General features: G+C 39.2%; 3 protein-coding genes and 2 long non-coding RNA genes across 6 annotated transcripts; 1 reads left to right on the forward strand and 4 right to left on the reverse strand.

Moving 5' to 3' along the window:
* Positions 1 to 10078: 10078 nt before the first annotated feature.
* LOC130457933 (uncharacterized) lies at positions 10079 to 25109 on the forward strand. The gene is made up of 2 exons (XR_008917162.1): positions 10079 to 12097; positions 24626 to 25109. It is a non-coding gene; the product is annotated as an uncharacterized LOC130457933 (long non-coding RNA).
* A 1743-nt stretch (positions 25110 to 26852) lies between these two features.
* Positions 26853 to 30992, reverse strand: LOC103098224 (mucin-16-like). Of its 2 annotated transcripts, XM_016427203.2 has the most exons (4): positions 30303 to 30984; positions 29181 to 29243; positions 27560 to 27671; positions 26853 to 27187 (listed from the first exon to the last, which is right to left on the reverse strand). In XM_016427203.2, the coding sequence occupies exons 1-4, from the start codon at positions 30304 to 30306 to the stop codon at positions 27067 to 27069; spliced, it is 300 nt and encodes a 99-aa protein (XP_016282689.1). In that variant the 5' UTR covers positions 30307 to 30984; the 3' UTR covers positions 26853 to 27066. The 2 variants fall into 2 exon arrangements, with proteins under 2 accessions (XP_016282689.1, XP_056676654.1); XM_056820676.1 differs by lacking the exon at positions 26853 to 27187 and having other exon boundaries at positions 27240 to 27671; positions 30303 to 30992.
* A 69-nt stretch (positions 30993 to 31061) lies between these two features.
* On the reverse strand, positions 31062 to 35378 carry LOC107650463 (mucin-16-like). The gene is made up of 3 exons (XM_056820679.1): positions 33816 to 35378; positions 33653 to 33720; positions 31062 to 31940 (listed from the first exon to the last, which is right to left on the reverse strand). The coding sequence occupies exons 1-3, from the start codon at positions 33870 to 33872 to the stop codon at positions 31766 to 31768; spliced, it is 300 nt and encodes a 99-aa protein (XP_056676657.1). The 5' UTR covers positions 33873 to 35378; the 3' UTR covers positions 31062 to 31765.
* Positions 35379 to 38232: 2854 nt separating this feature from the next.
* Positions 38233 to 42375, reverse strand: LOC130457927 (uncharacterized). The gene is made up of 3 exons (XR_008917153.1): positions 41957 to 42375; positions 38429 to 38553; positions 38233 to 38307 (listed from the first exon to the last, which is right to left on the reverse strand). It is a non-coding gene; the product is annotated as an uncharacterized LOC130457927 (long non-coding RNA).
* A 291-nt stretch (positions 42376 to 42666) lies between these two features.
* Positions 42667 to 44751, reverse strand: LOC107651977 (mucin-16-like). The gene is made up of 3 exons (XM_016432399.2): positions 44518 to 44751; positions 44325 to 44392; positions 42667 to 42847 (listed from the first exon to the last, which is right to left on the reverse strand). The coding sequence occupies exons 1-3, from the start codon at positions 44572 to 44574 to the stop codon at positions 42667 to 42669; spliced, it is 306 nt and encodes a 101-aa protein (XP_016287885.2). The 5' UTR covers positions 44575 to 44751.
* Between the last annotated feature and the right edge of the window lie 16197 nt (positions 44752 to 60948).

Consider the following 60948-nt stretch of genomic DNA (forward strand, 5'->3'; position numbering starts at 1 on the left):
CACTGAGAGTAAGGTTTAAGTAATTCCACTTCACGCTCTCTTCCTCTCCTTCTCATATGAGAATTCTTCCCCTCCCCTTCCCATGTGTATCTTTATATGGGAAAGATTATTCTATTAAGTCCCCCCCCATTTCTTTAAGTAAATCTTAGTGTTGTCAACGGTTCCCCCCTCCCTTTTCCTTTCTTTGACCCCACTTTCCCCAAATCTGTATAAGTCTAATGAAGATTAATTTAGATTTTTAAATAAAATTATTTATACCTTTAATTCCTTCATCTGAAAACTGCTAGTTTACATCCTTTGACCAGTTGTCAATTGGGGAATGGCTTGTACTCTTATAAAGTTGACTTAGTTCTCTACAAGTTTGAGAAACAAGACCTTTATTAGAGAAATTTTTATACCCTCCCACCATTTTATTGTTTCCCTTCTAGGCTTGCTTATATGGGATTCAAAAATTAATGAAATTAAAATTATTCATTTTCTATTTTGTAATGTTTTCTATCTTTTGTTTGGTCATAAATTATTTCCTTTTCCATAGAACCATCAAGAAATCTTTCCACCCTCCCTTCTTTTATTATAGCATCACTATTTCTAAACCATATACCAATTTTTACTTTATCTTGGCATAAGGTATGAGATATTGGTCTCTACCTCATTTCTGCCACACTGTTTTACACAGTTTACACAGCAGTTTTTATTACTATGTAATCTCTTGGTTTTTGAGAATCCTTTGGTAATGGTATATATTTTTTTTCTTTTCTGCACTTAAAAACATTATTCTGTTTCACCACCCTGCTTGAAGGGTCTTTAATACAAAAAAAGTGAAGAGTAGAAATAGTCTCTCATATCCAGTATTGTGAATACAAATATTTAACAAATGATTGTTGAGCAAATAAATAGGTTAAATGAAGCTTCCTCCCCTATCCAGCAACTAGGAAGTATTCTCCATTACTTAAAAGTTGGATTAGATGCCTTCTGAGTTCCCTTTCATTTTTATTATTCTTTGTCAACTGGGACTTGGAGTTAGAGACCCCATAATCTATTTCTGACATTTGCTAGCTGAGTGATCTTGAAAGGAAGTCCTTCCCCTATTTGAGTCTCAGTTTGTTCTCTGAGAAATTTAATAGGTCCCTCCTGAAGGTTCCTACCAATTCAAAGAACTGTAGACTGCCACTTGGCCAGGAATTTCCAAAAGAGAGAACTTTCACTAAAGTTCCTAACAGTAGATCCATGGCAGCCAGCTGATGCAGAGGATAAGTCTGCTAGACATGTAGTCAGGGAAACCTGTGTTCAAATCCTGTTTCCCTGGTATAAATACTTAAATTTTCTCACTTTCCTCATCTGTAAAATATAGATAACAGCCCCTGAATTGAACATCATTATGGGAATTGAACAAACTTAATTAGAGATTTTTGATGAGTTGACAAGTGGTCAAGAATGGATTCTGGGTTACAGGGCTTATGCCTATGGGCATTCTGTCTTTAAAGAAGACAAGAGGTCAAGATGGCGGCCTAGAAGGAGCAGAAGTTCAGACCTCTGAACACCCTTCCTAACCGATCACAAACTGAATGCTCCCAGAGGACTGAAAAACAAAACCTAACAACAAGACAGAGCCAAGGAACCCTCCTGCTGGACTTAATTCAACAGGTATGCCTTCTGAAAAACCAGAATCTGAGAATACTCAGGTTTAAGGGGAAGACAAAAGGAAGGCCCCAGGACCCATCCACCCTCCCACCCAGAGTGCTGAGACTCCAGGGGCAGTGGGAACTTCTGGACGGGCAAAGATGCTGGTCTGGAAGAAGTATCTTGCGAGCAGGGCTGTACCAATTTTAGAGCATCCAACACAGAGAGAGGAGAAGGAGCTAGAGAGTGAACACAGACCTGGCAGCCTGGCCTGAGCTGTGGAGATCCTCCATGTTTCCCCAGCCTTCCAGCAGGTTTTGGACTCAGAGCACACCCAGCCCAACTAAGCTGAACTTAATCCCATCAAAAGTCTCCAGAACTCAGGGAAGCCCAGGATCCACACCCATCCTCATTCACTGCTCGACTTTAATCCAATCAAAAGCCTCCAGAGGACAGGGAAGCTCAAATCCCAACAAATGTCCATCAGAGACTACACAAAGAGATCTCCTAGTAAAGCTCCAAGAGGGAAGACAGACAGAAGGCCCAAAAACCAAAAAAATGAGAGGAACAAGAGCACAAAAAAATATGTGGGGGCAAAGAAGGGATGAATTTTAGCAAAAAACAGAAAAGGAAGAAAGAAACTATGATAGACAGCCTCTACTCACTAAACGGAATAGAGGAGGAGAAATCAGCAAACGATAAATCAGAAATCCCAGCGAATTGGATACCGACTGTGAAGAACTCAAAACACAATTAAGAGAGCCTGAAGATAATTGGGAAAAGAACTTAAAAATTAAGATGTGTAATTGGGAAACAGAGGCACTTGAACTAAAACAAGAAAATTGTGTCTTGAAAGCCAAAATCAACCAGCTGGAAAATGAGGCAAAGGAGATAAAAGATGAGGTAAAGAGGATGAAAGACAACCTTCAAAGAAAATCAGACCAGAAGGAGAAGGATGACCAAAGAAAAAAAAAAGGGATGACATCCAGTCTTTCAGAACCAGAATTCAAAAACTGCAAATATGTGACCTCACAAGGCAGCAGGGCACTAAAAAGCAAAACGAAAAGAATTTAAAAATTGAGGAAAACATGAAGCATCTCATTCACAAAACAGATGATTTAGAAAATCATTCAAGAAGAGACAATTTAAGAATCATTGGTCTACCAGAAGACCATGACAAAAGAAAAAGCCTGGACATAATACTACAGGAAATTATTCAGGAAAACAGCACAGATATCCTAGAACAAGAGGGGGAAAGTGGAGATTGAAAGAATCCACAGATCATCTCCTGTATTTAATCCCCAACTGACAACACCCAGGAATATTATAGCCAAATTCAGAAATCAGATCAGAATTCAGATCAAAGAAAAAATATTACAAGCTGCCAAGAAGAACCCATTCAGATACTATGGAAACACAGTAAGGATAACACAGGATTTGGCTGTATACACACAGAAGGACCGAAAGGCAAGGAATATGATATTCTGGAAAGAAAGGGAACTAGGTCTACAACCAAGAATCTAATACCCATCAAAACTGACTATATTTTTAGAGGGGAAAGTTCAACACAATAGAAGAATTCCAAACATTTGTAAGGAAAAGGCCAGACCTGAACAGAAAATTTGATGTCCAAGCACACAACTCAAGAGAATCATCAAAAGGTAATTAAAAAAGAGGGGAAAAATAAAAACAAAACAAAACAACAACAAAAAATTTTAAGAGACTCAATAAGTAAAAATGATATGTATCCCTATAAGGAAAAAAGGTCATTGGTAACTCTTAAAAAGTGTTGCTATCACCTGGACAGCTAGAAGAATTACACTTAGAGGGAACAGTGACAAACTTTATAGCATGACAGGACATGCCATAAATAGGTATAAAGTTATATGCATGCATAAATACATATACATGTGTCTGTTCATATATACATATATAACCAGAGCTGAAAAAAAGAGGTTAATACTAAAAGAAATGGGAAAAGAAATAATTGGGGGAAAATTTATATGTCACAGAGAAGCTCATGGTGGGAGGGGGAGAACATCGATACACTGGAAGGGTATAGAGGTTGGAAATAGGAAATACTCAACTCTTACATGCTTTGAAACTGACCCAAAGAGAGAAGAACAATCCAATCCATTGGAGCAGAGAATAGATTTGCACCCTATAGTGGAGTAGAAGGGTAAAAAATGGACTTGTGGGGAGAGAAGCAGTGCAAGAGAGGGAGAAGTTGGAGGGGCATTGTCCCCTAACTGGATTTTTGTCAATTATTGGTTTGGGTGGGTTTTTTTCCCCTCATCCTCAAATTGTTCTAATCTTTTAATTGATTATATTTTTATGATCCTTTGGGGAAGTCCTTCTTCTGAAGAGGATCAAACTCTGGTATGTAAAAATAGGCTTGAATCCAGGACTTCAATCCCCAGAAGTCCTTGTTCCACTTTCCCAGAATGCTTTATAATCTCACTGAATTCTCACCTGGGCAGAGAGCAAAATCATTATTTAAAGGGTCTCCACCCACAGCAGGGTATCTTCTCTTCCTGGCTCCTGCTGTAAAAGAGATATGTCTCATGATGTGAGTGAAATTTGGGTGGGCCTCATGGTCCACCTAGAACGTGCTTCTCTTGCTTGTATTTTCTTTAACCCTTGACCTTTAATAAACCTCATAAAAATAATACTCCTTGCAGAGAGAAACTAATTTCTACCCTGCCTCAGATTCCCCAAATTTTTAATCTTTACATCTATCAAATTAAAAAGGTTTTGTACAAACAAAACGAATATAACTAAAATTAAAAGGGAAGCAACAAATTGGGAAACAATCTTCATAACAGAAACCTCTAACAAAGGTCTAATTACTCAAATTTATAAAGAGCTAAACCATTTGTATAAAAAATCAAGCCATTTTCTAATTGAAATATAGGCAAGGGACATGAAAAGGCAATTTTCAGGTAAAGAAATAAAAAGTATTAATAAGCACATGAAAAAGTCTTCTAAATCTCTTATAATTAGAGAGGTGCAAATCAAAACAACTCTGAGGTATCACCTCACCCTAGCAGATTGGCCAACATGACAGCAAAGGAAAGTAATGAATGCTGGAGGGGATGTGGCAAAATGGGGACACTAATTCATTGCTGGTGGAGTTGTGAATTGATCCAAACATTCTGGAGGGCCATCTGGAACTATACTCAAATGGCAATAAAAGACTGATCCAGCCATAGCACTGCTGGATTTGTACCCCAAAGAGATAATAAGGAAAAAGACTTGTACAAGAATATTCATAGCTGCACTCTTTGTGGTGGCCAAAAATTGGGAAATGAGGGGATTCTCTTCAATTGGGGAATGGCTGAACAAATTATGGTAAATATTGGTGATAGAATACTATTGTGCTGAAAGGAATAATTAAGTGGAGGAATTCCATGGAGACTGGAACAACCTCCAGGAAGTGATGCAGAATGAAAGGAGCAGACCAGGAGAACATTGTACACAGAGACTGAGGCACTGTGATGCAATCGAACGTAATGGACTTCTCCATTAATGGCAATGCAATGTCCCTGAACAATCTGCAGGGATCTATGAGAAAAAGACACTATTCTCAAGCAGAGGACAAACTGTGGGAGTAAAAACACAGAGGAAAAGCAACTACTTGACTACAGAAGTGGAGGGGATATGATTGAGGAGAGACTAAATGCGTAACCTAATGCAAATACCAACACAAGGAAATGGGTTCGGAGCAAGGACATATGTGAAACCCAGTGGAATCACGTTTCTCCTAGGGGAGGGGTGGCAGGGGTTGGGGACGAAAAGACAATTATTTCTGTTTCCAATGAATAATGTATGAAAATCAACAAATAAAATAATGTTTAAATTTTTAAAAAATAATAAAGGAGACAAAAATCTCTCTCAGATTGGTGTTGGGTGAGTCTCTTAACCTAATTTAACTTCCTAGTGCAATAAGATTTTTGGTGTGCCCTATATAAGCAAGACATCTCCAAACAACCCAGGAGAATGATCATAAAGAAGGCTCCTGCTTCTCCATAGTGCTTACTTGTGGATACCCAGAAGCTTCTAAATGCCACCTGGTCTGGAATGTGGGTGACAGTCATCACACTAGCATCAATGCCTGAAAAGAAGGTTAAAAGATAGACCTGTGTCTCAGTCATATCAGAAGCAGAAAGAGGGCAACAAGTCAGAGGTACACCATACTCACTCCTTTGATTCAGAACAGTGAGAGGGTATTGCCTTGGGAATCAGTATCAGTGGATTTCTGTCATATTCTCTTTCCTCCTGAACCTCTATCCCTCCACAGAGTCATCTGTTATCCCTCCTTGCCAGAGCTTGAAATGGTCAACACCCCTGACCACTCTCCAGAAGGATTGCTTCTAACTCATCCCTCTTCCATAGCTCCTCATTTCAGGCTTTGGGTGTCAGCTGGGTAGAACATGTCCAAATCGCTTGTCCTTCATGATTAAACAGAAGGAATTACTTCCAACAATACTGATATAAAAGTGCTGCCAACTCTCTTAGGAGGAGTCCTGGGATACTTCCAAAGTCCAGGGCCCATACCTAATCAATAGACAAAGCACATCTTCACAGAAGGAAAAAAAATTGAATATTAGTTATTATTTATTAAGTACTATGTAGTAGTACTATGTAGTGGGGTGTATGGGGTGCTCAGGGAGGGGTAGTATCTCTGGCATGGAGGGCTTGTCGTGCCCTCCTAGTGCAGCTCTCCAGCCTCTGACCCTCACCTGACACCCAGCTCTCACTTGTGGCTCCTAGTAGGTGCTAGCATGTGGCAGAGGCCCCAACCCGGACAATGGCTTCCACAGGCCGGCTAAAACTTGTGAGGGTAGCCATCGAGTCATTGACCCCTGTTGACCCAGGGCTTTGTTCACCCAGCATGTGAAGACTGCTTTGGTGGAACAGGCTGAAGAAACCAATAAGAAGGTTCAACAGCTGAGATGGCAATGCAGCAAAGCACTGTGGAATGTTATGGGCGTGTTGGAGCACAAAGGACAACAGGTCCATCCAATGCAGCTGAGGAAGTCTCCAGGTATAACGATTTTTCGTTCCACTGAACCCAGGCTTCCAATGCCGAGAGAGTGGGACTGTCTCTGTTCATCAACTTTTCCACTTAAATCTCCTTCACACACAAGTGTCTTTGTGCACACTCATCTATACACCATAGATGAAAACGCACAAAGACAATCGTCATTCTCGGTTACTGAGGGACGACTACCATGTAGTAGTCACTATACCAGGCACTGGAGATATAAAGCCAAAAAGACAGTGCCTAACATCAAGGAAGCTACATTTAAGCAGGATAGAACACAAGTGAATAGAAACTATGGGCAAGAAGTAAAAAAGAACAGTCCAAGAAGTGAGAATTTAGGTGTTAGAAATTATGGTGTAAGAAATGTGTAACTGAAGAGACAATCTTCCAAACTTTTAAAAAATAGCTTTTGCCCTAGAGAAGAGGAAGAAAAGTTTTAGGCAGGATGAATACCCATTCAGCTGAGAAAGGGGGAAAGGGAGTTTCTGCTTGCCTCCAGTACTGATGGTGGCCATCAACTCTCTGTGGGTGTTGGGGTTCCTACAGGTGATGCAGGAGCAGGAATATTCTTGGTGGGTACCAGAATGAAGGAGAGGGAGGGACTTTGGGATCATTCTTGTCAGATGGCTAAAGGCAATCATGGAGAACCCACTGTAGTCAAAGGTTCCAACTGGGCAGCTAGCACTTTTGTCACTCAAAGTTCCCTGTCACAAACTAGGAGCCAGAGTTCACCTCTGATGCTGAAAGACAGTGCTGTGAGAGAGGGGTTAGCCTGGGAGTCTATCAAGAGACTCCTACTGAGCCCTCCTCAATATGCTCTCAGTCACTTTTCAACCCTACAGACCATTTCCTCAGATTCGCTTCCTCTGGAGGACCCCCTGGTGGACCTGGAGATGTCATCTGCTCAGAAGTGTGGATGGGCTTATAACAGACCCCCACACAGCCAGTATACAAGTCCTGGTGGGCCTTAAGCCATCCAAAAGAAATGAGCTTATTTTTGATCATCTAGAAACTGAGGGAAAGACTTGCAAAGAGAAATCAATGAAGGCAAAGTGAAAATGTTGCCCACATGGGAAGCCCTGTGGGAAGTGTCCCAGACGCAAGGATCACACTGCAAATACCTAGGAGATGGAGAGCTCCGGAAAGCAGCACACAGAACCCGAGGAGGCATGAAGGTTGGTCCTGCAGAACAAGCTAAGATGACTCTTACTGGCCTGAAGCACGTACATCTCAAGCACTGGCCTCTGTCAGCTCCCGCAGCAGCTTGGCGCCTCCAGCATCAGTGTCCTGCAGGAGCCAGGCGGGAAGGTAGCAGGAGCGCCTGCTGCCTCGCTCACTCCAGCCATCTTGGCTGCTGGTGATTCGGGCTCGCGCTCTACAATTCGCTGCCTGTAAGAAGGCTTCCTGTGGGCTGAGCCGTTGAATCGGTTCAAAAGCATGCTGGGTATCCGGTCCCCTGCCGTCCCCTCTGCCTCGTCATTGTCGGCGTTATCATCGCCATTGCTGTCCAGCTCTGGCCGGAGCATGAACAGCCCAGGAGGCTGGGACTCTTCAGCGCCTCAGATGTGCAGGTGGTTCCCCAGCATGACTGCAGCTGACTGCTGTTCTCTCCAATCCCTTCACTTCCCCTTTTTTTCTTCAATACTTAGAAATTTGCGCTCACTCAGCTCTCAGGGATCCAGCAGATGCCTTCAGGATCTTTCAGAGGTGGGTAGACAAATGGCTTCTGCTGAGACTGTCCGAACACTGCGGGACATGGTGACGCTGTCTTACTTGTTGCTTTCCTGGGATACAGCTTCACCCAGAGTGTCTGAGTCAAGCTGTCCAGAGTACCACCACGATGCACCTCCTATAGCATCACCTGGCCCCTCCTTTAGGCAAATGTTTCATTAAGAATCTTGTCATGTGGTGAAGAAAAAGCCCCAAGTCCTCATCCACAGGATGGAAGAGGGTCTCCTGGGCAGCCTCTTCATTGGCACAGCTGTGGATAATCATGTCCCAGCAAGGCTAGCACCCTCCATTCTGGGACATGGTAGCCAGTAGTCCTCAAGAGGTAGCTCTACCTGCAGGACTTCCCAGTACAGGAGCTCCACCTGAAAGAGCAGGGAGGAGTCTCTCAGGTACTTGTCGAAAACTAATCTCAGGTACTTTCAGCCTCCTGGGAGAACCCCAAATAGGACACAACTTTGGAAAGCTTCCTTTGCCCATTACCTGGCTTAGCACTAGGGAATGAGTACTTTTCTCGACTAAATATGACCATCTTCTTGATGGAATCATGACAGTCACACCTGAGGTCATAGACAGAGTCATCCAGCCTGGGCTGAAGCAATAACATCATACTATTGGTCAGGGTGACTATTTCTGAACTTCTGCTTTTCCCCAGGTAGTGACCACATGGCTCTAGTTTTGTTGACAGCTGATAACCCACAGCCCTGGTCTGGCAACAGGGATCTGGAGGACACCAGGGGGGTGGAACAAGTCACCTGAAGTACTCACTTATGCCTGACTATGTCAAGGTCCCAACCTGATCTGTTGGCTACACTAAGGGTGGCTTTGGGGGGAAAGAAGGAAACAAAACCCAAGAGTAATACCACAAATATTCATGAGATGAAGAACTCCTAGAAAAAGTAAACAGGGAATGGGTGTACATGTAGGTTTGTCCAGGAGAGGAAGCAGAGGGGAGATTCTTATAGACCAGAAGCACTAACACTGGTAGAGGGCAGGAGGGGCTCCCTCCTGGAGATATAGTTCCATCACGCCAGGATACGTATACAGTGGTGGTGCTGAGACTCAGGTTCCTGCTGATTCCTCTCAAAAAGGAAAGTCAGTCAATCTCTTATTTAGCATGCATTTATTGAGCATTTATTGCACATCAGGCAGAGAGTCTTTTCACATAAGAAGCAACATGTAAAGGTGTAAGTTCTCCCAGAAGTTAATCTTTGGTATCCCCTTCCCTTTTTCAACTGCCTCAAAGGTTTCCACTTGCCACAGTCCAATTTTACTACATACCTAAAGCATCTGACCATGATAAGGAAACGAAAGGTCATTTCAGTCCCAAGGATGACAAGGCTACTCTCAAGAAGATTGTGGGAAACTAAAGTGACTATGAAAATCAGACTCTCCAGAAGATAGAAACAGAGACCATGATGGGCAATTGCTAGAGAATGGAATGTCTTCATGTTAAATACATATGATTCCTTTTCATCTTAAAGCAGAAATGAATCAGCCTCCCTGACTCAAACATGACTCTGATCTTCCAGAGAAGAAAAAGAGTTCATGAAGGACCATGTACTGAACTAAAAACAGTACCTGTTTTTTTTTCCTTTTTTAGGTATATGGGTATACATTGCATCCATGTTGGGGGAACAAAGGAGAAGAAGAGGGCTATGGGAAAATTGGACCTTATTTCAAGATAGCCCAGCTGAGATAGGTTCATTCCTTTTATATGGGCTTTCATTGTATTGGCAGGATCCACTGTGTGTGTTGTCATGGAAATGGAATCTTTGCTAGTAGAGATGGAGTCAGATGAAGACAGCAAATGGTGAGCTGATGACTTCCTTTGAAGGAAATAACCCTAGTATGAAAAGACTTACTTGGACTTGTTTCAGGATGTCTAGTAGTGTTAGATTCCCACCCGGTTGTTGTGCCTTCTCTAATGGCTGCCATGTGGGAAAAGGGAAAAAGGTCCCTTTGGGGCTAGTGTCTAAGGAAGGATTAGTGTCTAGCATGCCCTTGGACTCAACTGTTGTGGATCCATGTGGGAGAGAGCTAGTGCCCATAGATACTCTTGAAGAAACTTTGGTTTGAGTAGGAGGGAGGGTCGTTCCAGAGAAGAAATAGTTGTCTGAGTTGTCTCTGGACATTGTTTCCCTGCAGCAGAATTCACAGGTAGGACTGATCAGAGCCTAGGCCATAAGAGGTCCCTCCTAGTGTCTTTAAACTGGGAGGTACCAAATCTGTGTATCCAACCTCAAAAAGACTGGTTGGCCATGTCCTCTCAGCTAGCCAGGGATAGACCCCTGGGAACTGCTATCTTTGTGTACTTGCTGGACAATCCTGTGTCTAAGAGAGATGATTTGAGGTAGAGCTAAGATGGAATGGGAAAGCTCCAGTTGCTCTGAAAATCCTCTCCAACCACTCTAAAATAACATTTCAAAATGAATTTTGGAGTAATTGAACCAACACGGGCACAGAGTGCAGTAACTTTCCTGCAGAAAATAACTTGGAAGGTAGACAGGGGATCTCTTTCACGGTGGTGAGAGGAGAGTACAGCTGGCAGCAAAGCTGTACCAAAGAGTAAAGGCACAAGGCAATAGCAACCCTTGCCAACTACTCACCTATTGCTTTAGGTCTAGTCATACTCAATTTTGGTACCCTGAGTCCCTGCCTAAGCAAATTAACAATACACCCCTTTCCTAATCCATGAAATTCCAAGCCCTAGCTCAAGCCTCTAATGAGGCCCCATACCCTAATGCAAAGCAATCCATGGAGTTGCTGGCCAGTGCAACTCTAAGAGGAGGCTAGAACTCTTGGAAAAGACTGCAGTCAGGCCCCAAACCCCAGTGTAAGGTAGTCCACAAAGAATATGCCTTATATAGATGCAGAGTGCAATGAAGCCCCAAGCCCCAGTGCAAAAGAGTTCACAGTGCAACTAGCTCATGTTAGCCCTTGAAACTTCTTCCTGTTTTAATAAATATTATAAAAATGACAATTGTATCTAAATTAATATACTTATTCAGTGACACACAATTCAAACTATCAAAGATATATTTTCTAGAAGTAGAAAAAATATCAAAATTCTCCCGGAAGAACAATAGAGTAAGAATTTAATGAAGGGAATAAATGGCAAAATGAAGGAATATGGCCTAGCAGTACCAAATCTCAAACTGACCTATAAAGCTGAATCATCAAAACAATATAGTCCTGGCTAAAAAGTGACAAGATTCAAGCTTTGGGGATAAGAACTCAATGTTGAATAAAAACTGCTGTATAAACTGTGTAAACTGTTAAAACAGTGTGGCAGAAATGAGGTAGAGACCAATATCTCATACCTTATGCCAAGATAAAGTCAAAATGGGTATATGGTTTAGAAATAAAGAGTGATACTATAATAAAGAAGGGAGGGTGGAATGGTTTCTTGATGGGTCTGTGCAAAAGGAAATAATTTATGACCAAACAAGAGATAGAAAACATTACAAAATAGAAAATGAATAATTTTGATTTCATTAATTTTTGTGTACATGAATCCCATATAACCAAGACTAGAAGGGAAACAATAAAAAGGCGGGAGGGTATAAAATTTCTCTAATAAAGGTCTTGTTTCTCAAACTTGTAGAGAACTAAGTCAACTTTATAAGAGTACAAGCCATTCCCCAATTGACAACTGGTCAAAGGATGTAAACTAGCAGTTTTCAGATGAAGGAATTAAAGGTATAAATAATTTTATTTAAAAATCTAAATTAATCTTCATTAGACTTATACAGATTTGGGGAAAGTGGGGTCAAAGAAAGGAAAAGGGAGGGGGGAACCGTCGACAACACTAAGATTTACTTAAAGAAATAGGGGGGGGGACTTAATAGAATAATCTTTCCCATATAAAGATATGGGAAGGGGAGGGGAAGAATTCTCATATGAGAAGGAGAGGAAGAGAGCATGAAGTGGAATTACTTAAACCTTACTCTCAGTGAGATCAAATCAGAGAGGGAAGAACATCTAGATGCAGTGGGATCCTGAATTCTATCTTATCCAACAGGGCAAGAAAGAAAGGAAAGTTAAGGAGGAGAAGGGGGAAGGAAGTATAAAAAGGGAGGGAAGGAGAGGGGGAGGGGAAAGGAGCATGAAAAGGGAGGGGCTAGAAAGGCAAGCATCTCAAGGGAGGGGACTAGGTGGACTGACCTAAAGTAAATCACTGGTTCAAAAGTATATAGCTAAAGAAGAAAGGTCAGAACTAGGGGAAGATATCAAAATGCCAGTGAATCCACAAATGACAATCATAACTTTGAACGTGAATGGGATGAACTCACTCATAAAATGTAGACAAATAGCAGATTGGATTAGAACCCCAAACCCTACCATTTGTTGTCTTCAAGAAACACATATGAGGCGGGTTGACACTCACAAGGTAAGAATTAAAGGTTGGAGTAAGACCTTTTGGGCCTCAACTGACAGAAAGAAGGCAGGAGTTGCAATCATGATATCTGAAAAAACCAAAGCAAAAATAGACCTGATCAAAAGGGATAGGGAAGGTAAATATATTCTGTTAAAAGGGAGCATAGACAATGAGGAAATATCACTAATCAACATGTAGGCACCAAATGGTATAGCATGTAAATTTTTAATACAGAAACTAGGAGAATTGAAGGAGGAAATAGACAGTAAAACCATATTAGTGGGAGACTTGAACCAACCACTATCAAATTTAGATAAATCAAACCAAAAAATAAACAAGAAAGAGGTAAAAGAGGTGAACAAAATCTTAGAAAAATTAGAGTTATTAGACATATGGAAAAAAATAAATAGGGACAAAAAGGAATACACCTTTTCAGCTGCACATGGCACATTCACAAAAATAGATCATACACTAGGTCACAGAAACATGGCACTCAAATGCAGAAAAGCAGAAATAATAAATGCAGGCTTTTCAGATCACAAGGCAATAAAAATATTCATCAGTAATGGTACTTGGAGAGCCAAATCAAAAATTATTTGGATATTAAATAATATGATACTCCAAAATCAGTTAGTTGGAGAAGAAATCATAGAAACAATTAATTTAATTGAGGAAATTGACAGAGGCGAGACATCCTTTCAAACCTTATGGGATACAGCCAAGGCAGTACTTAGAGGAAAATTCATATCACTGACTGCATATATTAACAAATTAGGGAGGACAGAGATCAAGGAATTGGAAATGCAAATCAAAAAACTTGAGAATGAACAAATTAAAACCAGCAGAAAACCAAACTAGTGATCCTAAAAATTAAGGAAGAAATTAATAAAATCGAAAGTGACAAAACTATTGAGCTAATAAACAAGACTAGAAGCTGGTACTTTGAAAAAACAGACAAAATAGACAAAGTACTGGTCAATCTAATTTTACAAAGGAAAGAAAGGCAAATTAACAGCATCAATGATGAAAAGGGGGATCTCGCCTCCAATGAAGAGGAAATTAAGGCAATCATTAAAACCTACTTTGCCCAACTATATGGCAATAAATATACCAACCTAGGTGATATGGATGAATATTTACAAAAATATAAATTGCCTCGACTAACAGAAGAAGAAATAAATTTCTTAAATAATCCCATATCAGAAAAAGAAATCCAACAGGTCATCAAAGAACTTCCTAAGAAAAAATCCCCAGGGCCTGGCGGATTCACCAGTGAATTCTATCAAACATTCAAAGAACAGCTAACTCCAATACTGTACAAACTATTTGACATAATAAGCAAAGAGGGAGTTCTACCAAACTCCTTTTATGACACTAACATAGTACTAATTCCAAAGCCAGGCAGGCCAAACACAGAGAAATAAAATTATAGACCAATCTCCCTAATAAATATAGATGCAAAAATCTTAAAAAGGATACTAGCAAAAAGTGTCCAGCAAGTGATCAGAAGGGTCATCCACCATGATCAAGTAGGATTTATGCCACGGATGCAGGGCTGGTTCAATATTAGGAAAACTATCCACATAATTGACCACATCAACAAGCAAACCAACAAGAACTACATGATTATCTCAATAGATGCAGAAAAAGACTTTGATAAAATACAACATCTATTCCTACTAAAAACATTAGAAAGCATAGGAATAGAAGGGTCATTCCTAAAAATAATAAACAGTATATATCTAAAACCATCAACAAATATCATCTGCAATGGGGATAAACTAAATTCATTCCCATTAAGAGCAGGAGTGAAACAAGGATACCCATTATCACCTCTATTATTTGACATTGTATTAGAAACACTAGCAGTAGCAATTAGAGAAGAAAAAGAAATTGAAGGCATCAAAATAGGCAAGGAGGAGACCAAATTATCACTCTTTGCAGATGACATGATGGTCTAGTTAAAGAATCCTAGAGATTCAACCAAAAAGCTAAGCAAAATAATCAACAACTTTAGCAAAGTTGCAGGATACAAAATAAACCCACATAAGTCATCAGCATTTCTATATAATTCCAACACAGCTCAGCAGCAAGAACTAAAATAAGAAATCCCATTCAAAATTACCTTAGACAAAATAAAATACTTAGGAATGTATCTCCGGAGACAAACATAGGAACTATATGAACACAACTTCAAAACACTTTCCACACAACTAAAACTAGACTTGAACAATTGGAAGAACATTAACTGCTCATGGGTAGGATGAGCCAATATAATAAAAATGACCATCCTACCCAAACTCATCTATCTATTTAATGCCATACCCATAGAACTTAGAAAAAAATTTTTTACTGGTTTAGAAAAAGCCATAACAAAGTTAATTTGGAAGAACAAAAGATCAAGGATATCCAGGGAAATCATGAAAAAAATACAAAGGAAGGGGGCCTTGCAGTCCCAAATCTCACACTATATTATAAAGCAGGGGTCACCAAAACAATTTGGTACTGGCTAAGAGACAGAAAGGAGGATCAGTGGAATAGACCGGGGGCAAGAGACCTCAGCAAGACAGTATATGACAAACCCAAAGATCCCAGCTTTTGGGACAAAAATCCACTATGTCATAAAAACTGCTGGGGAAATTGGAGGACAGTGTGGGAAAGATTAGGTTTAGATCAACACCTCACACCCTACACCAAGATAAATTCAAAATGGGTGAATGACTTGAACATAAAGAAGGAAACTATAAGAAAATTAGGCAAACACAGAATAGCATACATGTCAGACCTTTGGGAAGGGAAAGACTTCAAAACCAAGCAAGACTTAGAAAGAGTTACAAAATGCAAAATAAATAATCTGGAATACATCAAGTTAAAAAGTTTTTGTACAAACAAAACCAATGTAACCAAAATCAGAAGGGTAACAACAAATTGGGAAACAATCTTCATAAAATCCTCTGACAAAGGTTTAATTACTCAAATTTACAAAGACCTAAACCAATTGTACAAAAAATCAAGTCATTCTCCACTTGATAAATGGGCAAGGGACATGAACAGGAAGTTGTCAGCCAAGAAAATCAAAACTGTTAATAAGCACATGAAAAAGTACTCTACATCTCTTATAATTGGAGAGATGCAAATCAAAACAACTCTGAGGTATCACCTCACACCTAGCAGATTGGCTAACATGACAGCTATGAAAAGTAATGAATACTGGAGGGCATGTGGCAAAGTGGGGACACTAATTCATTGGTGGTGGAGTTGTGAATTGATCCAGCCATTCTGGAGGGCAATTTGGAACTATACTCAAATTGCAGTAAAATACTGTCTGCCCTTTGATCCAGCCATAGCACTGCTGGATTTGTACCCCAAAGAGATAATAAGGAAAAAGACTTGTACAAGAATATTCATAGCTGTACTCTTTGTGGTGGCTAAATTGGAAAATGAGGGGATGCCCATCAATTGGGGAATGGCTGAACAAATTGTGGTATATGTTGGTGATGGAATACTATTGTGCTAAAAGGAATAATAAAGTAGAGGAATTCCATGGAGACTGGAACAATCTCCAGGAAGTGATGCAGAGTGAAAGGAGCAGAATCAGGAAAACATTTTACACAGAGACTGATACACTTTGGTACAATCGAAGGTGATGGACTTCTCCATTAGGGTCAATGCAATGTCCTGGAACAATCTGCAGGGATCTAAAAAATACTATCCACAAGCAAAGGATAAACTGTGGGAGTTAAAACACAGATGTACAGCAACTGCTTGACTACTGGGGTTGAGGGGATATGACTGAGGAGAGACTCTAAATGAACACTCTAATGCAAATACAAACAACAGGGAAATGGGTTCGAGTCAAGAACACATGTGATAACCAGTGGAATCGTTTGCTGGCTATGGGAGAGTGAATGGTGGTGGGAGCGGGGGCGGGGAGGAAAAGAAAATGATCTTTGTTTCCAGTGAATAATGTTTGGAAATGACCAAATAAAATAATGTTTAAAATTTTAAAAAATCGTGGAAAAAGAGACACACAGAGACAGTCCCTTGGAGTTGGAGTGAAGGCAGACACTTGAGGAGAGGCTGGAAGATAGGCAGTCAGACTTGGAGTGAAGGCACTTGGCTGTGGAACTGGACCCGTGGAGGAGCTTGTGCAGGAGACTTCAGACTACTTTCCTTTTAGACAGTCTCTGTGGTGAATGTCTAGGCTGACATCCTTCCTTGTCCTTCCTGGTGGTATGAACCTCCATGAAAGGCCAATTGTCTTAATACTCCTTTCCCCTGACTGGTGCCTTAGAATTTCTAACTGGTTCAGAGGAAACTGGAGCTCTAGCTCTCTCTCTCTCCTTTGGTCTCTGTCTCTGTCTCTCACTCTCTCCTCTCTCTCACTCTCTCCTCTCTCTCTCTCTCTCTCTCTCTCTCTCTCTCTCTCTCTCTCTCTCTCTCTCTCTCTCTCTCTCCCTCTCTGTCTCTGTGTCTCTCACTCTCTCTCTTTCTTTCTCTCTCCCCTTTTCTCTCCTCCTTAATATCTTACCTCTATTGTAAAAATATACTACCATAAATTACATTTTACTTTACTAATTCATTTTGAGATTTTGGAATTAAATCCCTGGTGACCACCAATTTAATATTCATTCTAAATATAACACCTCTTTCTGTTCTTTTTCCTTTCCCTCTCACTTTACCGGAGTCTTGCTTTTTATCTCCCCCTTACTTTCCCCTCTCTCCTATTACCATCCCTCTTCCCTTATCAGAGTCCCCCCCCCTACTTTTCTATACAGTAACATATAATTCTGTACCCTGATGAGTATGGTAGTTATTCCCTCTCTGAGCCAGTTATGATGAGAGGAAAGTTTAAGCATTGCAAATCATCACCCTTATCCTCCCTTCTAATGTACATTGGTTGGAGAGGATTCTAATGGTAGCTTTGAGCTTTCTTGCTTCTACTCTGCCATCTTGCCTCTGGACCCAGAAATTGCAAATTATTTTTAACAACATTGAATAGAGGCAGCTAAATGAATCAGTGGATAGAGAGCCAGGTCTTGAGATGTAAAAGTCTTGGGCTCAGGTCTGGCTTCAGACACATCCTTGCTGTGACTCCCCATAAATCATATAATCCCAAATGATTAGCTTCTTCCTCCCCCCCTTACAGCTCTTTTTCCTTGGAGGTGATACTTAGATTCAAGTTTAAGACAAAAGATAAGGGACTTTAAAAAATAAAAGCAAAAGCATTGAATAGAATAGGAAACTGAGATGTCTCTGTTTTTGCACCTAAAATACAATAACCCAGAAAATCCCAAATGAAAGAAAATACAGGAAAGTAGATAGGGGCAGGGTTTATTTTCTGTGGTTGGTGTAATAAAAGGGTATTGAGAAGTAATGATTCTTTGAGAGAATATTAAGGTCAGAATCATGATGGAAATTTAGCAGGAGGAGGGGAAAGTAGCGTGGGGATAGAGGAAAAGACTAGGGATTCTGTTGTGCTCCTCATCATTGAGTAGACTGGCTCTTTCAAGGGAGGAGGAAAAGCCCAGCTTAGTGAAATGCTCTTTTTGCATCCCAGTAACCCTTCTCTTGGTCTCTGAATGAGCTTCTGAGGTTTCTCTTGTGTGTGTACAGGCAACTCACTCCAGTTTCTGAGCCATTCTTCATATAACATATAACAAACATAAATTTATGAGCAAGCATTTTCACATATGTGCCATTTTTAATACCCTACCCATTTTTTGGCTCTTGTTTGCCACATATATCCTTATACAGATCAAAAATGTAATTAAAATATCAACCAACAATCCCAGAACTCATATGAGGTAACTTTATCAATTAAATATTACACTACTCATTTTATCATTCTGGACCTGGAATGTTTGTAGTAAGATTCCACAGCTGCAAACAACCTTTTTTTGGTCAGACAGGGCTGTCAATATTTGCTTGCTTGAGCACCTTAAATCCTCCGTTCCTACAATTAAGATATACTCATCTTTAAGTTCTATCACACAGCGGTTGTTAACTCTTTGAAGCCCCTATGTCAGTTCATAATTTTATAAGCACTTCTTTCTCCTTCCTGGGTGCAAGGAAGGGGTTAATAGCTTCTGAGCAATTTTATCGCAAGGCTGCTGGCCTTGACTTAGATTTTATTACTTAGCAACCCTGGCCCATCTGTCTTTAACCAGTGACTAGCTTACTGCAATTTAAAATTTTGAATTTATCAAACCTCTTTCATAATAATTTACTCTTAGCAAATTTTAGTTTGAACTCCACAACTTCCAAATAACTTTGATTAAGTTCTTTAGCAATCTTTCAATATGTAACCAAACTGAAGTACAAAGCATTTAGATCCTCCGTTTTAGTTGTCTTTTAGCTCAAAATATTGCTACATACTTGATTAAATTCCAATTTATAATTTGTTGTATCATAATATCAACTAGTATCTCTATTCATTACTCTCATTGAAATGGAGCACTTCATAAAATGAATCCAGACACCCCAAAATCCAATTATTAACTTATATAGTTAGGTTATAAGATATGAAGTTATTTCCTCTCACATGTACTTAATCACCTTTCCCTAGTTAGCGACATGTTACCTGGCATTCCAGCCTGACCTCTCTGATATATCTGGAACTAGACTGTATTTAATCCTCATGACAAGCCCTCTCGATTACAGGGCTGGTTGAATTTGTCTTGTTAAAGGCATACAGGATGTATGTCATATACCCTTAACCTATTTAGGTGGAAAACTTAATCCTCTTCATAATATAATGCATACATATTTAGCATTCATTAAGCATTACTAATTTCCAGCATTTGGCATCTGAATACATACATGAATTTCTAGATTACAAATTCCTTCCTATGCATTTTGCACATTTAAAAACAATTCATATGACATTGATCATTTAAAAATTTCCCCTTTTGTAAGATATCAATTTTTAGCACTTATCTCATTAATCCCATGCAGATTAACTATTAAAAAAAAACAAAAAAAATTCTTGTGTGTAATATAATTTCTTGCTGCTACTTCTGACAACACATACATTAAAATAAATGTAATTTGAAGGATTCCCAAGTTCAAATTCTAGAATAAGTTCTTTTCAACAACATAAGTTTTTCTGAAAGACTTTTACATCTATAAAGTATTCAGTACAATTTCTGTCCATACAGAATAAACTTTCCTCTCTGCATCAGACTTGCTATCAATCACATTTACACAATTCTCAAATTCACTGAAATCATTATGCATTGCAAGGTTTAACAAAGAAAACATTAATCAGGAGTTTTGTTGTAATACATTACATTTGTACTATATCAAAATCATTAGCTATCCACCGAAGTTGAGAATTAATTTTAAGTGAAAAGTTCTAACTGTGGAGTAAGAATCTCCCTTTTCTGTTCAGAATTTTCTCTCTTCCGCTCCTTTGGGGGCCCATCCAAAGGAAGAAGGAGGGAAAAATCATTGAACAGGTAATTGTACTCTCTCTCCCACCCTGAAGCCTGCTGTAGGAGCAAGCACAGTGTTACTTCATCATAGCCTGCCTGGTTGGAACGCAGGCAGAGGGAGCAGGGGTGCAAAATCTATTCTCCTTTGTGACCCTGCATCCAAAAATCCCCCCTGTTTTTTTCCCGTTAATCCTGACACAACAAATACTCAACGAATTCTATAGGACACCCTCTCCCATACATCCACATATCTGCATCCAAATACAGAAAGACACACGAGACAAACAGCAAAAGCCAGAAGACAAACAACAGAGACACGGACACGTAAACTACCCCGATCCTAGGAGGTTATCTTAAGATCTAATTTCTTGGCATGTACTTGTAAGGACCGTAAAACCTTAAGCAAGCTATTTGACAAACAGGCTGATTTTCTATTGTTGAGACCAAGAAGTTGCAAGGAAAGGGTTAACAACTGTCCAAAGCAGCTAGATTTTAATCAGGAAAAAACCTGACACCAGCAACTGCCTTCGGCTTCCTTCGGCTGCCTGTCAGGCCAGCCGCAGTAAAGAAAGAAACCTGATACCAGCAATTACTCATCAGTGGCCAGGTCCCTTCGGCTGTCTCCAACTGTCTCCGGTTACCTGTCAGGGGCCGGCAGCAAGGGGCTGGCCACCCGATCCCTCCACATGGCAAAAAAACCTGTGTGTCTAAAAATCACCTAGAGATCATGGGGCATCCCCCAGTCTCTCTTAGGGGTGCAATATCTTCCCAAAAAGGTGCCTCAACAACAACCCTTTCCCAAACTTGACAGAAACTTGAACTCTGTTCTGGGGGAACTGGAATACGAAAAGTGCCAGGGTACCTGATAGAGACGTGAAATCTCATGCTCAGGGCCCTGACAGGCAGATGGAGATTTGAACTCCATACTAGGGGCCTCAAACACCCTGAAAGTTCCGATTTAGGGACGTGCCCAGGACTGTATTCCTTCCCCACCCCTGAACACAGATGCTTTCTCCATTTTCTGACTGGCTTTCTCGAGATAGACACAGAACTGCAGAAATCGGGAGTCCACACTCAGAAACAGGTGAGAGGGTCGGACCAACGCCGCGAGGCTAAGCCTCTTGCCTTAGAAAAAAGGCAGACCCTGGGGCTTGGCATAGGAACCCTTGTACAAACCGCAAGGATGAATGTTCCACTAAGCCTTATGCCCATCAGGGGTCCTCATCTCCCCCATACACATTTGGTCACCATTCGCACACACAGCCACAACACACTCAGCTCACCTGAAGATCTGGTCCAAGGCAGTGCCTTAGGTCCTCCTGTCTGGGGGGTTCCAAGGTGGAGGGGTACGGGCAAGCTCCCAAATGTTAAGGTCTAGGATTTCACCCACCACCAAGGAAGACCGCGGACAATGAAATCCGGCAAGGAAAAAGGCCATTTATTATAGAACTAGTACGGACCAGTGGGAACCTCTGCCATCAGAGTTACAAGTTGCTTCTGAGAAGCTGGGCTTTAAATACTTTTCAGCATGTATGCCCCCCCCCCCATTCCAGCACCTTATCTGCGACATACCATCCTTGGAACTTTGACAATTTTATGTTATTGGGGTCTCCTTGGCCTTTATCTGGTACCCACTGCAGCTGGGGTTTGGCATATTTATGGTTTGACTAACTTCCAAGGCTAGCCAGCTTGTTAAGTTCTTCCTGTATTTTCAAGGTTGGTCATTTTGGCCTCCCTCACAAGCAGCCCCCTTCTCTTACATCCTAGCCTCTAGCTATGATTCTTTCCCAGGCTTGACTGTATCCTATCCATGTAGTTTGAACAGTCCCATTTTCTTGTAGCTATTGTATTGTCAATCACCTTTCCTTGACCCTGGTTTCCCCCCAAATGGCATATGGGTTCCCCCAAGTCTTTTGTTCCTTGGAGTGGTCATCTAGTGTGGTGCCACATCCCCAGAGTCCAGGGTTTATACCCTGTAAAAGTTGTGGCACCAGTAAAGAATTAAATACTGGACTTATCTCTATTCTGATTAAAGACTTGGTTTTTCTGACTATTTGATAGTTCTATGTTATTTCCAAATTAACATTCCATTTCCCCTATTCCCTATCATTGTTTAAGGATTTTACTTCCTCTTTTGCTAATCTGGGCAATTTCTCTTTTTGTAAATATTCATCCATTACACTTTGTCAGATTTCTTGGCATATAATTGGGCATTATAGCTCCTAATGGGGTGTATGGGGTGCTCAGACAGGGGTAGTATCTCTGGTATGGAGGGCTTGTTGTGCCCTTCTAGGGCAGCTCTCCAGCCTCTGACCCCCACCTGACACCCAGCTCACTTGTGGCTCCTAGTAGCTGCTAGCATGCGGCAGCGGCCACACCCCGGGCAATGGCTTCGACAGGCCGGCTAAACCTTGTTGGTGTAGCCATCGGGTCATAGACCCCTGGTGAACCAGGGCCTTGTTCACCCAGCATGTGAAGAATGCTTCGGCTGAACAGACAGAAGAAACCAATAAGAAGTTTCAATGGCTGAGAGGGCGACGCAGCAAAGCACTGTGGAATGCTTAGGGCGTGTTGGAGCACAAAAGACAACATGGCCATCCAATGCAGCTGAGGAAGTCTCTAGGTGTAACAACTTTTCGTGCCACTAGACCCAGGCTTCCAATGCCAAGAGAGTGGGGCTGTCTCTGTGCATGGACTTTTCACACACAAGTGTCTTTGTGCACACTCATCTATCATAGATGAAAACACACAAAGACAATCGTCATCCTCGGTTACCGAGAGACTACTACTACTATAGCTCCTAATGATAGCTTTAATTTCCTCTTCATTGGTTATGATTTTACCCTTTTCAATTTTGATACTGATTATTTGATATTCTTCTTTCCTTTTTTTAAATCAAATTAACCAACACTTTTTTTTTTCATAAAACCAACTTCTACTTTTATTTATTGGTTCAATATTTCTCTTACTTTTGCTTTTATTTATTTCTCCTTTTTTTAGAATTTCCAATTTAGTCTTTAAATAAGGACTTTTAAATTTGTTCTCTTTCTAGTGTGTAGGATGAAATAAAATGACCACACACAAATTTTAATTACAAATCTGGAGTCAAAGAGTACATAGTAGAATTTGCAGTCTTTATTCGTTCCCATTGAGGAAGGGGACATCTCCCTAATGGCAATGTCCACTGCATGAGTACAGATAAAAGTATTTTATGGATTCCTAATGCAAAGACCCTCACCCAGCTCTGACCAAGACCTCATGCTCTGGGGGCTGAATTTACAATCTGGGCATGAAAGTCTACTTGCTGGGAGCCATCAGGCCAGGACACCTTGACAGAGTCAGGAGTGGTAGCTAAGGAGGCCTCAGAGTAGCCCTTGGCAAGATGTGATTGCCCACTCTTTGCATAACCTCTCATTAATATCCCTTACCTATGGAATTCCCTGGTCTCAGAAGGAATAATGCAAGAGTAAAACACCTGTACCTTAATTCTCTAAAACATCACCAAAAGATCAGACCCTCAAATCCAACGCCAAAAGACTATCATGGGTTAGCTTTTATTTAGGTACATAATTCCAGGCAAAACTGCAGCTACAAACGAAGTCAAGAACTTTCCCACTCACAGAAACTTATTCTCATGAAGCCAACACACAAATCAATCATAAAGGCCCATACAAAACTTACCAATCAGTATATATATATGTATATATATGTATATACACACACATATATATATATTTAGTATTGATATTACTTGATTGTTTATAGTACCTTTTAACAAGATGTAATCTCCTTCCTTGTCTCTTTTTATAAGATCTATTTTACTTTAGTTTTTGTCTAAAAAACCATGATTGCTACTTTTTTTTTTTACTTTTGATATACAATAAATTCTGCTGCAGTCCCTTCCTTTAATCTATATAGGTTATCCTGTCTCTAATGCATTTCTTGTAAACAACATATAGTAGGATTCTGGTTTTTAATCCACTCTAAAATCCATTTCTGTTTTAGGGGTAAATTCAAGGCAATTCACATTCACAGTTATGATTACCAACTGTATATTCCCTTCCATCTTGATTTCCCTTGTGAAGATTGGATTTGGCTCTCCCCAAATTGCAACAATGGAGGTACTTAGCTGTTCCTTGATAGTGAAGATTACATTGTAATCCCCTGTTTATTTTTAGATTTTAATCCCCAAAGTGTAAACTAAGTTCTTAAATTAGATCTACCCATTTTTCATTTTAACCAAAAAAGGTGTGAACTAACCACGAAAGCTGTGAACACCCATTTCATACACTGAGTGGGAGGTCTGTGACCCACATGTGAAAGAGTGGGCAGTTCTGGTGTGGAGCATTGGCTGTGATTGGTAGACATAAAAATTAGGGGAAGCTACACAGCAGAAAAATGTCTTTAAAATAGTGGAAAAAGAGACACACAGAGACAGTCCCTTGAAGTTGGAGTGAAGACAGTCACGTGGAGCTGGAGGGAAGACAGACACTTGAGGAGAGACTGGAAGATAGACAGTCAGACTTGGAGTGAAGACACTTGGCTGTGGAACTGGACCCGTGGAGGAGCTTGTGCAGGAGATTTCAGACTACTTTCCTTTTAGACAGTCACAGTGGTGAGTATCTAGGCTGACATCTTCCTTGTCCTTCCTGGAGGTATGAACCTCCATGAAAGGCCTATTGTCTTGAGACACCTTTCCCCTGACTGGTGCCTTAGAATTTCTAACTGGTTCAGAGGAAACTAGAGCTCTAGCTCTCTCTCTCTCCCTCTGTCTCTGTCTCTGTCTATCACTCTCTCTCTCTCTCTCACTCTCTTTCTTTCTTTGTCTCTCCCCTTTTCTCTCTTCCTTAATATCTTCCCTCTATTGTAAAAATAAACTACCATAAATTACACTTTACTAATTCATTTTGAGATTTTGTAATTAAATCCCTGGTGACCACCTATTTAATATTATAACACCCCTTTCTGTTCTTTTTCCTTTCCCTCTCACTTCACCAGAGTCTTGCTTTTTATCTCCCCCTTACTTTCCCCTCTCTCCTATTACCATCCCTCTTCCCTTATCAGAGTCCCCCCCTCCTACTTTTCTATACAGTAACATAAGATTCTGTACCCTGATGAGTATGGTAATTATTCCCTCTCTGAGCCAGTTATGATGAGAGGAAAGTTTAAGCATTGCAAATCATCACCCTTATCCTCCCTTCTAATGTACATTGGTTGGAGAGGATTCTCATGGTAGCTTTGAGCTTTCCTGCTTCTACTCTGCCATCTTGGCTCTGGACCCAGAAATTGCAAATTATTTTTAACAACATTGAATAGAGGCAGCTAAATGAATCAGTGGATAGAGAGCCAGGTCTTGAGATGTAAAAGTCTTGGGCTCAGGTCTGGCTTCAGACACATCCTTGCTGTGACTCCCCATAAATCATATAATCCCAAATGATTAGCCTCTTCCTCCCCCCACCCCCCTTACAGCTCTTTTTCCTTGGAGGTGATACTTAGACTCAAGTTTAAGACAAAAGATAAGGGACTTTAAAAAATAAAAGCAAAAGCATTGAATAGAATAGGAAACTGATGTACAAAAAAATCAAGCCATTCTCCAATTGATAAATGGGCAAGGGACATGGATAGGCAGTTCTCAGATAAAGAAATCAAAACTATTAATAAGCACATGAAGAAGTGTTCTAAATCTCTTATAATCAGAGAAATGCAAATCAAAACAACCCTGAGGTATCACCTCACACCTAGCAGATTGGCTAACATGTCAGCAAAGGAAAGTAATGAATGCTAGAGGGGATGTGACAAAGTAGGGACATTAATCCATTGCTGGTGGAGTTGTGAACAAATCCAACCATTCTGGAGGGCAATTTGGAACTATGCCCAAAGGGCGACAAAAGAATATCTACCCTTTGATCCAGCCATAGCACTGCTGGGTCTGTACCCCAAAGAGATAATGGACAAAAACACTTGTACAAAAATATTCATAGCTGCGCTCTTTGTGGTGGCCAAAAATGGGAAAACGAGGAGATGCCCATCAATTGGAGAATGGCTGAGCAAATTGTGGTATATGTTGGTGATGAAATACTATTGTGCTAAAAGGAATAATAAAGTGGAGGAGTTCCATGGAGACTGGAACAACCTCCAGGAAGTGATGCAGAGCAAGAGGAGCAGAACCAGGAGAACATTGTACAAAGAGACTAATACACTGTGGTATAATCGAACGTAATGGACTTCTCCATTAGTGGCGGTGTAATGTCCCTGAACAATTTGCATGGATCTAGGAGAAAAAAAAAACACCATAAGCAGAGGATAAATTGTGGGAGTTGAAACACCAAGGAAAAGCAACTGCCTGAATACAGCAGTTGAGGGGACATGACAGAGGAGAGACTCTAAATGAACACTCTAATCCAAATATTATCAACATAGCAATGGGTTCAAATCAAGAAAACATGTAATGCCCAGTGGATTTATGCATCGGCTATGGGGGGGGGGAGGAAAAGAAAATGATCAATGTCTTTAATCAATAATGCTTGGAAATGATCAAATAAAATATTAAAAAAAAAGAATAGGAAACTGAGATGTCTCTGTTTTTGCACCTAAAATACAATAACCCAGAAAATCCCAAATGAAAGAAAATACAGGAAAGTAGATAGGGGCAGGGTTTATTTTCTGTGTTTGGTGTAATAAAAGGGTATTGAGAAATAATGATTCTTTGAGAGAACATTAAGGTCAGAATCAGAATGGAAATTTAGCAGGAGGAGGGGAAAGTAGCATGGGGATAGAGGAAAAGGCTAGGGACTCTGTTGTGCTCCTCATCATTGAGTAGACTGTCTCTTTCAAGGGAGGAGGAAAAGCCCAGCTTAGTGAAATGCTCTTTTTGCATCCCAGTAAACCTTCTCTTGGTCTCTGAATGAGCTTCTGTGGTTTCTTTTGTGTGTGCACAGGCAACTCACTTCACTTGCTGAGCCATTCTTCAAAGGTCTGGAAAAAAAAAAAACAAATATGTTGATGGTGACACAGAAACATAGCAAGAATAATGACAGGAACCCCAGACAAGACATACAAACCCCAGACAAGACAAACCACATACAAAGATATAGAAACTGAATAGCCTTCAGGCTGTGGGAAAGGCTGTTGGTTTGCCTGAAGTATGGTTGAATTGCTTCCATTATGTCTATAAATGAGAGCTTAGTTTAAACCAAGATCCCCACTGGATTGAATATTTATCTTAGAAAATTTGTTCTAAACCATACCCCCAAAACAGGAATGAATTTCCTGAGAATACAAGGGTAAGGGGAGATTCACAACAAAGCAGACTTTTTGGGGTATGAGGAAGGGATTGGGCAGACTCACTGCTGCAGGGTTCTTTTGGTGAAGTTGAACTTGTCAGATCCAGAAAGATGCATATCTTCTGTGTACAGCACCTCGGGAATGGTGGTGAAAGACTGGAAGCTTAAACTAGCAGCTGTGGCCAAAAAGGGAGAGGAATACCAATACTTCAATCCTGGATATCCAGTCAGCACACCCACTAACACCCTGTGTTTGATTGTTCTTTCAGCATTCCATTCCCTCTCCACCTACCCCAGCCCTAGAATGAAAATCTCACATCCTAGACCTGCTGATGCATCCCATAAAGCAGCCTTGCCCAGTCTTCCAATTTCTCCCTTGCTCTATGTCTCTTGAGCTCTAATCCCAGAGTAAAGCATGGCACGATTTCCAGGATATAACCCAGAGATCCAGTGTCTTTGAACCTGTTGTGCTTGAGAAAGCTGTTGGTGCTGGGGATGGAGCTGGAGGGGATGTGACTAAAGGGGACGTGGTTAGCACAGAAGCTATTGGAAAAACAGTTGTAATGAAAGATAGTTAATAGCATCAGCTCTGAATGTTATAAGATGGAAAACTAGCTATGAGACAGGGAGACAAGATATCTCTTGGCTTGGACGGTATTAAAATTGTAAGGAATGTCAGAGGCCATCTTGTCTGTTCTCTATCTGAGGAAAACAAACCCCTCCACAATGATCTCAACAAATGAACATTCACCAATGCTTTATGGTCCTCAGTGAAGGAGCAGCCACTACTCCTCGAGGCAGCCTATTCCACTTTGGGACAGCACTTACTGTTAGGATGTTTTTCCTAATCTCAAGCCATAATTTACATATTTACAATTTAGATTTCTTGTTCTGGGACATAATGAGAAGCCTAATCTCTTTTCCATGTGACACTCCTACAAAAGCTTGGAAGCAGTTATCATATCTTCCTTTCGTCTTTTCTATAAGTTAGACAACACTAACTCCTTCACATCATATGACAATGAGGTTCCTCACCAGACTCCTTTGCCTTGGTGAACATGATTTGGAAATCCTAAGTCAAAGGGGGCAGGATCAGTCCTGTGCTCCCCCGCCCCTGACACTACGGGGACCTGGGGGTGAAAGATCCTTGTGGCAAAAACCCATCAGGGCAGGGAATTCCTACCTAAATCAGCTATAGTTTCCTTATTGTTCAAATAGGAACAGAGGGATTTATTCCAAATTCCCATAGAGAACATCCTTCAATGGTAGAAACTAATTTTTCAAAACTTAAATCTCTGGTCTTTATGACTTAGGGCTTCTAGATGATATGCAACCTCAGCTCTGCCCTTTCCTTGTTTGGAAAGTGCCTATTTCTTAGAAAGACATCACCTCTGAAAGGCCTGGGGCCCATTCTTCTTTTAAACAGCATATATTTTGCCCACTTTCCATTTGGGACTAGGCCCCCAAAGGTGCCACATTCATAGCCCACATTGAGGCCCACAAAGTCCTCTGGGTGGCAGAATAAGAATAAAATACAATTGGGAAATATTTAACAAGATAAAGGGATTACAGTAGCTAACATAGGTAATGCTAATCCGTAGTTTTTTAGCCAATATGAAATGCAGAGGAATCTGTATCTAGTTTGACACCACTGCCAGAACACAGAATCAACCTCTCTTCCTTACCTTGGGAGCCTCCAGGCTCTGTGGCCCACAGGGGACAACCAGGTGCTACTGCTGGGTCTGGTGCTAAAACTGGAAAAAAAGGAAAATGTTTCAAGATGGGCAGAAATTTCTTGTACCTAAAAGCAGAGAACTCAGAGCAGCTGTGGATGCTCTGTACAACCTCAGGGCCCTATAGGAGAGGAAATCAATATGCACTAGTTCACCAAATGATTTAATCCATGGGATCCAGTGCCTTTGCTGGATGCCCAAGCTCCTGTGAGGAAGGTTGGCATAAGAAAAGGAGCTGAGGTGCCTGGTCTATGACTGACAGAAATACTTCCAACCTGTGAATCCTCCTCCTTATCCTCCTCCTCCTCCTCTGTTCCAGAGTGCTGAGGTGAGCTTGTGACTTGCCAGTATCCTTGATCTCCATCATGCTCCCTTAAGTAAAGATCTAGCCATGTCATGCACTTATTCAGTTAGCTCCAGTGGTTCTCTATCACCTCTAGAATCAAATAGAAGACATTCTGCAGCAAGATGAGCTCTCAAAGTCTATCAAGTCCAACATCCTCATGTTATAGAAGAGGAAATGGAGACCTAGAGAGTTCCCATGACTTGCCTAAGGCCACAGTGGTCTTAAATGTCAGAGGCAGGATTTGATCCCAGATTTGCTGACTCCAGAATCATTTTTGCACCCTTAGCAACTTGGCCCTAAACGACCACCTTTTGCCTTGTGATGCTCTATTCTCCTTCCCACACCCTATGGTCTGGCCAAACAAGACTCTCTCTGTTCCTTACATAGGGTACTATATTTCTCATCTCCATTCTTTTTCATTGACCCCAACTCATGCCTAGAATGCACTGCTCCTCACCTCTTCAATAGAATCACTCTTTCTTCCTTCAAGACCACCTTGCAAGGGATTCCTTTCTGATTATTACCAACTGCTAACACTCTTCTATCAACCTTGAATTGACTTTTGAATTTGGGCTACATAAGTGTGTGTATCATACACACCCATCAATGCACATATAGATGTTATCCCTCACAATAAAATGTGAATGCTTTTAGAGAAGGATTGCTTCCTTTCATTTTGACTCTACATGAAATGAAGGAACTATTCCCTTTCCAATAGAGACACTCACGCATTTTGGTGGGGGCCACGGCCAAATGATTGTAACCTACAGAGAAAGAGAAAGAGATGCACCATGTGAGGAAAGACAAAAATCTGAGGAGAGAAATCTGGGGCCATTAGGATTAGGCAATCAGGTAGTAAAACTATCAGGGCTGCTGCTAGAAGGAAGAAGAAAGGGTCCAGATCAGGAGTCTGTTGCACTTCAAGCAGAACATAAATTTCCACTCCAACAAAGGTCTCCTTGATTGCTTCATTTCCAGATATGGGATGGCTCATTATATCTCAGGGAAAAGATAACTTCTTCCCAGGAAGAAGCATGGAAAAGTCTGGGTCATAACATCATTGAAAAGTAGGTAAGCAAAAACAAAGAAATATGGGTCTAAGAACAGAGAGGGGATAGGGGATAGGGGAAAGATGGCCGAGCCAAATGAAATTAGGAAATAAAACAAAGAAGTTAATTTGTAGGCGTGGTCTACTTACCAGTGAAGGAACATTTATGGAACTATTACTATATGCAAAGGTGTTGGGCTAGGTCACTAAGTACTCCAATGGAAATTGATGCTTAAAATACTGAACTACGGGGTGGACAACAGGCCATCCCTTAGGTCAGTCTGTCCCTTCCCTTTTTCAGAGAATGATATGAATCATATTGAGAGAAAGATAAACTATTTCCTCTGCCAGGGCAGAGGAAGATAGAGAAGTCAAGTTGCCTAGAGAGAGAGAGAGAGAGAGAAGGAAAAAGAGGGAGGGAGAGAGAGAGATTATAGGATTGGCATAAGAAATTAAGAGGGGATTTGGGGGAGTATTGTGGAAGCTGCAGATAGCACAAGAAGGTAAGCAGATGACACAGAAAAAGTCAAGAAACTCATAAACACATAAAATATATTATATATGGTATAATATCAATATTTTATCTTTTAATGCTTTCAATATACACAATTTATATTTTAATGTTAAAATACATCAAAAGTTAAAATTTGTGAAAAGTATGAGGAAGGCAGTAGATGAAACACAAAGGCTGAAAATGTAGGGATATATTTTCACTACTTTTCATTTTCATTAATTAATTTTCCATGAATACAGATAAGGCCACGTAAACACCATATAAAAGAAAAAGGGGAAATTGGTCATCTTCTCTGGTACAAACGGAGGACCAAAAAATTTTGCACAGATTTTTCAGATCGCAGCGTGTTGTGCCTCTAACCACTGCAATGTGAAAGAGATTCCCGGAGTTTCTAGGTCAGGAGGCTATCCACCCACCGAGGGTCCTATTTCTGGGGTCTGATACCGGCTCCCCCTCACACTCTAAACACCTCATAGGAAAACACTTTCTATCAGACCAGGTAAAACCATAGAGGCAAAGCTGCACCCTCAAAGGCATAGAAAGTTTTTTCAATAGGTGAGGGCTTAACAGGAATGGAAGGAAGCAAGAGAGGGAGGTCAAGGAGCTGCCTATGTCCTGGCCAGAGCTGGCTACTCACCATCGAGATAGAGGCTCTTATTGTCCAGGGTATAGGCACCCAGCCTGGTGATACCTTGGGTCTGATTGCTCAGCTCCCAGTAAATTTTCTTCCTGTCCAGGCTAGGGGTGGCGGGAGTTTTCCAGTGGCCACACAGGAATTTGGTTGCTGTCCCATTCTGTATGGGCCTGGGAAAGGACACATTGGAGGTAACTGTGAAGGATCTAGCAAACGTAGGCATGCCAAAGACAGCTGCAGTGAGAAGGCACCATGAATGCTCTGCAAAGTCATCCATTTCTTTGTTGAGTACTAGCTTATTGTCAAAAAAGTGGGAGGCCAGACCTGCCATTTTCATGATTTCAGCAGCTGGAGCAGAGGAGGGGGCAGATTTGTCTTGACTAATACAGAGGAGCATCTTCTCTGAAACGTATAGCCTCACACTACCATTACTGGGGACTATGAAATGATTTGCCCAGGATCATATAACCAGTAGGTCACCCAGGTGGGAATCAAACCCTGCTCTTCATGTCTCTTTTTTCAAAAGCCCTTTTCTTCTCTCTTAGAATTGCTACTTAGAATTAGAAGTGGTACTTAAAAAGTACCACTTCCAAGGTAGAATAGAGATAAGGGCTAAGAAACTGGGGTGAAGTGACTTGCCCAGGGTCATACAGCTGGGAAGTTGAGGGCCAGATTTGAACCTCCCATCTCTGGACCTGGCTTTCCAAAGCTACCCATGGTCTCTTGACCCTTGAAGCCTGTTCTCTAACCCACTACCCCATGCTGCCTCTGAAAGCTTAACAGTGAATGAGATCTACACTGCAACTATTTACCTTTAAATTATCTTTTCAACACATAATACAACTTTTCAATCACTTCTTCTAAAGAGTCCTACACCAGGATTCTGTGTCAGCTATGTGACACTGGGCAAGTCACTTAACTCCAGTTGCAGAGTCCTTACCAAAATCTTCTGATTTGCAACCCATATTTAGTAGTCATTCCAAGACAGAAAGGAAAGGGGATTTTTGGTTGTTAGTAGCTTTCTCTCCCCTCTGGTAATAAATGAAAATTCCTTAGCCTGACCTTTAAAATCCATGACGAGCTGGCTTCCCTTGCCAAACTGGTGTTCATATTATACACTTGACATTCTAATCAAATTAGGCAATTAACTGTTCTTGCATCTCAGAATTCATTCCCCTTTCTTCAGGATTTTGCTTACAATGACCATTCCTCATGGGATATTTTTGCTGTTGTTGTTCAGTTGTTTCAGTCATGTCTGACTCTTCATGATGCCATCTGAGGCCTTCTTGTAAAAGATGCTGGAATGGTTTGCCATTTCCTTTTCCAGCTCATTTTATATATTTATATTTATATATGGGGAGATTGAGACACAGGAGTTAAGTGACTTGTCCAAGGTCACATACCTTGAAAGGTCTGAGGACAGATTTTAACTTGTCATCTTCCTGATGCCTGGTCTGGCATTCCATCCACCACTGTACCAACTAGCTGCCTCTTGAAATACTTTGTTTCCTTCAAGTAAGTGTGTTCAAATGCCACCAAGGGAAAACCTTTACCAGATCTCCCAGTCATCAGTGTTCTCTCCCTCCTCAGACTCCCATGTGTACACATTGTACCTCCTTTATCCCAACAGAACATAAACTCCTCGATGTCAGAGAGTGTTTTGTTTTTCTATTTCCAGTACCTAGCAGTCTACTTAGCACCTGATGTGTAGCTGCTAAATGCTTCTTGAACTAAAGAGAGGTCAGATCGCCCCCTTATGATCAGCTATGTAAGCACTGTAGCCTTCTTGGCTTTGTGGGGAAGAAGTGGCCATGGGGCCAGTGCAGGGGAAAGGACTGCTCCACACATCTCCTGAGTCCCTGACCACCTGGCCCCATCTCACCTCAGCATGGTCAGCCTGCATCCAGAATAGTCAGAGCCAAGGCTACTGTTTTCAAGCAAGGGGCTGAGCTATAAAGGAAAAGAGAGAATGAGTGAGCACCTGGACAGACAGGGGTTTCAGTCCCAGGGAGGAGCAAGGTAGGAGAGGAAATGGGAAATCTCACCAGGCGCTGTAGGACTCTTTCAGTGGCTTTGAACTTTTGGGAGCCTGGCCGTCCCATGTCTGCTGTGCAGAGCAAGTTGGTGATTGTGAAGTTCACGGTGAAAGACTTCAGGCTAAAGCTGCCAGATGCTGTAGGGGAAGGAGAGAAACCTTCATGGTTGAGAGTTGGGTATAGAGGATCATGGGATTGTCAGTTTAGATCTGGAATGGCACATCTAACCCCTTGATCTTACAGGTGAGGAAACTGAAGTCCAGGGAGGATTCAGGGATGTGCCCAAGGTCCCATAGCTAGTGTCAAAGGAGAAATTTCAAACTAGATCTTACAGATGGTTATTTTTTCTTTTTGACTTTTAGATGGATGCCCTATTCACTGAAACATTCTGACATCCATCAGCTTACCCAGGGACACCCAATGAAGGTTGGCCTATTCTTTACTGGAAGGAAAACACGAAACTGACTCCCAATGATGCATCTATAAGAAGAGCTCTTTCACTTCCCCACTCCCACCTCCACCACAATTTTGCTCTACAACTCCAACCTCCTCATCTTAGAGTCAGCTTCCCAAGGGAACAATTCAATTAAGACTACCCAAGAAACAGGTCAGAAATATGTGATGGTACCTGAGGAATTGGTCAGTAGTGAAGGAGCTGAGGAAATTCTTGAAGGGATTGTGGTCTGGATAGGAGCTGAAGGGTAGAGAATCAAGAATGAAAGCCTTGGAAAAGCTATTTGAATGTCACAGAAAAATTATGTTTGAATATGGAATATGGGGAAAAGGATTCTTGCTGGGCTTGGTAAATAAGTAGTCCATGGAATGTGAGGATTAAAATTCTGAGGGACCACAGGCCATCCCTTGGGTCCTTCTATCCCTTCCCTTTCAAAAAAAAACAGAGTAAATAGGATTGGTAGGAGTATCAATTGTTTCTTCTTCCAGGTCACAGGAAGATAGATAGAGACATGAAGTTGATGAATACTTACTACAGGTGGAAGATTGTAAATGATGGTTATAACCTAGAGGAAAGCAAGAAATGAGAAGACAAACAGACAGACAGTCAGAGACAGAGAGGGTTCTGATTTAATTGATTCACCTGGTTTCTTTGGGTCCCCTGCTTCTCTGCTGTGCTTACCTTACAGTGGTCAGAGGAAAATGGAGCAAGAATTTGGGCAGAATGTCTATTTTCCAAACAGGGACAAAATCAAGGAGAAGATTCAAGAGTCATGTCCTGAGTGGGCTTACTCACCATTGAGGTAGAGATTGTCTCTGTCGAGGGTATAGGGCCCCAGTCTAGTGATGCCCCCAGTCTGATTGCTGAATTCCCAGTAAACCCTCTCTCTATCCAGGAAGGGACCAGTGGAATCACTCTGATAGAGGCAGATGACACCTACTTCAGTCACTGTCAGATTCTTCAGAGGTCTGGAAAAAGATGCATTGATAGGATCCTTAAAATGATGGAGAATGATTCCATAGGAGACCACTGATGGCCCAGTGCATAAAGCTTTGGGATTAGAATCACAAAAACCTGAGTTCAAATTCAGCACACAGCACTTACTAACCAGGCAGATCTAGTGAGTCACTTAACATTTGATTAACTCAGTTTTCCCATCTGCAAAATGGGGATACTATTAGTACCTTTCTTACAGGGTGGTTGAAATTTGTTCAAATTTGATCAAATGAAAAACTCTTGATGAAAGTGTATAGCATTGTATGTGAATGTAGATGCTTATTCCCTCCCTCCTTTAGGCAATTCATATTTTTAGTTACTCATTGAGTGGGTGACTGGTGCTCTGTAAACTCAAGCTTGCAAATATGTGTTTCTGCTCATTTTGTACTAGCTGACATGTTCTAATTTTGGTTTTGGCTCACTAACCCTTTTTGTTAACCCTGCCCTATTTCTTTGGAATGAGGTCATCTAGCTGGATCTGCCTATCTACACTCAGAACTTCTGGTTCCCCTTAACCCATTCATTCATCAGTCCCTTGTAGTCATACTTCTGAAATGATCTGACATGGAAACACTGAAAACTGCTGTTTCCAAGACTAAAATCAATGGCATTTTCTTAGTCCTCTTCTCTCTGTCTTTGTCTCTGTCTCTGTCTGTCTGCCTTTCTCTCTGAATCTTAAAACTGCTCAGAGTCTACCTTAGAACATTTGGTTAAGGCTATTCCCTTATTGAAACAAATGGAGGTACTTGATCAGGAATGTATTGGGAATTTTAACATTACTCCACCCATACTTAGGCATACTTTAGGGGAAAATAAAGTTGTAAAATTCCTTACTGAACAATGAAAAGTCCTCAACTCATACTTAGAGTGAAGCTAAAACCTTAAGCTAGGTCTATTTTTAGATCTAATACAAAAGGGTGCTAAGTACCTATTAAAGGTTAAATTAATCACTAAAAGGTCAAGCAACTCAAGAAGGGCATGCTTAACAAAAGAGGTATGAAGTTTTAGTCTACCCAGAGAAGGTGATAACAAATGAAGATATGAATTAAGTATGGTCAATCCTGGGGAAAATGTCTATTGTGATTGGTAGATGTGAAAATTTAGGGGAGGTGACACAAGAGAAAATGTTCTTTAAAAGGAAGGAGCTCAAGGTGGAGTCTTTTTAGTTGTAGTTCAGAGTAGTTGGAGTTTGGAGTTAGTTGGAGGAGCTGGGTCTCTGGACTGTAGTTTTGCTTGGGACAAATCTTGTGGTGAGTGATTAAAGACTGACTCATCTCTGTTAAGGCTCAGACCTAGGCCCTTAGGCCTAGGCCCTTCCTACTATTTCCTCTTACTCTGTCTCTCTCCCTTCCCTTAACTCCATAAAACCCAGCTAACTTGGATATTTTCAAGTTTGGGAATTTGTCCCATGGTGACCACTTATTTTTGATTATAATCAAGACACCAAAATTATCTTTACTGATTTGGCAATTCACAGTCTTGAAACCCAAATTTTTCATGGTCGCATCTCTCTGTCTCTCTCTCTCTGTCTCTCAGATGAAACCCAATTTTTTTTCATGTTTTGCCTCCCCTATACTTCTAGAGCTTCGAGCATGCTCTGTTTGGCACATAGTATGTACTTGGGTGCTTTTTTAAAAAATGTGTTAATTAATTCTTAACTTTGTGCCATCAAGATCCATGTCTTTTTTAAAAAACTCTGATTTCCCCCTTCCCTTAGTCATCTAAACACCCTATGGTGACTTCAACATTTCCAATCACTTTACCTATTTTCTCTGCAGGTAGCTCTTTGTTATTTCAAACAATGAATCCCACAACAAACATTTGTATGATGTAAATTTTCATTTCATGTTTCTGCTGGGCTGACACCAATTACCCTATTTTATAAATAGCTAGCTATATATGAAATAGGGTAATTGGTACACTAGCATATTCTTGAATGATACAACTGCTTCATAGCATCCATTATTCACTTTTTGGAACCTAGATGTATAAAGTTAATTCCTATAAAGATAAATCCAAACCTAGTGCCTTTCTAGAGCTTTGGTCTCTCATTGACACTTGCTTGCCTTTCCTCATTTCCTCACTCAGTTGTTATCGATGTTCTCACATCAGATTGTTTTTATTTATTTATCATAGAGCTAGAGCTGGAAGGAACTTTCAAGCTAAGCTAATCCAATACATTGACTTTACAGAGGAGGAATCCCAAGCCCAGCAGAGATGAAGTGACTTGCCCATAGTCACGCAGGCATCAAATGACAAGAGTTGGAATTTGAACCCAGATCGACTGATCCTAAATGCAGCAATTTACCTAGTATACATGTAGTATTACTACCATAGAATATAAGGTTCTTGGGAGGGAAAGGGACTCTTTTTCATTTTACATAGTCAGAACCTACTAAAGCACTAAAAGAATGCCTCTTGTAGCACCAACATCCAAGGACTGTTCTGAGAAACCAAATGAGATATTAATTATAAAGAAACTAAGCATAGCCCTTAGCAAATAGCAAACTCGATATAAATGTTAGATAATATAATTTTTATGATCACTTCCACCTACTGATCTATGACTGAAATGAACACATGAAAGTGTCTCCTTTTGGTCTGTTAAAATTAAATTTGATATAAAAATTTAAAACTACAAATAAATAAATGACTGTTGGCTGAATGAATTGAACAAGAAGATGAAAGAACAAGAATCAGATGTATGGCCTAAAATCTTACATGAGATTAAAAATCTGCCAAGGAATCCCTTTGTGACCAAATTTTCTCATGTTGTGAGACAAGATTTTTTACTCAAGCTCACTCTGACTCTTAAATCCAATGGTCTGAGTATAGGAAATGAGATCAGTGTGACTGAATGGGTCAGCTATGAGTGGAACAGTGGATATCCTGACTTGGAAGAAGAAGAAGAAGAGGCAGAAAGGGGTGTCTTTATTTAAGTAAGTCTACATAATTGGAGTCCATTAAGGATGCTGGGCCTCACCTTAGGAAAGTCAGTTTGCACCTGGAATAACTGGAGCCAAGGCTGCTGTTCTCAAACAAAGGGCCAAGCTAGATAAGAGAAGAAAAGGGAAGTGAGCTAAGTATTGTCTAGAGGTAAAGGCATGAGGAGCAATGGAAGCTTCTTGAATAGAATAAACACTTTGCAAATCAAAGCAGTGGCAACCCTTACCATGTTCTGAAGAATCTTTTCAGTGGACTTGAATTTGATGGAATCCTTCTGCCCCATGTCTTCTGTGTACAGCAGGTTGGTGATGGTGAAGTTCAGGGTGAAAGCCTCTAGACTGGGTCTCCAGGCTGGAGGGAGGCAGGAGGGTTGAGGGTGGGGGTGGAACACAAAGCACAAAAACTCAAAAGCCTGGGTCATGTATCCATAGTTCAACAGAGGCTAGAGAGAATGTATGCCTTCCTCATTTCTGCTTCCTAGAACTTTTGGCTTCCTTCATTTCAAATGCCAGGCCATTTCCCTTACTTTTTAGTGTCCTTACCCAATTGCTTTGTACGTATTTTCTATATATTAGCAAATGGATACTTTGTTCCTTTCCCTCAAGAGAATAGAAAAATTCAAGGGCAGAATCTAGGTGATTTTTGCCTCTAGAGTTCCAGCACCGTGGACAGCTCCTGGCACAAACCTGGAGACAGATTCTGGCTGATTGATTTAATGCATACAAAGAACTTCAGAGGTTTGGGAAATACTTTCCTGGAAATGATCTGTGGAAGTAGGGGCAAACTGAGGCTCTGGGTGTTTCTGTGACAACTATGATCTAGGCCACACAGGAGGGAAATATCAGAACTAACAAAGGAACATTGGTTATCTAATGCTGATCTGACTCTGAGTCTCTACTATATCTCAAACAATTACTAGCTGTTTGACCCTGGGGCAAGGCACTTCACCTCTGCCTCCATTTTCTCAATTGTAAAATGAGCATAATAATAGCACCTTCCTACCAGGGGGGAAAGCTCTTATTCTCCACTTCCAACCCCTTATTCCCCCTGTACCAACATTGCTTCTCAAGGTCAAGAAGAATAGATTACTCTACACTTGGAAACTAGAAAAGTGGTCCCAAAATAGATACCAGATTAAATCAGAAGTTGAATGATAAGCACTTTTTTCATATCAATGACGGTATCTAGCACTTTCAGATTTGCTAAGTACTTTACAAATTTTATCTCATTTTTAAATCAATCAATATACATTTATTAAATGCCTACACTAAGCCAGGCATTGCTCTAGGTATTGAAGACAGGGAGACAAAAATAAAACATTCCTTGACCTCAAAGAGCTTACATTCTATCAGAAGACTTTATCCATTGAGTCCTCATGGACTTAGAAATTTGCCTTAGAAAAGGAAAGAACATACTTCACATGTTTAAATTTTAAAACCTTCTCTTTAGTTTGTTTGATTTTTCTGAACCCCCTACCTTCTGACTTAGAATCAATAGAAAATATTGGTCACAGAAGAGTGGCAAAGGCTAGCCAACTGGGGTTAAGTAATTTGCCCAGTGAAGCCCAGAGTCACACAACTAGAAACTATCTGCAGTCAAATTTGAACACAGGATCACCTATCTCCAATCTGGCCCTCTATCCATGGAATCACATAGCTGTCCCCCTTCTCTAGCTTTTAAAGCCCTCCACAAGTACTATCCCACTCCAGAGAGAGGCCTGTTGAATTCTGAGTGCAGACTGAAGCAGATATTTTATGTTTCTTTTTTATGCTTGAATGCTGAATATAATAATATAATGTTGAAATATATTTTGCATGACTTCATATGGATAATGGGTATCACATTTTTTATCTTTTCAATGGGCAAATAGAGAATTTAGAATAGAATATAATTTTTTAAAAGAAACCTCTGCCTACTTTCCGTTCTTCAATTTCTGTTCTTCTCTTAATAAAAAGCTAACATTTCTAGTACAATGTTGAATAGTAATGATGATAATGGGCATCCTTGCTTCAGTCTTAATCTTCTTGGAAAGCCTTCTAACTTATCTCCATCATAGATGATCCTTGCTGATTGCTTTAGGTAGATATTACTTTTAATTTTGGGGAAATGCCCATTAATTCCTATCCTTTCCAGTGTTTTTTAATAGGTTCGAGTTTTGCATTTTGTCTCATTATCTATTGAGATAATCCTGTGATTTTTGTTACTTTTGTTATTGATATAGTCAATTATGCTGATAGTTTTCCTAATTTTTAAGCAACCTTGCATTCCTGGCATAAATTCTATCTGGCCATAGTGAATGATCCTTGTGTTATATTGGTGTAGTCTCTTTGCTAGTATATATTTGATTTAAAATTTTACCTCAATATTCATATTAAGGAAATTAATTTGTACTTTACATTCTCTATATTTCATCTTCCGGACTTAGGAATGAGCACCATATTTTTGTCATAAAAAGTATTCATTAAGATTCCTTCTTTGCCTAATTTGCCAAATACTTATACAATATTGGGATTTATTACTCTTTAAATGTTTTAAGAGAATTCCCTTGTCAATTCATCTAACCCTGGGTTTTTTTTTCCCTAAAAGAGTTCTTTGATGGTTTGTTCAATTTATTTTTTCCAAGATGGTGTCATTTAAATATTCTATTTCATTTATTTGTTGATCTCAGCAATTTACATTTTGTAAATATTCATTAATCCAACTAGATTGTAACTTTTCTCATATAGTTGGGTAAAACAACTCCTATAATTGCCTTAATTTCCTCTGCATTGGTGGTAGATTCACTCATTTTAGATTTGATACTGATCATTTAATTTAGTACTTTCACTTTTTAAATAAAATTAGCCAATGCTCTATTTTATTCAGTTTCTCATAAAACCAGTATATCTATACTTGGAAAGCCCTCATTTCTCCCTTTCACTTCAGAGGACCCCCATTCTTCTCTCAAGATGCAGTTCCACCTACTACCCCCTACATTAAACCATTCCTGACTGCCCTCTCAGTATATAAACTCTTTGTCACTAACTACATGGTAGTTACATTTATTCTTTGTTTTTATTCTACCTAGATTTATCTCTGGAATAGCTGTCACTCTTGTTGGAATACAGGGTCCATGTGAGAAGAGATCATTACATTCATTGTTAGACCTAACACCTAGGAGTACATCTTTCCTGACCTCTCCCATTTCCTGCTTTATCTTCTTGGGTCCTTTAGTCTTAATTAAACCTTGCCAGGAGAGGAAGTAAACCATCACTCATTTCCTACCTATAATGCCAGAGGATAATGATGCCTAAGCAAGAGATAGGTTTGGATAAGAGTGCAATTATTGAAGGAGGGAAAAAGAAAAATATTTTTAATGAAAACCATTCACCAACATTGCTGAATGAAGGCTATAGAGGAGTGGGCACAAGTCTCCCTGTAATGTTGAGAGATCACTTCTGTGTACCAGGGTTACAAAGACCACAAGGTTTGACTCTAAATACAGATCAAGAAGGTGATAGGGGTTTTCCAAGTCCCATTGGGTATTTTCCCCTTTTTGATCAATTTAGATACGCTTTTAATTAAAAAGAAAAAAAAACAGGCAAATAAGTAAAGAAAATCTATACATTGGCCATATCTTACAAAATACCTCATTCTGAACCCCCAACCCACTTTTTCTCCTCTGCCCTACCATACTCCCCCTTTTCCAAAAAGTAAAGAAAATTTTCATTGCAATCTCCCATTAAATAAAGTAATTAAGAAATTAAAAACTTACTGTTTGTGGTGGTGGTTGGTATCTGATGGGTATACCCTGTAGTTGGGAAAGGGAGAAGAAAAATAAGAGAAGGAAAAAAAAAGAAATTTAGAGGGAAGGAGAGAAGGAGAGATGAATGGGGAGGGAAGCAAAGAAGAACTCAGGGAAACAGATGAAATGAGGTGAAAGGAGAATAGAGCATAATGGAAGAGAATAGGACAGAAGAAAAGTGATTATAAGAGAAGAGGGTAGATAGAGAAAAGAGAAGAGTGAGCAGAATGAGACAAAAGAGGAAGGAGAAAAAATAATGATTGGTGTGGGGAGAGAGAGAAAGTGGGGTGAGGGAGAGACATAAATATTTGATATGGTAGCTCTATCTGGGAAAAAGCTGAAAGAAGGAATGGAGTGAGGTTCTGGGACCCATAGGGTTGGTAAAATGAAATATGTTTCATCATTCAAGGCACTTCCTTATTCAATAGGAAGGGATACATGGAGTAAATTTAGTTTAAGGAGCCTAAGAAAAACCAAGCCACTTCTAATCTTTAGAAGTAACCACCCCCCGCCACGCCTTTATAGTTTGCCATTACTTTGAGAGCCAGTGCTCCCGGGAGGGGTAGGAAAAAAAAAACCCATGGAGACAAAGGTGGTCTAAAAGGAAAGGAGAATTTGGGGCAGGCTGGTCAATTTCTAAAAATAGAACCACTCAGAGAAACAAAGGTGCATGTTCCAATTCACTCACTATCCACATAAAGGCTTTCCTTATGTAGAATGTAGGGTCCCAGCCTTGTTTTTCCATGGGTCTGTTCACTCAGCTCCCAGTAAATCTTCTCTTGGTCCAGGACAGGGGTGGAGGAATCTTCCTGATAAGCACATTCGACATCCACTCCTGTTGCTATCCTATTCTTCATAGACCTGGAAATTGATGATTTAGACAAGAAGTAATTAAACATGGCCCTCCCTGATAGTCACTTGAACCAGACTAAAATGTAGTTCATAGTTCCTCTCTAATCTTAAACTGTTGATGATGAAATATATAAATTTGCATGGTTTTCTGAGTCAATATGTGGGGCACAAGGACTTTGATGTACAATTTAGTGACCTCTGTTTCCTTTTGAGTTTGACACCAATAGTTTAGTTAGTGAAATTTAGTTATTCAGAGAATATTTCATGAGAGAAGTGGCCTACTTTGAAAAAAAGGTTTGGAAAGAATTATAGATTTAGAGTTGAAAAGGACATGGAAGAGATCACAACTAACCTTCCCATTTTAAAGATGAAGAAATTGAGGCTAAAGGAAGTTATGTGACTTGCTGAGAATCATACCACTGGTAATTGTCTGAGAGAGAATTCTTAAATTAATTTTTATTTTAAAATATTTTTCACTGTTTCCATGCTTCATTTTCTTTCCCTCCCTTCTTCAATCTCCCCTCCCAGAGCCAACAAGCCATTCCACTGGTTTGTACAAATTGTTGTCACTTGATGTACAAATTGTTATCACTTGATACCAATTTCCATGTTTTTCTTTGGCATTTCTACTTCCATAGTTCTTTTTCTCAATGTGGTTAGCATTCTTTCCCACAAGTCCTTCAAGAGTTTCCTGGATTCTTGAATTACTACTAGTAGCAAAATCTATTACACTGAATTGTTCCACAATGGTTTACTTTCTGTATACAATGTTCTCTTGGCTCTGCTCATTTCACTCTGCATCAGTTCATTGAGTTTGAGAGAGAATTTGCACTCAGGTCTTCCTATTTGCAAGCCTAGCACTCTCTTCGGACACAGTGGAATTGGCAGGGATGTGTGAATTCACTCATATCTATGTTTACAAGTGTGTATGGGGTCTGATTATTTTCAGTAATTTCTTTAGAGTAGTGGAAAGATCATTGGATTTAAAGTTAAAGGGCCTGTGTTAAAGTTCTGGATTTGACAGTATCTTTGACTCTAGAAAAGTCTCCTTGGGTCTTCACTTTTCATCTGTAAATGAAGAAAGTAATCCAGATGAACTTGAAAGTCCCTTCTAGCTTATAATCTACAATTCTCTAATTCTAGAGAAAGGTAATGTTTATAATTTCTAAGCAGTCCTTTACTAAGCACCACTTGGTACTTCCTAAGTTATTCCTTGTATGTGGAACTATAAAGAAAAAGTAAAAACAGTTGCAACATTGTCTTTAGAAAAGTTGTGGGGAAAGGAGCTTTTCTCCACATGAAAAAGGCTCAAAGGATCCCAGAATTTTTCTAATGGCTTGTTGGTTGGGATATTTTACCCACCTCAGCTTGGGAAAGAAGGAATTACAACAGGGAAGTGGAGGAAGAACCAATCTGGACACCATCTAAGTCAGATGGGAATGTGCTAGTTCCTACTATTTGAAACATCAGCTCCCATGACTCTCACCTTAACAAAGTCAGCCTGCATCCAAAATAGTGAGGGCCAAAGCTGCTTTTTCTAAACAAGTTGTTGATCTAGAAACAAAAGGAAAGGAAGAAACTGCTGAGTGCCTGGCTAAATAAATAGCAAGCCTGGATACCCAGGGCTGAGGAAGAAAGCTTGGGAGAGAGGAGGTAGAGGAGTGGAGGTAGAGTCTCACCAGAGGTTGCAGGACATCCTCAATGGAGTTGAATTTGCTGGAGCCCCTTTGACCCATGTCTGTTGTGTAGAACAGGTTGATGATGGTGAATTTGAGGTTGAAAACCTTCAAGTAGGAGCTCTCTGATGCTGTACAGGAGAGAAAGAGAGTCCCATGTCTGAGCCTCAGAAATGTTACATGAATGAGATAAAATGCTTTGTTAACCTTTAAATTTGATTCAAATGTTGATTGTTATAATCATTATCATTACGCTGGCACTATAAAGAACTTGTGAATTTGGAGTCAGAAAACCTAGCTTCAAATCCTTACCCTCCCATGTCCTACCTTTGGGCCTTAGTTTCCTCACATGTAAAATGAAGAGGTTTGTCCACCTTCAAGGGTCAGAACTCATTATTTGAAAAAAATTTTCAAAGAAACCTGAAAATTAATCTGACAAAAACTAGGGATGAACCAACATCTAGCCTGACTTAGAGCAATGAACTTCAAATTAGTAAGATATAAAGGGTGAAATGCTAAAAAAATGAGAGTTATGAGGAAAATTTTAACTTTCAAATTTATCAACAGGTGGACAGTTTATGATCACTTGAGGGATAGGGTATAGATAGCAAGATAAAATGAACTATGTTTTAAAGATGAAATTTAAAAGTCCCCCCTCTCCCAAACAAAATAGCTTAGGTAAAAGAATTAGAAGGAATGAGGTAATAGGGTTGACCTTTGCTTCCAATTCTTCTGAAAAGAGTCTACTTTCCAGTTTCCACTAATTCAAATTTGTAAGAGTAAAAGCTGAGGGTGGAGACAAGGTGGTGGAGAAGATACAAATTATCATGTGATCTCTATCAAATTACCCTTCACAAAACTGATATAATACAAGTCATTTCCCAATTGATGAATGGTCAAAGGATATGAAAAGAGAATTATCAGGCAAAGTAATAGAAGCTCTCTTTAGACATGCAACTCTAGACATGCAAAAATACTCTAAATCATTATTTAGAGAAATGCAAAGTACAACAAATCTGAAGTACCACCTTACAACCTATGAGATTAGCTCTTATGATAGAAAAGTAAAATTACAAAACATGGAGGGGATATGGAAAAGTTGAGACATTAATGCCTCATTGTGGGAACTGTGAACTGATTCGACCATTCCAGAAAGTAGCTTGGTCTGTGTCCAAAGGCCTATAACAGTACATATGCTTTGAGGCAGTAATGCAATTATTTGGTTATTACCTCAAGGAGATAAAAAATAAAAAGGGAAAGGATTTCCATATATATAAAAATATTGAAAACAGCTCTTTTGTGGGGGAAGGAAAAGAATTAGGAAGTGAGGGGATGGGGAAGAGTAAAGATGGTGGCTTAGAAGCTGCAAAAGTCAAATCCTCTATGAAAACCCATCCATAGCAATGAAAAACAAAGCTCTTTGAGGATGTCAGAAAATCAAATACAACAACAGGACAGAGTTGGGGTACCCTCCTACTTTATTCAATGTAAAAGGTACACAGAGAAGGTTGAATTCTCAGTTTAAGGGATAGAAAAAGGAAATTTCCAGGTCCCTTACCCCACCTACTCTACTGAGAAGTAGGTGGTTGCTGGGATCTCAGAGCAAGGGCTCCAGCTACCACTGCTACCCAAGGTTCAGGGTTATTACCACAGCTGGCAGAGAGGCAGCACTGGAGGAGAAGGGCAGAGAGGAGGGAAGCCTGGTCATAGCCTTCAGTTTCCACTCCTCTATCTGGGGCTCCTGCTTGACCTCAGAGCTCATTGAGCTCTGTAGATCATCTAAACTGGATCAGTCCAATCTACAGATAGTGAAGAAAAACTCCAGGGGGACAGAAAAGTTCAACCTCCAACACCACTCCTCCACCACTCAACAACTATTATGTTGAGACCAGCAGTAAGAATCCTGCTGCTGGGGATCCCAAGGAGAAGGCTGCAACCATGACAGAGTACCTTGGTACCACTACAGGAAGCTCAGGATTCTGACCAGGCAGCTGGCAGAAAGGAAGTGAGAAGGACAAGGATAACTATCTTTAGCCTCCACAGCTTCACTTTCACCTTCATATTATGCTAGCAGCTGGGGAAGATCTGCTCTCAAGGAACATTAATACAACAGGTTAATTCCATCAGCCTCATCAAGTTAATCAGAAGATCAGAGAAGCCCAAACTCACAGACCCAGGAAATGAACAGAACAGCAAGAATATAGCCAATGAGGAGTCAGAAAGAAGGAAAAAATAGAAGTGAAAAAGAAAAAAGAAATTACAAACAACAGCTTCTATTCAGGTAATGAAGAAAGAACAAATGGAACAGAGGAGGACAAAAGAACATCAAGCAAAACCTCAGGAACTCCAGCAAATTGGACTCACGCTTTTAAAGAACTCAAAAAGTAATTAAGAGAGGTTGAAGAAAATTTGGGGAAAAAATTTAAAAAGCAAAATAGATCATCTGGAAACAGGTACATGAACTGAAACAAGAAAATAACAATCTTAAAAGCCAGAATTAATCAGCTTGAAAACAAGGCAAAGAAAGTGAATGATGACCTATAAAGAAAAATAGATGAAAAAGAATAGGATGATAAAAAAAAACCTAGGGATTAAATTTAATCTTTAAAAATAAGCATTGAAAAACTAGAATCAAAATACTTCACAAGGCAGCAAGAGTCTATAAAACTAAATCATAAGAATGGAAAAAATTGAGGAAAATATGTTATCATACCTCATTGATAAAACAACAGACCAGGAAACAGATCCAGGAGTGAAAATTTAAGAATTATTGGATTACTGGAAAATCAAGACAAAAGGAAAATTATCCAAGAAAACTTCCCTGATATTCTTAAGCAAGAGGGTAAATTAGAGATTGAAAAAATCCACAGATCTTCACCTGCATTAAATCTCCAAATGACAACACCCAGGAATGGTATAGTCAGGTTCAAGAACTTTCAGACCAGAAAGAATACTACAAACTGCTAAAAATAAACAATCAGATTGCATGGATCCACAGGCAGGAATACACAGGACCTGGATGTAACCACTCTGAGGGACTAGAAGGCATGGAACATGATATTATGGAAAGCAAGGGACTGGCAACTACAACCAAGAATCAACTACCCAGATAAACTGAATATATCCTTACAGGGTAAAGTATGGTCTTTTAATAAAATTTAACATGTCCTAGCATTCCTAAAGAAAAGAACTAATTTAAAAAGAAAAGTTGATGCCCAAAAACAGAACTCAAGAGAATCACCAAAATGTAATTAAGACAGGAAAAAAAATTTAAGGAGCCCAATGAGTTCAAATGATTTGTATTCCTATATGAAAAGGGTAGTTAGAGGAAGTATACTTAGGAGACGGAGTCAAGATGGTGGCATAGAGGCAGCAAAAGTTTAGACCTCTGAAAAGCCTTTCTCACAGATTAAAAACTAAATGGGCCTAGGGGACTGAAAACCAAACCTAACAAAAGGAGAGAGCCAAGGAACCCTTCTGCTGGACTCAACTTAAAAGGTACAACCCCCAAAAGCCTGAATTCAAGAACACTTGTGTGTAAGGGGAAGGAAGAAGGAAAGTCCCAGGACCCCAGGAGAACACTGAGCCTGCAGCGGTTGCTGGAAGCTCTGGGTGGGCAAGGGTGCTAGTCTGGAGGGAATACCTTGCAGGCAAAGCTGTGCCAGGCTCAGAGCATTGAACACAGGTGGTGGGGAAGCAGTTTGAAAAGAAGTGCAGAGCAGGTAACCTAGAAATTAGGGGGACTGATTAAAAACAAAATATTGGTATAAAGGGAAGAAAATGCAGGACTAGGAGTGGAAATCAAAATGCTGGTAAATACACAGCTGGTAATCATAACTCTGAATGTGAATGAAATGAACTCACCCATAAAACGCAAGCGAATAGCAGAGTGAATTAGAATCCAAAACCCTACCATATGCTGACTACAAGAAACACAGATGAATAAGGTAGACAGACATAGGATAAAAGTAAGAGGATGGAGCCAAATCTATTGGCCATCAAATGATAAAAAGAAGGCAGGAGTTACAATCATGATCGCTGATAAAGCCAAAGAAAACATATATCTAGTTAAAAGAGATAAGGAAGTTAATTACACCCTGATAAAAGGCAGTATATATAATGAGAAAATATCAGTACTCAACATGTATGCACCAAATGGCATAGCATTCAAATTTCTAAAGGAGAAACTAGTGGATCTCAAGGATAAAATAGATAGAAAAACTATATTAGTGGAAGAACTGAAACTTCCTCTATCAGAACTAGATAAATCAAACCAAAAAATAATTAAGAAGAGGTAAGAGAAGTGAATGAAATCTTAGAAAAAATAGAGTTAGTAGACATGTGGAGAAAAATAAATAGGGACAAAAAGGAATACACCTTTTCAGCAGCACACGGTACATTCCTAAAATTGACCATGTAACTAGGCCATAAAAATACTGCAAACAAGGGTAAAAGAGCAGAAATAATGAATGCAACTTTCTCAGGCCACAGTGCAATGAAAATAATAATTAGTAAAAGGTACATGGAGAGGCAAATCAAAAATTAAATGGAAATTAAACAATACAATTCTCCAAAACCAGTTAGTCAAAGAAGAAATCATGGAAACAATTAATAAATTCACTGAAGAAAATGACAATGAAGAGATGTCCTTTCAAAATCTATGGGTTGCTGCCAAAGAATTATTCAGGGGGAAATATATATCCTTGAGTTCATATATTAACAAATTCAGGAGGGCAGACAGAGGTCAATGAATTGGGCATACAAATTAAAAAACTAGAAAGTGAACAAAATAAAAATCCTCAGATGAAGACTAAATTAGAGATCCTAAAAATCAAAAGAGAAATTAATAAAATTGAAAGTAAAAGAACTATTGATTTAATAAATAAAACTAGAAGCTGATACTTTGAAAAAAGAAATAAAATAAACAAAGTACATGGTCAATCTAATTTTAAAAGGGAAAGAATAAAACCAAATTGACAATATCCAAGAGGAAAAGGGAGACCTCACCTCTAATAAAAAGGATATTAAGGCAATCATTAAAATGTATTATGCCCAATTATATGGCAATCTAGGTGACATGGATTAATATTTACAAAAATATAAATTGCCTAGACTAACAGAGAAATAGACTACCTTAAAAAAAACCCACATCTAAAAAAGCAATTGAACAAGTTATCAAAGAATTCCCTAAGAAAAAATCCCCAGGAGCAGATGGATTCCCAAACGAATTCTATCAAACATTCAAAGAACAACTAATCCCAATATTAGACTATTTCACAGAATAAACAAAGAAGGAATTCTACCAAATTCTTTTTACGACAGAAATATGGTACTGATTCCAAAGCCAGGCAGGTCAAAAACAGAGAAAGAAAACTACAGACCAAAATCTCCTTAATGAATATAGATGCAAAAATCTTAAATAGGATACAAGCAAAAAGGCTCCAGCAATTGATCACGAGTTATTCACTATGACCAGTTAAGATTTATACCTAGAATTCAAGGATGGTTCAATATTAGGAAAACCATCCACATAATTGACCATATTAACAAGAAAATCAACAAAAATCACATGATTATTTCAATAGATGGAGAAAAAGGCTTTGTCAAAATACAACACTCATTCCTATTGAAAATACTAGAAAACAGAGGAATAGAAGGGCCTTTCCTAAAAATAATAAACAGTATATATCTTAAACCATCAATAAATAAACATCATCTGCAATGGGGATAAACCAAAAGCCTTCCCAATAAGACCAGGAGTTAAACAAGGATGCCCTTTATCACCTCAATTATTTAACATTGTACTAGAAAAAATAGCAGTAGCAATTAAATTAAAAGAAATTGAAAGTATTAAAATAGGCAACAAGGAGACCAAGCTGTCACTCTTTGCCGATGATATGATGGTCTATTTAAAAAATCCTAAAGAATCAAATAAAAAGCTAGTTGAAATAATCAACAAATTTAGCAAAGTTACAGGACACAAAATAAACCCACCTAAGTCATCAGCATTTCTATATATTTCCAACATGTCTCCACAGCAAGAATTAGAAAGAGAAATTCCATTTAAAATCATCCTAGTCAATACAAAATATTTAGGAATCTATCTGCCTAGACAAAAACAGGAACTATATGAACACAATTACAAAACACTCTCCACATAATTAAAACTAGATCTAAACGATTAAGAAACATGGATTGCTCATGGGTAGGATGAGCTAACATAATGAAAATGACCATCCTAACCAAATTAATTTACTTATTTAGTGCCATACCCATTGAACTAACAAAAAAACCTTTTTACTGAATTATAAAAAACCATAACAAAGTTCATTTGGAAGGACAAAAGATTAAGGATATCCAGGGAAATCAAGGGGTAGGTAACCTCAGAAAAAGAGTCTATGATAAACCCAAAGATCCCAGCTTTTGGGACTAAAAACCACTATTTGATTAAAAAAAAACTACAGGAAAATTGGAAGATACTATGGGAGAGATTATGTTTGGATCAACATCTCATACCCTACACCAAGATAAACTCAGAATCGGTGAATGGCTTGAATTTAAAGAAGGCAACTATAAGTAATTTAGGTGAATACAGAATAGCATACATTTCAGATCTATGGGAAAGGAAAGATTTTAAAACCAAGCAAGAGTTTGAAAACAATCACAAAATGTAAAATAAATAATTTTGATTTCATCAAATTAAAAAGGTTTTGAACAAACAAAACCAATGCAACCAAAATTATAAGGGCAGCAACAAATTGGGAAACAATATTCCTAACAAAAACCTCTGGCAAAGGTCTAATTACTCGAATTTATAAAGAGTTAGCTAAATCAATTTTACAAAAAATCAATCCATTCTCCAATTGATAAATGGGCAAGGGACATGAATAGGTAATTTCCAGTTAAAAGAATCAAAACTATTAATAAACACATTAAAAAGTGCTCTAAATCTCTTATAATCATATTGATGCAAATCAAAACAACTCTGAGGTATCACCTCACAAGTAGCATATTGGCTAACATGACAGCAATGGAAAGTAATGAGTGCTGGAGGGGATTTGACAAAGTCAAGACATAAATGCACTGCTGGTAGAGTTGTGAATTGACCCAACCATTCTGGAGGGCAATTTGGAACTATGCTCAAAGGGTGCTAAAAGAGTGTCTGCCCTTTGAGCCAGCCATTGCATTGCTAGGTTGGTACTCCAAAGAGATGGTAAGGAAAAAGACCTCTACAGGAATATTCCTAGCTACATTCTTTGTGGTGGCAAATAATTGGAAAATGAGGTGCTACAACTGAGACAAATAAGGCAAGAGTAAACATTATAATTTCAGACAAAGCTAAACCAAAAATAGATTTCATTAAAAGAGGAAAGGAAGGTAATTACATTCTGATGAAATGCAGAAGAAATAAAGAAATATCAGTTCTCAACATATATGCACCAAATGGTATAGCATTCAGATTCTAAAGGAGATAAAGGAGGAAATAGAAGCAAAAACCACACAAGTGGGGGAATTTGACCTTCTCTTTTCAGAACTAGATAAATCAAACCAAAAAATAAATAAGAAGGAAGTAAGGAAAATCAATTAAATGTTTGAAAAATTAGAGCTAATAGATATCTGGAGAAAATTAAATAGGGAAAAATGAATATAGCAACTTTTCAATAGCACATAGCACATATACAATCACTGACCATGTACACTAAGGCATAAAAACATTGCAAACAAATGTAGAAAAGCAGAAGGAATGCAATTTTCAGATCCTATTTCAATAAAAACCATAAGGGCTTATTGAAAGGCAGATTTAAAATTAATTGGAAACTAAATAATCTAATTCTTCAAAAGTGGTGGGTCAAAGAACAAATCAAAGAAACAAGTCCAGACTTCAGTGAAGAGAATGACAATGGAGTAACAACATATCAAAATAAGGGGAATGCAACCAAAGGAGTGCTCAGAGGAACATTTATATCCCTGAGTGCATATAACAATATATCAGAGAGGGAAGAGCTCAATGAATTGGGCATTCAACTTAAAAAAAAAAAAAACTAGAAATAGAATGAATTAAAATCCCCAGATAAAACTAAATTGGAAATTCTAAAAATTAAAAAAGAAATTAATAATATTGAAAGTAAAAGAACTATCGAACTAATAAAAACACTAGGAGCTTTTACTTTGAAAAAACACATTAAATAGATAAAGTAATGAAAGTAATGATTAATCTAATAAAAAAGAAAGAAGAAAATCAAATTAATAATATCAAAGGTGAAAAGGGAGACCTCACCTCTAATGAAGAGGAAATTTAAGCAATTACTAAGAACAATTTTTCCCAATATATGACAATAAATATGACAATCTAGGTGAAAAGGGTGAATATCTACAAAAATATAAATTGCCTAGATGAACAAGAGGATATAGAATACTTAAACAATCCCATCTGAGAAAAAAAAAATTGAACAAGTCAACAGGGAACTCCCTTAGTAAAAATCTCCAGGGCCAGATGGATTTACAAATGAATTCTATCAAACATTGAAAGAACAAGTAATCCCAATGCTATACAAAGTAGTTGACAAAATAAGCAAAGAAGGAGTTTTACCAAAGTCCTTTAATGACACAAATATTGTACTGATTTCCCAAACCAGGAAGACCAAAACTGGAAATAGAAAACTACAGACCAATCTCCTTAATGAATATAGATTCAAAAATCTTCAATAAAATACTAGCAAAAAAAAGTCAAACAAGTTATCACAAGGATTATTCACTATGATCAGTTGGGATTTATACCAGGAATACAAGGATGGTTTAAGAGAAAAAACATTCATAAAATTGATCATATCAACAACCAAACCAACAGAAATCACACAATTATCTCAATAGATGCAGAAAAAGCCTTTGACAAAATGCAACATCCATTCCTACGAGAAACAACAGAAAGTATAGGAATACAGGCGACTTTCCTCAATATAATAAAAAGTATGTATTTAAAAATATCAGCAAGCATCATCTGCAATGGGGATAAATCAGAAGTCTTCCCAATAAGATCAGGAAGGTAGCAAGTTTGCCCATTGTCACCTCCATTATTTAACATTGGAATTGGAGCTCCTGGACAGAACAATCAAGGGTGTGCCTGATTAAATCAAGAACACCTTGAGACCAAAACCCTGAGCCTAAGCCTGGCATTAGAATCTGATCTGCACCTGACCTGATCAAGTTCAGACTGAGATCAAAAGCTCACACCCAAGCCTGAGGAAAGTCTTTAAGCTATCAGCATCTTAAGGGTCAATGGAATCAGGAGGGGGAGGGGGCCCTCAGAGTTCTCAGCCCTCAGACCATATGATAAACTAGTAATAACCCAGAACATAAGTCAAAACTAGCACCAAGAAAGGACTGAAGTTTAAGAGGGCACTTCAACTTCCCAGAAAACAGAACCTACCTATAATTAGATAGGGAAAATGAGCAAATAATCAAAAAAGCCCCTAACTCTAGAGACCTTTTACAGAGACAAAATAACAAGGTACACACAGAAGGGGACAACAAAAATAAAGGAAACAACTTCTAATTTATCCTTTACAAAACTAGTTTTCTATGTTTTTGTTTACATGTTTTCTCCTCCACTGGTTGGTAAGGTCATGGAGTACAGGGATAGGTATTTTTTTGTTTGTTTGTTTGTTTTAGTATTTTTTGATTTTTATAATAGAGGGCATTGTAATATTCAGCATTTTGCACAATGTCTGGCATATAGTAAGTGCTTAATTAATGTTAGTTGACTGATGAAACAGAGGTCAGAGCAGTCCGGGATCGATCTGCTAATTTCCTGGGTCTCCCAACTGTATATTTGAAAAATCTGTTTCCCTAAAAAAGAACTACATTTCTTGGGAGCCCACTGGCTTCCTGTCATTTTGGACCTTATAATTTCAGAAAATAGATATTTAAATTTTTAATTATATGTAACCAGGAAAATAAAATATCTTTGAATAAAATTATTTTTTTTAAATATATTTTATTTGATCATTTCCAAGCATTATTCGTTAAAGACATAGATCATTTTCTTTTCTTCCCCCCCCCACCCCCCATAGCCGACGCATAAGTCCACTGGGCATTAGATGTTTTCTTGATTTGAACCCATTGCTTTGTTGATAGTATTTGCATTAGAGTGTTCATTTAGAGTCTATCCTCTGTCATGTCCCCTCAACCTCTGTATTCAGGCAGTTGCTTTTTCTCGGTGTTTCCACTCCCATAGTTTATCCTTTGCTTATGAATGGTGTTTTTTTCTCCTGGGTCCCTGCAAGTTGTTCAGGGACATTTCACCACCACCAATGGAGAAGTCCATTACGTTCGATGATACCACAGTGTGTTTGTCTCTGTGTACAATGTTCTCGTGGTTCTGCTCCTCTCGCTCTGCATCACTTCCTGGAGGTTGTTCCAGTCTCCATGGAACTTCTCCACTTTATTATTCCTTTTAGCACAATAGTACTCCATCACCAACATATACCACAGTTTGTTCAGCCATTCCCCAATTGATGGGCATCCCCTCGTTTTCCAGTTTTGGGCCACCACAAAGAGCGCGGCTATGAATATTTTTGTACAAGTCTTTGTGTCCATTATCTCTTTGGGGTAGAGACCCAGCAGTGCTATGGCTGGGTCAAAGGGTAGATATTCTTTTAGCACCCTTTGGGCATAGTTCCAAATTGCCCTCCAGAATGGTTGGATCAGTTCACAGCTCCACCAGCAATGAATTAATGTCCCTATTTTGCCACATCCCCTCCAGCATTCATTACTTTCCTTTGCTGTTATGTTAGCCAATCTGCTAGGTGTGAGGTGATACCTCAGAGTTGTTTTGATTTGCATCTCTCTGATTATAAGAGATGTAGAACACTTCTTCATGTGCTTGTTAATAGTTTTGATTTCTTTATCTGAGAACTGCCTATCCATTTCCCTTGCCCATTTATCAATTGGAGAATGGCTTGATTTTTTGTACAATTGATTTAGCTCTTTATAAATATGAGTAATTAAACCTTTGTCAGAGGTTTCTATGAAGATTTTTTCTCAATTTGTTGTTTCCCTTCTGATTTTAGTTATATTGGTTTTGTTTGTACAAAAGCTTTTTAGTTTGATGTAGTCAAAATTATTTTACATTTTGTGATTCTTTCTATATCTTGCTTGGTTTTAAAGCCTTTCCCCTCCCAAAGGTCTGACATGTATACTATTCTGTGTTTACCCAATTTACTTATGGTTTCCTTCTTTATGTTTAAGTCACTCACCCATTTTGAATTTATCTTGGTGTAGGGTGTGAGGTGTTGATCTATTCCTAGTCTCTCCCACACTGTCTTCCAATTTTCCCAGCAGTTTTTATCGAATAGTGGATTTTTGTCCCAAAAGCTGGGATCTTTGGGTTTATCGTATACTGTCTTGCTGAGGTCGCTTTCCCCCAGTCTATTCCACTGATCTTCCTTTCTGTTTCTTAGCCAGTACCAAATTGTTTTGATGACTGCTGCTTTGTAATATAGTTTTAAGTCAGGGACTGCAAGGCCCCCATCATATGTGCTTTTTTTCATTATTTCCCTGGATATCCTTGATCTTTTGTTCTTCCAAATGAACTTTGTTATGGTTTTTTCTAAATCAGTGAAGAAGTATTTTGGTAGTTCAATGGGTATGGCACTAAATAGATAAATAAGTTTGGGTAGGATGGTCATTTTTATTATATTGGCTCGTCTTATCCATGAGCAGTTAATGTTTTTCCATTTGTTCAAGTCTAGTTTTAGTTGTGTGGCGAGTGTTTTGTAGTTGTGTTCATATAGTTCCTGTGTTTGTCTTGGGAGGTAGATTCCTAGGTATTTTATTTTGTCTAAGGTGATTTTGAATGGGATTTCTCTTTCTAGTTCTTGCTGCTGAGCTGTGTTGGAGATATATAGAAAAGCTGATGATTTATGTGGGTTTATTTTGTATCCTGCAACTTTGCTAAAGTTGTTGATTATTTCAATTAGCTTTTTGGTTGAATCTCTAGGATTCTTTAAAGAGTGATAACTTGGTCTCCTCCTTGCCTATTTTGATGCCTTCAATTCCTTTATCTTCTCTAATTGCTACTGCTAGTGTTTCTAGTACAATGTCAAATAGTAGAGGTGATAATGGGCATCCTTGTTTCACTCCTGATCTTATTGGGAATGCATCTAGTTTATCCCCATTGCAGATGATATTAGCTTTTGGTTTTAGATAAATACTGTTTATTATTTTTAGGAATGACCCTTCTATTCCTATGCTTTCTAGTGTTTTTAATAGGAATGGGTGTTGTATTTTATCAAAGGCTTTTTCTGCATCTATTGAGATAATCATGTGGTTCTTGCTAGTTTGCTTGTTGATGTGGTCAATTATGTGGATGGTTTTCCTAATGTTGAACCAGCCCTGCATCCCTGGAATGAATCCTACTTGATCATGGTGAATGATCCTTCTGATCACTTGCTGGAGTCTTTTTGCTAGTATCCTATTTAAGATTTTTGCATCTATATTCATTAGGGAGATTGGCCTATAGTTTTCTTTCTCTGTTTTTGACCTGCCTGGTTTTGGAATCAGTACCATGTTTGTGTCGTAAAAGGAGTTTGGTAGAACTCCCTCTTTGCTTATTATGTCAAATAGTTTGTATAGTATTGGGATTAACTGTTCTCTGAAAGTTTGATAGAATTCACAGGTGAATCCATCAGGCCCTGGGGACTTTTTCTTAGGAAGTTCTTTGATGGCTTGTTGGATTTCAATTTCTGATATGGGATTATTTAGGAATTCTATTTCCTCTTCTGTTAGTCAAGGCAGTTTGTATTTTTGTATATATTCATCCATTTCTCCTAAATTGGTGTATTTATTGCCATATAATTGGGCAAAGTAATTTCTAATGATTGCCTTAATTTCCTCCTCATTGGAGGTGCTGTCCCACTTTTCATCTTTAATGCTCTGAATTTGCTTTTCTTCCTTCCTTTTTTTAACTAGATTGACCAGTACCTTGTCTATTTTGTTTGTTTTTTCAAAGTACCAGCTTCTTGTCTCATTTATTAAATCAATTGTTCTATCACTTTCGATTTTATTAATTTCTCCCTTAATTTTTAGGATTTCTAATTTGGTTTTCTGCTGGGGGTTTTTAATTTGATCGCTTTCCAGTTTTTTCATTTGCATTTCCAATTGATTGATCTCTGCTCTCCCTTGTTTGTTAATATAAGCATTCAGGGATATGAATTTACCTCTGATTACCGCTTTGGCTGCATCCCAAAAGGTTTGAAAGGATGTTTCACCATTGTCATTTTCCTCGATGAAATTATTAATTGTTTCTATGATTTCTTCTTTAACTAAACGGTTTTGGAGTATCATATTGTTTAATTTCCAATTGGTTTTAGATTTGGTTTTCCATGTACCATTACTAATCATTATTTTTATTGCCTTGTGATCTGAGAAGGCTGCATTCATTATTTCTGCTTTTCTGCATTTGTGTGCTATGTTTCTGTGACCTAATGTATGGTCAATTTTTGTGAATGTGCCATGTGGTGCTGAGAAGAAGGTGTATTCCTTTTTATCCCTATTTATTTTTCTCCATATGTCTATTAATTCTAATTTTTCTAAGATTTCATTCACTTCTTTTACCTCTTTCTTATTTATTTTTTGATTTGATTTATCTAAATTTGATAATGGTTGGTTTAAGTCTCCCACTAGTATGGTTTTATTGTCTATTTCTTCCTTCAATTCTCCTAGTTTCTCCATTAGAAATTTGGGTGCTATATTATTTGGTGCATACATATTGATTAATGATATTTCCTCATTGTCTCTAGTCCCTTTTAACAAAATATAATTACCTTCCCTATCCCTTTTGATCAGGTCTATTTTTGCATTGGCTTTATCAGATATCATGATTACCACTCCTGCCTTCTTTCTATCAGTTGAAGCCCAGAAGGTCTTACTCCATCCTTTAATTCTGACCTTGTGGGTGTCAACCCGCCTCATGTGTGTTTCTTGAAGACAACATATGGTAGGGTTTTGGATTCTAATCCATTCAGCTATTCGTCTACGTTTTATGGGTGAGTTCATCCCATTCATGTTCAAAGTTATGATTGTCATTTGTGGACTCCCTGGCATTTTGATTGCCTTCCCTAATTCTAACCTTTTCTTCTTCGGCTCTACCTTTTAGTCCAGTGATTTACTTTGAAACAGTCCCCCTTGTCCCCTCCCTTGATGTTTCCCTTTTTAGTCCCTCCCTTTTTGTTCCCTCCCCCTCCCCCCTCTTTTCCCTCCCTTTTTGTTCTCCCTCCCCCCCTCCCCCCCTTGGTTTTCCCTTCTCCTTACCCTTGTTGGGTGAGATAGAATTCAAGATCCCAATGGATCTGGATGTTTTTCCCTCTCAGAGCTGATTTCCCTGAGATTGAGGTTTTAGTAACCCCCCCCTCTCTTCCTCTCCTTCTTATAGGAGTTTTCTTCCCCTCCCCTTCCCATGTGAATCTTTGTGTGAGAATGATTATTCTATTTGGTCTTTCTTTACCCCCTATTTATACATTACATTTTTTCCCCCACATGTTAGTATACATAGGTTGATATAAATGTAGTCCTTATAGAAGAGAGTTTGAGTAAAAGAAGAAGATAACATTTTCCCCTTTCCTTAATATTTACCTTTTCAGGTATTCCTTGCTCTTTGATTTTCGGTATCAAACTTTCCACAGAGCTCTGGTCTTTTCTTTGCAAAAAGTTGGAAGTCTTCTATTTTGTTGAATGCCCATACTTTCCCTTGGAAGTATATAGTCAGTTTTGCTGGGTAGCTGATTCTTGGTTGGAGACCCAGCTCTCTTGCCTTTCTGAAGATCATGTTCCATGCCTTACGATCATTCAGCGTAGAACTTGCAAGGTCTTGGGTGACCCTGATTGGCATTCCTTTATATCTAAATTGTCTTTTTCTGGCTTCCTGTAGGATTTTTTCTTTTGTTTGATAGCTTTGGAATTTGGCAATTACATTCCTGGGAGTTGTCTTTTGGGGGTTTAGTGTAGAAGGTGTTCTGTGAGCTCTGTCAGTGGCTGTATTGCCCCCTTGTTCTAGAATCTCTGGGCAATTTTCTTTGATTATATCTTGTATCACCATGTCCAGTTTGGTGTTTATTTCTGGCTTTTCTGGGAGTCCAATTATTCTTAAATTATCCCTTCTCCCCCTATTTTCCAGATCTATCACCTTGTCGGTGAGATATTTTATGTTCTCTTCTAATTTCTTGGTATTTTGGCTTTGCTTTATTGATTCTTGCTCTTTTACACGATCGTTGTCTTCCAGCTGCCTGATTCTGGCCTTTAATGCCTGGTTTTCTTTTACAGTTTGGTCAAACTGGTTTTGTAGATGCGTGAATTTCTTTTGCATTATTTCCAACTTTTCCTCCCAGAAGGCTTCCATCTTTTTGGTCATTTCTGATTTAAATTCTTCATAGGTTTGTGGAGAGTTTCCATTTCCTTTGGAAGGTTTTGGAGCATTTTCTTTTATATTATCTTCTGTCTGCTCTGTATTTTGTATTTTGGCTCCATAGAATGTGTCCAAAGTCGCCCCTTTCTTCTTATTTTTCTTGGTATTTTGGGGCTTCTGTGGTTCTGTGGAGTTTGCCATTTCTGAATGTGGAGGATTAGCTTTTCTTATCTCTGGTGATCCGAGGCTTTAGTCCTGGGCAGATGTTGGTTCTATGAGCTTTCCCTGGGTTAAACTGAATATGCCTCACTGGAACTGGAATGGAAGGGTCAGACCATGAGGCCACACTCTCCCCCTAGCTCGCTTTCAGGAAGTTGCCTTCAGAATCGCTGGCCGTGAGGCTGTTTCATAGGCCTGTGGGGGGATGGGCTGCAGCTTTCCCAAGCTCTAGGGCAAGGACTTTCACTGCGACTTGGATAGCAGGATCCAGCCCGTGAGGCTGTCTTGCCCGCCCTGAGGGTTGCTGTTGTTTCGACCAGCTCTCTGCAGTGGAAGCCCCAGGCAGTAACTTTCACCGGGACTGTAGAAGGCCCTGAGGGTTCTGCTCTCTGAGCCCGGCCAGGCTGCGGCTTCCGGGAGCCTTGGACTCTGCGCTCTTACCTCTGAGGTCCAAGTGATCTTTGGTTCTGGCTTTTAAGGGGAGCCGTAACTTTTGAACCGGGTCCAGGTCCAGGAGGAGGGTTCCCAGGGTCTGTGCTGTTGATTGTTTTGAATTTCAGCGCCTTAGGAGCTTATCGTTTGAGATCGGTCGGGAAGGGTTTTTAGGAGATCTGAGCTTTAGCTTTCTCTAAGCCGCCATCTTAACCGGAAGTCCAAAATTATTTTTTAATTAAGAGTTTATTTTTTTTAAAGATAAAAGGCTATTAAGCAGCATGCTCATCTGATGTGGCCTGGCCTCTTAGCAGTGCTGAATGACATACTGATTTTCTCTAATAACACAGGAAGTTTTCTATTGTGAATAGATACCTGAATTC

Source organism: Monodelphis domestica, chromosome 3, assembly GCF_027887165.1.
Source record: "Monodelphis domestica isolate mMonDom1 chromosome 3, mMonDom1.pri, whole genome shotgun sequence".
Lineage (NCBI taxonomy): Eukaryota > Metazoa > Chordata > Mammalia > Didelphimorphia > Didelphidae > Monodelphis > Monodelphis domestica.

Bases quoted from the DNA above. Each gene is read 5' to 3' on its own strand.
- LOC107650463 (XM_056820679.1), bottom strand. From the start codon at position 33,872: ATGGGACGGCCAGGCTCCCAAAAGTTCAAAGCCACTGAAAGAGTCCTA. The intron at 33,721-33,815 runs GTGAGATTTCCC...TTTCCTTTATAG, and splicing joins AAAGAGTCCTACAGCGCCTG to CTCAGCCCCTTGCTTGAAAA. The intron at 31,941-33,652 runs GTGAGATGGGGC...GTCCTTTCCCAG, and splicing joins TGCAGGCTGACCATGCTGAG to GCCCATACAGAATGGGACAG.
- LOC107651977 (XM_016432399.2), bottom strand. From the start codon at position 44,574: ATGGGTCAAAGGGGCTCCAGCAAATTCAACTCCATTGAGGATGTCCTG. The intron at 44,393-44,517 runs GTGAGACTCTAC...TTTTGTTTCTAG, and splicing joins AGGATGTCCTGCAACCTCTG to ATCAACAACTTGTTTAGAAA. The intron at 42,848-44,324 runs GTGAGAGTCATG...ATCAATTTCCAG, and splicing joins TGCAGGCTGACTTTGTTAAG to GTCTATGAAGAATAGGATAG.
- LOC103098224 (XM_056820676.1), bottom strand. From the start codon at position 30,568: ATGAGCCATCCCATATCTGGAAATGAAGCAATCAAGGAGACCTTTGTT. The intron at 29,244-30,302 runs GTGAGTGTCTCT...TTCCAGTTTTAG, and splicing joins CGTGGCCCCCACCAAAATGC to CACCAGACCCAGCAGTAGCA.